Source organism: Bos indicus, chromosome 9 (genome assembly GCF_029378745.1).
Source record: "Bos indicus isolate NIAB-ARS_2022 breed Sahiwal x Tharparkar chromosome 9, NIAB-ARS_B.indTharparkar_mat_pri_1.0, whole genome shotgun sequence".
NCBI lineage: Eukaryota > Metazoa > Chordata > Mammalia > Artiodactyla > Bovidae > Bos > Bos indicus.
In genome coordinates, this window is record NC_091768.1 from 35,417,390 (window position 1) to 35,489,478 (window position 72,089).

At 37.9% G+C, this 72,089-nt stretch overlaps 1 pseudogene; it reads left to right on the top strand.

The window, feature by feature from the left end:
* Window positions 1-24,134: 24,134 nt before the first annotated feature.
* On the top strand, window positions 24,135-54,276 carry LOC109563502 (ralBP1-associated Eps domain-containing protein 1-like; annotated as a pseudogene).
* The last annotated feature ends 17,813 nt before the right edge of the window (window positions 54,277-72,089 follow it).

Here is a 72,089-nt window from a genome sequence, read left to right on the forward strand (position 1 = left end):
GTAAGTATCACAATATTGGAAAACATGTTTATTAGTTCCATTCCTTGTTGCACTCACCTATATTACTTTTTTCAGTTTGAATTAAAAGTGAAAGCAGTTATTAAAAACACTTTTTTTTTCCTGTATAAAATCTTTTTGGTAACAAATGGATACTACATTTATATATAGTATGTGTATATAGGTGTGTGTGTCTGTGTGTGTGATGCTGTTGTTGAGGAAAATACTGTAATACTATTTGCTAGACTAACTAGGAGTCCACAAGGCAGAGATGAGAAAGGACTTTCCTACGCAGTGTAGAAGCAGGGAAGTGTGCATAAGCAGCAACTACTTTGAGAAGTGGAAAATCTTTCATTGTGACTAGAATACAATATCACGACAGGTGAGTGTCAAAGAAAAACCAGAGATTAATGATAGATAAGGTGACAAAAGTCGATTTGATTCAGCAACATTACTGTAGAGGAAGAGACCTCAGTGTAGAACTGAACTAATTTGGCATATAAGATAAAGCAAGGGTTTATAGCTAAGGATTGTGGTTGTAGGGAGTAAAAAAAAAAAAAAAAAAAAAATCTCTGCCAATGCTACCATGTTAGGAAGACTATTTTAGTAAAAAAAATAAAAATTAAAAAATGTTCCTCAGTTCAGTTCTGTCACTCAGTCATGTCTGACTCTTTGCGACCCCATGGACTTCAGCACAACAAGATTTCCTGTCCATCACCAACTCCCAGAGCCTACTCAAATTCATGTCAATCGCATCGGTGATACCATCCAACCATCTCATCCTCTGTCATCCCTTTTCCTCCTGCTTTCAATCTTTCACAGCATAAGGATCTTTTCAAATGAGTTGGTTCTTCTCACCAGGTGGCCTAAGTATTGGAGTTTCAGCTTCAGATCAGTCCTTCCAGTGAATATTCAGGAATTTCCTTTAGGATGGACTGGTTGGATCTCCTTGCAGTCCAAGGGACTCTCAAGAGTCTTCTCCAACACCACAGTTCAAAAGGACCGATTCTTCAGCACTCAGCTTTCTTTATAGTCTAACCCTCACATCCATACATGACCACTGGAAAAACCATAGGTTTGACTAGATGGACCTTTGTTGGTCAAGTAATGTCTCTGCTTCTTAATATGCTGTCTAGGTTGGTCATAACTTTTCTTCCAAAGAGCAAGCGTCTTTTAATTTCATGGCTGCAGTCATCATCTGCAGTGATTCTGGAGACCAAGAAAATAAAGTCTGCCACTGTTTCCATTGTTTCCCCATCTATTTGCCATGAAGTGATGGGACTGGATGCCATGATCTTAATTTTCTGAATGCTGAGTTTTAAGACAACTTTTTCACTCTCCTCTTTCTCTTTAGTTCCTCTTTGCTTTCTGCCATAACGGTGGTGTCATCTGCATATCTGAGGTTATTGATATTTCTCCTGGCAATCTTGATTCCAGCTTGTGCTTCATCCATCCCGGCATTTCATATGATGTACTCTGCATATATATTAAATAAGCAGATCAACAATATACATCCTTGACCTACTCCTTTCCCTATTTGGAATCAGTCTGTTGTGCCATGTCTAGTTCTGACTGTTGCTCCTTGACCTGCATACAGATTTCTCAGGAGGCAGGTCAGGTGGTCTGGTATTCCCATCTCTTTTAGAATTTTCAAGTTTGTTGTGATCCACACAGTCAAAGGCTTTGGCATAGTCAATAAAGCAAAAGTAGATGTTTTCCTGGAATTCCCTTGTTTTTTTTAGTAATCCAACAGATGTTGGCAATTTAATCTCTGGTTCCTCTTCCTTTTCTAAATCCAGCTTGAACATCTGGAAGTTCACTGTTCATGTACTGTTGATGCCTGGCTTGGAGAATTTTGAGCATTATTTTGCTAGTGTGTGAGATGAGTGCAACTGTGTGGTAGTTTGAACATTCTTTGGCATTGCCTTTCTTTGGGATTGGAATGAAATTTGACCTTTTCCAGTCCTGTGGCCACTGCTGGGTTTTCCAGATTTGCTGGCATATTGAGTGCAGCACTTTCACAGCATCATCTTTCAGGATTTGAAATAGCTCAACTGGAATTCCATCACCTCTACTAGCTTTGCAGTGATGCTTCCTAAGGTCCACTTGACTTCACATTCCAGGATGTCTTTTCTAGGTGAGTGATCACACCATCATGGTTATCTGGGTCATGAAGATCTTTTTTCTATAGTTCTTATGTGTATTCTTGCCACCTCTTCTTAATATCTTCTGCTTCCGTTAGGTGCATACCATTTCTGTCCTTTATTGTGCTCCTCTTTGCATGAAATGTTCCCTTGGTATCTAATTTTCTTGAAGAGATCTCTAGTCTTTCCCATTCTATTGTTTTCCTCTAATTCTTTGCATTGGTCACTGAGGAAGGCTTTCTTAACTCGCCTTGCTATTTGGAAGTCTGCATTCAAATGGATATCTTTCCTTTTCTCCTTTGCCTTTAGTGTCTCTTCTTTTTCTAAGCTATGTAAGGCCTTCTCAGACAACCATTTTGCCTTTTTGCATTTCTTTTTCTTGGGGATGATCTTAATCGCTGCCTTCTGTAAAATGTCATGAACCTCCACTCATAGTTCTTCAGGCACTCTGTCTAGCAGATCTAATCCCTTGAATCTATTTGTCACTTCCACTGTATAATAGTAAGGGGTTTGATTTAGGTGGTACTTGAATGGTTTAGCAGGTCAGGAAGCAACAGTTAGAACTGGACATGGAACAACAGACTGGTTCCAAATAGGAAAAGGAGTACGTCAAAGGTGTATTTTGTCACCCTGCTTATTTAACTTCTATGCAGAGTACATCATGAGAAATGCTGGTCTGGAAGAAGCACAAGCTGGAATCAAGATTGCCAGGAGAAATATCAATCAACTCAGATATGCAGATGACACCACCCTTATGGCAGAAAGTGAAGAGGAACTAAAAAGCCTCTTGATGAAAGTGAAAGTGGAGAGTGAAAAAGTTGGCTTAAAGCTCAACATTCAGACAACGAAGATCATGGCATCTGGTCCCATCACTTCATGGGAAATAGATGGGGAAACAGTGGAAACAGTGTCAGACTTTATTTTTCTCAGCTCCAAAGTCACTGCAGATGGTGACTGCAGCCATGAAATTAAAAGACGCTTACTCCTTGGAAGAAAAGTTATGACCAACCTAGATAGCATATTGAAAAGCAGAGACATTACTTTGCCAACAAAGGTTCGTCTAGTCAAGGCTATGGTTTTTCCTGTGGTCATGTATGGATGTGAGGGTTGGACTATGAAGAAGGCTGAGCACCGAAGAATTGATGCTTTTGAACTGTGGTGTTGGAGAAGACTCTTGAGAGTCCCTTGGACTGCAAGGAGATCCAACCAGTCCATTCTGAAGGAGATCAGCCCTGGGATTTCTTTGGAAGGAATGACGCTAAAGCTGAAATTCCAGTGCTTTGGCCACCTCATGCGAAGAGCTGACTCATTGGAAAAGCCTATGATGCTGGGAGGGATTGGGGGCAGGAGGAGAAGGGGACGACACAGGATGAGATGGCTGGATGGCATCAGTGACTCGATGGACATGAGTCTGAGTGAACTCCGGGAGTTTGTGATGGACAGGGAGGCCTGGCGTGCTGCGAATCATGGGGTCACACAGAGTCAGACACGACTGAGCGACTGAACTGAACTGAATGGTTTAGTGGTTTTCTCTACTTTCCTCAATTTAAGTCTGAATTTGGCAATAAGTAGTTCATGGTTTGTGCCGTCATCAGCTCCTGGTTTTGTTTTTGCTGACTGTGTAGAGTTTCTCCATCTTTGGCTGCGAAGAATATAATCAATCTGATTTTGGTATTGACCATCTGGTGATGTCCATGTGTAGAGTCTTCTCTTGTGTTGTTGGAAGAGGGTGTTTGCTATGACCAGTGTGTTCTCTTGGCAAAACTCTGTTAGCCTTTGACCTGCTTCATTTTGTACTCCAAGGCCAAATTTTCCTGTTATTCCAGGTAGCTCTTAACTTCCTACTTTTGCATTCCAGTCCCCTATAATGAAAAGGACATCTTTTTCGGGTATTATTTCTAGAAGATCTTGTAGGTCTTCATAGAATGGTTCACCTTCAGCTTCTTCAGCATTACTGGTTGGGGTATAGACTTGGATTACTGTGATATTGAATTGTAGCTCCTAGGTAAATTATTAACTCAAACTTTTTAATGAATTAAGTTATTTTCAAGAAAATCTTGAGTTATTGCTTAGTTGGAATGAAAAGTATGAGTTTTGCAACAGACACATTTTTAATGCTCCAAGAAATTTCGTAATCTCCATATTTGATCATACCTCAAATACAGTTTAATGGTAAAATGAGATTCTCTTTCATCCATATATCCTCATACCGTGCTCCCCATAATCTACAGAGACTTGAGAATCTATGAGGTGTCTTTTGAATTAAATCTCAGGGTTCACTGACTGTGATTGTAATAACCTATGCAGGGAGTTAATTGTTTTATTTTATTTTAATTATACTATATAACATTTATCAGTGCATACCGAAGCATATCCTTCCTATCATTTGCTTACATTCTTTTTGTTTTGATGAGAATGTTTTATGACCTACTCAGCAACTTTCAGATATGCAATACTTTGTTGTTAACTATAGTCAATATGCTGTACACACCAACGCTAGAACTTGCTAATCTTATAGCTGGTAGTTTGTAGCTTTTGACCCCCTTCATCCATGTCTTCTCTTCCCAGTTCCCACCTCTGGCAGCTTCTGATCTGTTCTCTGTTTCTCTGAGTTCAGGTTTTCAGGTTTTATCCATAAGTGAGATCATGTGTTACTTGTCTTTCTGTCTGACATTTCCTTTAGCATAATGCCCTCGAGGTCCTCTACCATCCCAGGTGCGGGATTTCCTTCTTTCTTACCATTGAATAACATTTCTTTGTTATACAGGGCACCATTTCTTTCTTTGTGTTTTTAATTATTTTTGGTAAGATTTTTTTGATGCAGACCATTTTTTTGGTCTTTATTGAATTGGTGTTTTGGCTACAAGGCATGTGAGACCATAGCTCCCTAAGGAAGGATCGAGCCTGCACTTCTTGCCTTTGGAAGGTGAAGTGTTAACCACCTGAAAACCAGGGACATCCCTATGCCACATTTTCTTTAACCATTCTTCCATCAGTGGACACTTTGTTTATTTCCATGTCTTGGCTATTGTAAGGAATACTCTAATGAACACAGGGATGCAGCCATCTTTTTGAGATAGTAATTTCATGTTATTTTTTTTATATATGCCAAAATTAGAATTTGCTAGATCAAATGGTAGTTCTATTTTTAATTTCTTAAGGAACCTCCATACTGTTTTCCATAGTGACTATGCCAATTCATATTCCCATTAACAGTGCATAAGGTTTCCTTTGCACCACACCCTTGGCAACACTTGTCATCTCTTGCTTTTTGATGACAGTCAGCCTACAGACATTAGGTGATGTCTCATTGCGATTCTGATGTGTATTTCCCTGATGATTCATGATTGGAGCGCATTTCATGTACCTGTTGTCAATTTGTTTGCCTTCTTTGGAAAGATGTCTATGTAGAGCCTCTGCCCATTTTAAATTGGATCCTTTAGATTTTTTTTTTTTTTTTTTTTTGCCACTGAGTTGTAAGAGTTGTTCAAATATTTTGGATAGTAACATCTTAACGGATAGATGGTTTGCAAATGCTTTCTCACATTCAGTAGGTTGCTATTTCATTTTGTTGACTGTTTCCTTTGCTGTGCAGAAGCTATTTCATTTGGTGTAGACCCACTTGTTGATTTTTTTTTTCTTTTGCTGCCTTTGCTTTTGTAAAATTAAAAAAAAAAAAAAAACCACAATGTCAAGACAATTACTCTCTATGTTCCTGATCTTAGAGGAAAAGCTTTCAGTTTCTTTACATTGAATATGATGCTGCTGCTGCTGCTAAGTTGCTTCAGTCATGTCTGACTCTCAGCGACCGCATAGACGGCAGCCCACCAGCCTCCCCGATCCCTGGGATTCTCCAGGCAAGAACACTGGAGTGAGTTGCCATTTCCTTTTCCAATGCATGAAAGTGAAAACTGAAAGTGAAGTCGCTCAGTCGTGTCTGACTCCTAGCGACCCCATGGACTGCAGCCTACCAGGCTCCTCCATCCATGGGATTTTCCAGGCAAGAGTACTGGAGTAGGGTGCCATTGCCTTCTCCGAAATATGATGCTACCTGTTGAATAAGAAATAATTCTGTAATTTACTAAAAAAGTTTTGGCTGTTTTGTGTTAAAAAAGTTAAAAATGTATACTGCTTTCCTGTATCAGTAGGCATCATGATTCTCAAAGAGAAACAAATATTCTCCCAGAGAATTTCTAAGATTAATAATTTTGTAAGAAATTTTGGAGAATGTAGTTCTTTGTGACTTTGCTAAGTGAAAAGAATCTTTTTTACCTTTTAAAGAGCACAATTTTTGTATAACTATTGTCTGATTTTTTGCCACTTATAATTTTGATACTTATCCTATCTGCTGTCATTTTTTATATCTAGTGATGCAAAAATTTGGGTTCTCTCCAGAAATGGCAGATATTCCATATCCACAATCCTAATATTGACATAGATGATAGAGCAAAGTGATTTTTAACATTAACTCCAGGCAAATTTGTTTTCACTGTAAATTCAATTGTGTACAACCATAATAATGTATTGACTTTTTATTGAATTAAAGATGCTATTAGAGCATGGTTAAGTGAAAAGAAAGGAAATAAGGCTCTTAGCCTTCAGTAGATCAGAGAAGGAATAAACAATTGTGTCGCAGTAAACATTTTACCCTCATCTATAAACACAAGAATAAAGAATTCTGGCATCAGTGTATAATCAGATGTTCACCTCTATAAATTAAAGACCTAAATAATTGTCATATATTTAGTCAAAGAGATAGAAGTATGAATTAGATCATTAGACTACAGGGAAAATTATATATATATCTTCTCAGTGGATATGATTATGCAGATATAATGCATTCAGAAACAGCATATCATTATTACCTTTTAAGTGCCAGGCTCTATACCACATACTTTAAGATGCATTATCTCATTCTATCTGTAATGTTGATAGAAACTAGAGCAAAAACAAAAGCATTTATGTTATTTACCATTAGAACTAAGTCCAGGACTAGTCTGCTGGGGAGTGTTAAACTTAATACAGTTTTCCAAAGTTTTAATAACTTCTTTTTTTTTTTTTTTTGTTTAAAGAGCTGTGTGTGCACTCAGGAGTTGGTTTCTTTTTTTTTTTTTTTTCAACCTTGAAGGTTATCTTTATTTTTTTTTTTTTCTTCCAATTTTATTTTATTTTTAAACTTTACATAATTGTATTAGTTTTGCCAAATATCAAAATGAATCCTCCACAGGTATACATGCGCTCCCCATCCCGAACCCTCCTCCCTCCTCCCTCCCCATACCATCCCTCTGGGCCGTCCCAGTGCACCAGCCCCAAGCATCCAGCATCATGCATCGAACCTGGACTGGCCTAATATGAGTCTTTTTTCTAGTGCTATTTTATATCTTGAAATTGAATCCAACTAGTTTTATGAAGTCCGACTGTCAGTTCACTCATTTATTCACAAAAGTAAACTGAATTTTTAAACTGAATTTTCAAAAGGAGCCAAAGATTATTGACACCTCCCTGTCAATAGAAGTTTTGTTCCATTTGGCTGCAATCTGACCATTTACATCAGCAAAACCTCACTTTGAAAACCTAATCTACTAATCGCTGTGAAGTCTGTAAAGATTTTATTTATTTTCTTATTTGGTATCATAGGCTTTAATTTCAGTGGCTGGAAGATCCTTTTAAAACCACCAGACTAAGGGATTGTTGATTTAATTTTTAAAATTGTGACCATGGTCTGGGAAACACTAAGTGTTTGAATATTTTCCCTCATTCTACAGCATATCTTGTAAAATTATGCACAGAGAGTGACAAAGTGGACTGTTCTGATTTATTGCCTGTTTGTTTTTTTTTTTTTTTTTCAAAAGAAGGATTAGGATATATAGATGTAAAACTTGTTTAGTTCAAAATATCAGGAAAGGAGCAGCCTTTTCAATTACTCTTGGCCAGTCTTCAATAGTAACTTTGTTTTGATTCCATCAGAAACTGCCTTCCTTGTCTTGATATTCTTTGTAGCTGCTTAAATAGATTTATTCACAGAGTAATCCTTATTTTCATCACTGTCAAATGTGTTCTCCACTTTGGTGGATGCATTTAGATGGCAGAAGAATGTTTCCTTGATTACAGTTTTCACAAAAGGCATCTCTGATGTGTGTCCTCTTACTTGATTATATTCCAGCTTCTCAATCGTCTTCTCCTTCATTTTCTACCCAATATTTTTCAAAACGCAATTTGGATAAGAAATCTCACTCAAAAAATTGTTGGTGCTATTCAGTTTGTACACATGACTATTACCTAAGAAACAGAAAGTGCCCACATGCTTTTTGTCAGTAATGAGCACTGACACAAATAGCCTGGCTTTAGAAGCAGTCCTAAAACCTTTGATTTCTTTCTTCAGTCAATCATGAGACTTTTGGATTTTCCTGCTTTCTTAAAAGTAAAATATGTATTTGCCATTTCACTGTTTGACAGAAAATCCAAACCTCCCATTGTAGAAGTTTTAGCAAACGAAATGATCTGAGTTCAAATGATAATGATAATTATTAAAAGCAATATTGTAAAGTAATTAGCCTCTAATTAAAAGAAATACATTTAAATAAAACAAACAAACAAACAAACACACATATAGCACTTTCTCTGCCAGACATTCTTCAAAGAGTGTCCTTAAATCACACATGAATCATTACTGCTCTCCCAAATCGTACAATGTATGAGCTTTATCTCTGTCCATTTTACAGATGAGGAAAGACAGCGAGGCTCAGATCTGTAAATACAATGGTGATTAAGGAATTTTTTCAAAGTCACATATCTACTAAGTATTGAAGATAAATTTAAACCTTGGCAGTCTGAATCCAGAGCCTATATAGTCTTACTGACTACATTGTAATAAAGTGTCCAACACAATGTCTAGGATATACAGCTCAGAATCAAATACAAGTGTTTGTTCTCTTACTTTCTTCCACCTTTAAGACTGTATGTGATCTGTTCTTATAAAGGTGCTTTTAGTTATCACCCCTAATTATCATATCCTTTAAAAGTTATGCTGCAGATGACCACATTCTCCAAGTCTGAACAAAATCTGCCCTGTACCACCCATAATTTTGCTTCAAAAAAATGGAAAACCAGCAAACCAGAACTTCTATTTTCAAATTCTCCAGGCTCTCTGATACCTCAAAATCTTGAACAGGTAGCCTATGGGAAAAATTGGGCAGGATTCTCCTGTGAGGGCAAAGAAAATGGTTACTGAAAGAAAACAGTTTGAATCTTTGGTGAGATAGGAGAAATGTGCAAAGCTTGGACACCTTTTCTCAAATGCATCTTTTGTGATAAGGAGCTGCTGCTGCTGTCACTTCAGTCGTGTCCGACTCTGTGTGACCCCATAGACGGCAGCCCACCAGGCTCCCCCATCCCTGGGATTCTCCAGGCAAGAACACCCAAATAACATTTCAATCTGGTATAGTCTTTCGCAGGAAAGGATTATGAGGATATGGGATTGGGGAGAACTTGAATTTAGCTGTATAAAATTTAACACATATTTAACTGCCTCTCATATTCATTATTTCCATTCGTCCATTAAGCAAGTAATTCTTCAGTGCTACCAGGCATTGGAGTAGGTATTGAGATAGAATAACAACTAATGTAGGACTACTGATTAGGGTATAGGATATTGGGTAAGACATACAAATAAATGTAAATAGATAATATGATTATAATGAGATAAAGACCATAGCAGGTGCTGTGCTTGTGAGAGAATGGGCATCCCACTTGTTACCTTTATGATAAAGGGAAGGCAGCAAGCAGAGGTGAGAAGTAAATGTTTCAAGGAGAAAGAACACCTTAGGCAAAGGCCCTGAGTCTAGAAATTTTCTAAAATGTATGACTTGTCAAACCTTTAACTTCTGACTGATGCGCTTCAATTTCTTTTTCCAATGGTTTAAACAAAATGTCTCCAAGAAAACTTCTGTATTTAGAAAATGACTGTCAAATTACTCTCTCTGTTCAAGCTCACACTCTTACTTATGGCTGTCTTTCCATATCAAGACGCTATCCTCAGGATGGCTGTACTTGTTAACACTCAGTATTTCAACACGTGCTACCATATTTCCCCTTCCCGTCTATAATTTGGCATGAGGTTTAAAGCCATTATTTATCATGTTAGTGTTATAATTAGCTGAAAATTATTGAAGCACATTTTTAAATGTCCTTAAAAAATAGACTGAAGCTTGCCAGGGTCACAATTGACTAAATATGTGGTGATAAAAGAGGCAGTTGGATTGTACTTGGCAAATACACTGTCTTTCATTTTCTAAGAAATGGTATGAGATGATACTCTGTTATTTCTGTAAAACTCAAATGCCATGTGTAATTTTTGCTAGTGATTAGAAATGTAGACAGTCTCTTTCCTGTCTTTTAAACCTGGTCATAGACTACCTTGGATTTAATATCAGAGTATGTATTGAGTCAGATGGAATTTTACTGCCTAGCATTTGGCCTCCAATACTTGAATTTGTGAACACTTGAATGTGAGCTTTCTTAATGGTAAAAAAAATATTTCTGAACTCTTTAAAATGTTCATAACTTATCTACCTAATACAGTTTTGTTATAATTGCCTATTAAACCATCAATTGATCTTTTTTAAAGAAAGTGTACTTTTCTATCCACATATCATTCTCTTATTCCTGAAGTTAACTGTTCCTAAAAGAGGTCTGAACTTTCTGAAAAGTAAATAGAATTAGAGAAATTAAGAAAGATCCCAGGCCATGCAGCTTATTATTTCTAGAGCTGGAATTCAAATTTTGACGTTGTCCATTCAAAATACTTGCTCTTCAGAGTTTAGTAAATAACCAGACAAATTAACAATATAGCACTTCCATCATATATATGACGAACAGACCAGACTTAGTTCAACAGAGCTCCACAAATTAGAAAGGATAGGAAATTCTACTTTTTATTTCTCAACGAAGTGGCAGCTTCTACATCACATCAGGCCCACTTATAAATCATAGCGTCCCCATATGAGCTGTAATAAAATTAGATGAAGAAGAATCTTGTTGAAGTGGAATAACAAGAACACCAGATGTGAAGCAACTGGAGAGATGAATGAATGAACACCTTATTAGTCACACAACTCTAGATTTGTCAAGAAAGTTTTTTTTTTTTTTTTTAAATCAAGCAGATTCTCCAACATCTTGGTCTTATACTCAAACAAAAGTGCTGATACTTGCAAAACCCCAAAACCAGGTCCTGTTTTTGTTAGTGTTTGGTGGGGAAAAAGGCAAGGCAGTAAGATATGCTGAAGTGTAGCTTAAAATATCAGCATTTATTAAACTTTCCCATGAGTGAGGACACATTCAAAAATTGATACAGACACAGTTCCATGTTAATGGTCATCACATTAGTTCTGTTGCTGTTTCCTTCCATTTTTTTTTGAAAGTGGTTTGTATTTAATTTGCCTTTGATGCTGCAAAAGTAGAAGGGTATTTAATGTCTTCCCATTGTTGGACTCTGAGATCTTAATAGTGTTCCCTGTAAGAGAGTTATTAATAAAACCTAACAGACAAGGTCTTGGAAGAAGTCACCTCTGGATTTTAACCCCAGCTGAAGGACCAACAGGTAAAATAAGAATTAACTCTAGGAGTAAGTTAAAGATCCAAGTTGCTTTGTTAAGTTCACAGTAGGCTTCAAACCCCACAAAATCCAGTAATGCCAGATGCAGCCCACAAAGCTTAGGATTTAAAAAAAAAGACGGAGGCGAGAGCCTTCTTGTGATAGACTTATCTCCGAGTGCCTGAGAAGTGGTAACACAAAGAGACCATATTTTAAAATAATTCATGGTTCTAACAGAGAAGGGAGACTAGCTGTCAAACAAGACAACCACCCTGACCTATCCCCTTCTTTGCAGAAATACCTTCATAATAGCTTAGGGAAACCTACTTTATTTAAACAAAGGGAAAAAGAATCGTCATTGAACTCTAAACTAAGTCATTGGACTAAAAAGATGAAAATAAAATGAACAATATCTCAATAGCTAAATAAAACACTCCAGAAAAAAATTGTTTCTGAGGAAGGTGATAAATTTAACCTAATATTTTAAAATTATCTGTATGAATTTCAGAAGTCATAAATATGAAAGCTCAGAAATAATTTGGGTAGATGTAGAAGAATACAAATCAAGAAATAGGGGACTTAAGGGAAAAATAATTAATGAAATAGAACAAACTTTAAAAACTAACACTAAATGGTAACATAAAGCAAATATTCATCAAATAAATCATAGGGGAGGAGATAAAATACAGTTAAGGATGGTTTTGGGAAAAAAGTAACACATATAAAAATTATGCAAAGAGACACAATGTATGCCTAGTGGAGTTTCTGAAAAGGTAATACAAAGCAATAAAATGTAATAAATAGTTAAAACTATAATTCCAGAAACTCTCTTAAAAGAAGAAAATTTGAATTGCATGTTACTGAGGTACACTCTCTACCTTGGAAATTTTATTCAGAGTATTCAAAACTGAGACCATTCCTTAAATAACTATTGCACTTTAAATATTAGAAAAAGTAATTATTTAGGAACTTGGAAGAAGCATCACTTAAAAGGGAAAATAAAAACAGCATCGGACTTAACTATAATCCTTTATTACCCTAAAATGTGAACTTAAGACCATAGGAAAATATTTTTAAGATATACAAGGAAAGAAAATTATGAGTCAAGTATTTTATACACTGACAAACTGTTTTTCAAGAATGAAGAAAATATTTATGAAATTTTAAAAACTGGAGACGTGTTGTTCAAATGATTCTCTCCTGAGAAATCTAGTAGAGAACAAATTTCTGGTAACCTTAATAAAATTTGAGATAAGCATTGGGTATATTTATGCTGTGTGCTGTGCCATAATAAATCGCTTCAGTCATGTCCAACTCTTTGCGACCCTATGGACCAAGCCTGCCAGCCTCTGTCCATAAGGTTCCAGACAAGAATACTGGAGTGGGTTGCCAGGTCTTCTTCCAGGGGATCTTCCCGACCCAGGGATCAAGCCCTCATCTCTTACATCTCCTGCATTGGAAGGCAGGTTCTTTTTACCACTAGGATGGTGGGCTGCTGTCTATGGGGTCGCACAGAGTCGGACACAACGGAAGCAAATTAGCAGCAGCAGCAGCAGCAGCTACCTGAGAAGCCCGTATTTATGAACTAAAACTAAACTATAAGAATGATAAATAGAAAGTAGAATGTGTTATCTTTTCTTTAAAAATAGACTAAAATAACTGAGATATTTCTGGTGAATAAAATTGGAGAGTGGAAGAGAAGAGGGAGGTAGGGGGTGGGGAGAAGAAATGCTACTTACAGTAAGATTGTAATATATACCATCTAAAGAAGGGTTGATGGACTTCCTTGGTGGCACAGTGGATGAGAATCCAGCTGCCAGTGCAGGGGACATGGGTTCAATCCCCGGTCCAGGAGGATTCCACATGCCATGGAGCAGCTAAGCCTGTGTGCCACAACTACTGAGCTCACGCGCTGCAACTGCTGAAGCCCGTGTGCCTGGAGCCTGTGCTCCACAAGAGAGGCCAGCACAGTGAGAAGCCCGGGCACCGTAACCAGAGAGTGGCCCCAGCTCTCCGCAACCAGAGAAAACTCACATGCAGCATCGAAGACGCTGTGCAACAGAAGCTTAACTATTTAACTATTAACCCTTTTTTTAAAAAAGAAGAGTTGATTGAGGAGTTTGTATGAGGCTATTAGTATCAAAATACAACTTGGAAAAATGCAAACTACTCATCAGATCAGATCAGATCAGTTGCTCAGTCGTGTCCGACTCTTTGCGACCCCATGAATCACAGCACGCCAGGCCTCCCTGTTCATCACCAACTCCCGGAGTTCACTCAGACTCACGTCCATCGAGTCAGTGATGCCATCTAGCCATCTCATCCTCTGTCGTCCCCTTCTCCTCCTGCCCCCAATTCCTCACAGCATCAGAGTCTTTTCCAATGAGTCAGCTCTTTGCATGAGGTAGCCAAAGTACTGGAGTTTCAGCTTTAGCATCATTCCTTCCAAAGAAATTTCAGGACTGATCTCCTTTAGAATGGACTGGCTGGATCTCCTTGCAGTCCCAGGGACTTTCAGGAGTCTTCTCCAACACCACAGTTCAAAAGCATCAATTCTTCGGTGCTCAGCCTTCTTCACAGTCCAACTCTCACATCCATACATGACCACAGGAAAAACCATAGCCTTGACTAGACGAACCTTTGTTGGCAACGTAATGTCTCTGCTTTTGAATATGCTATCTAGGTTGGTCATATTTTCTTGAAAAAAACAAAACAAAATTAAAAAGTAAAGAAAAAAAATCAACTGCATTTGACCCTTGAACAGCTCAGGTTAGAACTGCTTGGGTTCACTTATACGTTAATTTTTTTCATTAAACATATCAGCACTATTTGCAGTTGGTTGAATCTGTGAATGCAGAACTGTGGATATGAAGGATTGACTGTGAAATTATACTGAGATTGTCCACTGCAAGGGGTGGGCCTCCCTAAACTCTGCTTTGTTTAAGGGTCAATAGTAACTTGAAAGTAGGTTAGGTACTAGATAATTTTAAGGCACATTTTAAATTTTGTTGTGTGATAAAGATATTGGGTTATTTAAGAAAAATCTATGTTTTTGAGATGCATTACAGAATTATTTATGGCTGAGTTGACATGGTACAGACATTTTGCTTTGAAATACTCCAGTAAAAGAATTTTGAAAATATTTTAAAAATATGAATGGAGGATAAAATATGGGAAAATACACCTTTCATCTAGCTTAAAAAACTATCATTTTGCCAAACATGCTTTAGTTTCTACCCACTCCTACTTTTATAAAATGATACTATGAAAGATTTACAACATACCAAAAAAGTTACAACTAAGACTCAAATCTAATGCTTTATTGTATATTTAGATATTTTCCTAATAATTTTAATTGCTTTATTGGAATTTAAAAATAATCTAGATAATCAGAGTCATTTTGAAGTGTTTATTTATAGATTATTTGTTAAATATACCAGCAGGGCAGTTTTAGGAACATTTTCTTTCAGGAATGCTTACTAGGCTGAGGAAACCAAGGAAGGTCCCTTTATCATCTTTCCCTGAATCATTTAAAATGAGACCATCTGTATTGGTGTTTTTCTTTCTGGCTTACTTCATTTGAAATAAAATGTGAAGAAATCACCATGGGCAAAGTGGTGTATTCTGAAAAGGGTATTATCTAGCACTAAACTTCCATGATTTTATTATGCTTGTTGAAGCTTAGAAAATTGTCCTTTGTTCTCACATCACTACATTGAAATGCCAGAAGGTTTGCTTCTCAGCATGCAGACTCATGGAAACAGTCTACAACTTCTGAAAACGAACACCTTGCTGAGGCACCAAATGATCAGAGTGGTTCATTAACCACGTTTGAGTTTTGTGACTTAGAAAACACTCTCTTTCCTTTATTTTCCTTATCAAATCTGTATTTTGGGGGATTGTTAATGCCTTAAGTATGTACAATTTCATAATTTAAGTTTAAAGGCAATGAAATGATGTTATTGATTGCCTTGGGGCATTTTTAGTTTGTAATATGATTGTTTAACATTTTGACATCATTTGGGCTTCCCTGGTGGCTCAGAAGGTAATGAATCTGCCTGTAATGTGGTAGACGTGGGTTTGGTCCCTGGGTTGGGAATATCCCCTGGAGAAGGACATGGCAACCCGCTCCAGTATTCTTGCCTGGAGAATCCCATGGACAGAGGAACCTGGCGGGCTACAGTCCACAGGGTCTCAGAGAGTTGGACATGACTGAGCGACTTTCACTTCAGGCGACATATCTGGAGGGCTATTTTGTTCATATATTCATTACACCATCAGGCTGTTTCCACTCTTGAATCATATGGTGATATTCTGGATTGTTTTAAGAAAAACTCACTGATGCCTTACTGTACTTTTCATCCTTTACAAGAATAATACTTTTGTGAGATGAGTTTTAGTAGTGGTAGAATGTAATAGCTGACATATATTTAGGTTTTATTATTAGTCCCACCCTGTAGTAAGAAATTTACATACGAGATCTCATGTAATAGTCACAGAAGTCCTATAAACTAAGTACTATTATTACTCTTTCCACTTCATGTAGCATCTGGAATATTATTGTTAGTTTGTGAATAAATGAATGAATACATTGATGTGTGGGGGGAACTCACATTTAGAAAGTTTCTGGAAAATAGTTTATCTTTTCTAAATAGCTTCTTTTATCAATTGACTACATTAAAAGCTTACATTCCTAGGATGAGAATACAATAATACTTGTCCTTGTTGGGCTTCCCAGGTGGGGCTAGTGATAAAGAACCTGCCTGCCAAAGCAGGAGACCAGGAGATGTGAGAGAGAGATGTAAATTCGATCCCTGGGTTAGGAAGATCCTGTGAAGGGGGACCAGTCAACCCACTCCAGTATTCTTGTCTGGAGATTCCCCATGGACAGAGGAACCTGGCAGGCTACAGTCCAGGGGTCGCAAAGAGTCAGACATGACTGAAGCGACTTAGCACACACTCATGCCCATGTCCCTGGTGTTCATTTTATGCTTTTAAATATAAAATCACAACTGAGTTGAGTAACAGATGACCTTCCCTAGTTTGATAACTTGTGAAAAGTTGTATGGTAAAATAAACAACTGTGGCTTTGTTTTTATAACTTTATTCTTAAAATTGTGATATTCTGATTGCGTAGGGTGATGATAAGATGACCTGTTCTCCTTTATTTGCTTACATATTCTCTTTTCCTTTCTTTGTGGAGTTTTGGATTCAAATCCCTAATTATTCTGCAGTTGATAAGCAGAAATCTTTGGGTAGAAGCATTGTAACTCTGATCTGAAATTGAATCTCCCTTGGAATTTTGTGATAAAATTGATCCAGCCTACTTAAGTTAGGTGGATAATGCCTCTCTGCCTTGGAGGCCTCTTACTCGGGTTTATCATTTCTGTCAATGTTATTCCAGTTTGTGGAACTGATTCATTGTGTGGCAGATGATAGGTTTAAATTCCTTTCCAAGTACTACTGAACAATATTAGTGTTTATGTCATATTACTTTCTTTTTCTAGTTACAGAAGTATCTACTTACTTTGAAAAATTAAAGTTACAAAATGTCACATTACTAAAATTAAAACCACTAGTACATCTATGCACCTGCTTCCTGTCTTCTTTCTTTGTGTGGGCATGTGTGTGTTTATGTATGTGTGAGATTGCATTTATATGTACACTGTCTGTGTTTTTAAGTTTTTCCTTTTAACATCATGAACATTTTCTGTTGTCTTTAGTATTATTCTCCAGCATGATATTTAATGCTTGTGCTGTATTATGGGATTAAATTGCTTAGAATGTATAATCTGGTCTTACATTGTTGAATACTTAAAGTTTTTTCACCATTTTACTAATTTAACACTCTGATGAACATCCTTACGTATAAATTTCCATGCCTAATGTATTTCTTTATTAGAAATAATTTTCTGGGTCAAAATATGAGAATGGCATTTAAGCTTTTGTAAAACCGTCTTTAAATGTACAACTTTTCCAATGGAGAATAATTAATATTATACTTCTTTACAAACATTTTATATGCATTTCAGACGTTTGGACTCATGTTCATATTGGTTCTTTGAATTTCACCTTTTCTAAGAGAAATGGTTTGTCCTTTGTTTTGCACTTTTAACTCCATTATTTATAGAGTAATTCTCTCTGGAGATAACTACCTCCATTTCCCAGGTTATCTTGTAACTTGATGAAAATTGCCATTCTTCCATCTCTGCTGTCTTACTCCATTTATCTACCAGAACTTCTCTGTTGCTAGACAGGATGTCTAACACTATTCCAAGCAAATAACTCTTATTCAGCTATTTTTTGTATTAAACTGAAAACAAGACCTGCAGTTACTAATATAAGCATCTCATTGTATTATGTATTTCTTGCTTTGTAGTCAAAGTTATTTTTTTTTGTTTTACACTTTTTAAGGAAAAAACATTATGACATAACTAGAATCTCTGTTTCTATAATCTTCATATTGAATAATACTTTCAACAAAGCTGTTGCAGTATGACTCCCCAGGCTAGGACTTTATACACACAATCACAGCAGCCTGTTTACTTGCTAAATCTTATGTTTTGAATGCCACTGATGTATATTAACTAATTTATATACACTAACTTGCTTGGTATAATTAACTTTTTGATCAACGTGCTCTAGGCTAAGTTACCCCAGCAACAAATTTCACAAGTTGATACACAATGATTAAACAGATTTCGCCAGTGTTTTGCAGAGGTCTTATTATGGTTTGGGTACTAAATCAATAAATAATAACATTCTGTAAGAGAAAGCCCCAGGTCAGATGGGTTCACTGGTAAATTCTACTATAATCTCTTTCAGAAGATAGAAGCAAAGGGAATACTTCCTGATGCATTCATACGGCCAGTTCAGTTCAGTTCAGTTGCTCAGTCATGTCCTATTCTTTGCGACCCCATGAATCGCAGCACGCCAGGCCTCCCTGTCTATCACCAACTCCCAGAGTTCACTCAGACTCACTTCCATCGAGTCAGTGATGCCATCCAGCCATCTCATCCTCTGTCGTCCCCTTCTCCTCCTGCCCTCAATCCCTCCCAGCATCAGAGTCTTTTCCAATGAGTCAACTCTTCGCATGAGGTGGCCAAAGTACTGGAATTTCAGCTTTAGCATCATTCCTTCCAAAGAAATCCCAGGGCTGATCTCCTTCAGAATGGACTGGTTGGATCTCCTTGCAGTCCCAGGGACTCTCAAGAGTCTTCTCCAACACCACAGTACAAAAGCATCAATTCTTCGGTGCTCAGCCTTCTTCACAGTCCAACTCTTACATCCATACATGACTACTAGAAAAACCATAGCCTTGACTAGATGGACCTTTGTTGGCAAAGTAATGTCTCTGCTTTTGAATATGCTATCTAGGTTGGTCATAACTTTCCTTCCAAGGAGTAAGCATCTTTTAATTTTATGGCTGAAGTCACCATCTGCAGTGACTTTGGAGCCGAGAAAAATAAAGTCTGACACTGTTTCCACTGTTTCCCCATCTATTTCCCATGAAGTGATGGGACCAGATGCCAAGATCTTCGTTTTCTGAATGTTGAGCTTTCAGACAACTTTTTCACTCTCCTCTTTCACTTTCATCAAGAGGCTTTTTAGTTCCTCTTCACTTTCTGCCATAAGGGTGGTGTCATCTGCATATCTGAGGTGATTGATAGTTCTCCCAGCAATCTTGATTCCAGCTTGTGCTTCCCACAGCCCAGTGTTTCTCATGATGTTCTCTGCATATAAGTTAAATAAGCAGGGTGACAATATACAGCCTTGATGTACTCCTTTTCCTATTTGGAACCAGTCTGTTGTTCCATGTCCAGTTCTAACTGTTGCTTCCTGACCTGCATATAGGTTTCTCAAGAGGCAGGTCAGGTAGTCTGATATTCCCATCTCTTTCAGAATTTTCCACAGTTTATTGTGATCCACACAGTCAAAGGCTTTGGCATAGTCAGTAAAGCAGAACTATATGTTTTTCTGGAACTCTCTTGCTTTTTCCATGATCCAGCAGATGTTGGCAATTTGATCTCTGGTTCCTGCCTTTTCTAAAACCAGCTTGAACCTTAATACTGAAACCAGACAAAGACATTATAGGAAATGAAAACTTCAGACATATCTCTCATGAATATATTCAATAACCCTCAAAAATATAAGCAAATGGAATCTAACAATATTTAGATATAATTATATACAATGGAAAGTAGGATTTATCCCAGATATTCAAGAATTGTTCAATAATTAAAAATTAATTGATCATAATCCATTGCATCAACAAGCCAAGAAAGAAAAACCACATAATCAGAGCAGTAGATACAGAAAAGGATTTGACAAAATACAACAACCATCCATGATAAAAACTCTCAGCAAACTAAGAATAGATGGGAACTTCCTCAACTTGATAACAAACATCTACAAAAAGCCTACATTGATGTCATACTTAATTAATGTATGTTAACTATTAATAGAAGCTTTCCCACTAAGATCAGGATTAAAGGAAGGATATCTCTCTTATCATAGATTTTCACCCAGCATTCTGGAAGTCCTAGCTAATGCAAAAAGACGTCATAAGACATTATTATAAAGTCTCCCACATCAAGACAGTGTCAGTTCAGTCACTCAGTCATGTCCAACTCTTTGAGACCCAATGGACTGCAGCACACCAGGCTTCCCTGTCCATCACCAACTCCCGGAGCTTGCTCAAACTCACGTCCATTGAGTCGATGATGCCATCCAACCATCTCATCCTCTGTTGCCCCCTTCTCCTCCCGTCTTCAATCTTTCCCAGAATCAGGGTATATTCCATTGAGTCAGTTCTTTTCCAATGAGTCAAGACAGTGTAGTAATGGCAAAGAATAGACAGATCAGTAAAATAGAATAAAAAGTCCAGAAACAGACCAATATAAATATAGGGAACTGATTTTGACATTGGAGCAAAGGCAACACAATGGATAAAAAATGGCCTTTTCAACAATGATGCTAGAACAATACTGGACATTCATGTGTACACATGCACACCCACACACAAATGAATCTGGGTACAAGACATTAGTGCTCTTTACTAATGTTAGCTCAAGTAGTTCATAGTGGTAAATGGAAAGCACACAACTCTAAAACCACTAGAAGATGATTTAGGAGAAAATCTAGATGCCATTGGACACAGTAATGGCTTTTATTTCTTTTTCAACTCTATTTAATATTTTTCTTTTCCACTATAGTTCATACCACCATTGGTCTTAGAGAAACTATAAACAACAGTGTTGTCATGAAACTGGCCCTCATCTTGAGAAAATAGATTTGCATACACTGTCAGAAAAAAAACTGAAAGTGAAAATACTCTTTTGTGTACTTTGGCACTGATCCATTGATCTTGTTTCAAGTTTGAACTAAAGGAATTCTGGATTGGAAAATATCTAAAACTATATCTATATCTTCATGTATTACACATAACTATATAATTAACAGTGAAATGTGCTATATGGTAAAGATCCCTATTACTCTAAGAGCCCATAAGAGAGAAACATAACATATGCTATAGACTGAAGAAGTAAATCAAAGTCTTTCCTGAAGAAGTTCTGGTTGATAGGGGCTGATAGGAATTAACTGAGAAAATGTTAATGTGGTCTGCTCCCCATGCCAACTTAATCAGGCCACTTTGTTCCTCCACTTTACCAAGAAATGGGGTACATTTTCTCTAATACCAAAGTAGAGAGAATGAGCTATTACACTAAATACATGCATAGTGGGGCTTTCCTGGTGGCTCACTGGTAAAGAATCCACCTGCAATAAAGAAGCCACAGGAGATACAGGTTCAATCCCTGGATTGGGAAGATCCCCTAGAGGAGAGCATGGCCACCCACTCCAGTATTTTTGCCTGGAGAATCCCATGGACAGAAGAGCCTGACAGGCCACAGTCTATAGGGTTACACAGAGTTGGACAGACTGTAGCATCTTAGAATGCAGGCACAGGCATAGTAAGCCTACACAATTGGAAACCTCCAGATCCATCCTCTGGGTGTCTACCACAATGCTTACAGCCAGATTTCTAGATCCCAATAGGAAAGGTGGAAGATTTCCACCTGGAGAAACATTTTAGCTTCTAGATACCAGTATTTACTGGGTACCTGAATGAGATAATCTGGTGCTCACTTTATGTCCCATGATGAAGCCCAGCATGTATGAAAATGAGGAAGCTGTTTAACCTTTACAAATGATTGGGTATTACAATGAGGCTTCCCAGGTGGCAGGGGATTGGTTAAAAGTGATTATCTTATACCACTTTTATGAAGACGATTCAAAGTTTCCTTTATGATTATCATAAGCTATCATGAGAAAAGAGTTCAGTTTTCCTTATGTTTATGAAATAAGCTTATGGGGCTTAAATGGTTTTATCTGCTCAGAGAATTTTTAAGTATTTAATTTTAACAGCGCTTTAGTATTAAATATGAATGGACACCAAGGACCATCAGACATTTGAGGAAATCCTCTAATATAAAATGGGGATTTAACCTCCTTCATAGGAAAAAAATATATATACCTCAGGGAAAACAGGTAATACTAGAAAGAGAAGAAAATATCAATAAATCTGTAATTAATATTTTCAGAGAGATAAACATTGATTTTATGTATATGTAAGAACTATACATTAAAGGAATAATCAGAAAACATTTTTAAAGCTCTTGGAATTAAAAACAACATAGAAATTTAAAATGGTACATTGCTGAGTTGAAGAAGTGGAATAAAAGGCAAATAAATGGAGAATACGTTTAAAAGTATAAGACAATTAGAGGATCTGTCAGGTCCAAATGATACTAATGAGTTCTACAATAAATGTAAAACTTGTTGCTGTTCAGTCGCACAGTCATGTTCAATTCTTTGCGACCCTATGGACTGCAGCATGGGCTTCCCATGTGGTACTAGTGGTAAAGAACCCACCTGGCCATGCAGGAGACTTAAGAGACATGGGTTTGATCCCTGTATCAGAAGATCCCCTGGGGGAGGATTGGCAACTCGCTCCAGTAGTCTTGCCTGGAGAATCCTCATGGACAGAGAAGCCTGGCAGACTACAGTCCACAGGGTCCCAAAGAGTTAGCCACGACTGAAGCAACCAAGCATGGCGGGGAATGCAGCATGCCAGGCTTCCCCGACCCTCACTGTCTCCCAAAGTTTGCTCAAATTCATGTCCATTGACTTGGTGATGCCATCCAATCATCTCATCCTTTGTTGTCCCCTTCTCCTCCTGCCCTCAGTCTTGCCCAGCATCAGGGTCTTTTCCAGTGAGTCAGCTCTTCGCATCAGGTGGCCAAAATATTGGAGCTTCAGCATCAACATCCATCCTTCCAGTGAATATTTAGAGTTGATTTCTTTTAGGATTGACTGGTTTGATCTCCTTGCAGTCCAAGGAACTCTCAAGAGTCTTCTCTAGCACCACAATTTGAAAACATCAGTTCTTCCCTGTTCAGCTTTCTTTATTATCCAACAAAGAAATTATAAAAGAAAATGCCTAGAAATCAATCGTATCAATTCTTAGATTAAAAAGAGTGACTCATTGCAATGAAGAAAGCTCATTTTGAAATCTCAGAGCATTGGAAATGTTGGAAAATTGGTGGATCTCAGTTTTTCCAGAGTAGATAAGTTATTTATAAGAAGATCAAGTCACAGGCCACAGTCATGCTTCTATAATTACAGGAACAGCTAAGTCACTTCAGTCGTGTCTGACTCTGTGCAACCCCATAGACGGCAGGCACCAGGCTCCCCATCCCTGGGATTCTCCAGGCAAGAACACTGGAGTGGGTTGCCATTTCCTTCTCCAATGCATGAAAGTGAAAAGTGAAAGTGAAGTCGCTCAGTCATGTCCGACTCTTAGAGACCCCATGGACTGCAGCCTACCAGGCTCCTCCATCCATGGGATTTTCCAGGCAAGAGTACTGGAGTGGGGTGCCATCGCCTTCTCCAAATTATAGGAAAGCTGGAAGCTAAAAGGTTATGGAGCAATGCTAACAGAATTCTGGTAAAAAATAATTTCAATCCATCTCTGAAAGTGAAAGTGAAGTCGTTCAGTCGTGTCCGACTCTTTGCAACCCCAGGGACTGTAGCCCACCAGGCTCCCCAGTCCATGGGATTCTCCAGGCAAGAACATTGGAGTGGGGTGCCATTTCCTTCTCCAGGGGATCTTCCCCACCCAGGGGTTGAAACCGGGTCTCCTGCATTGTAGGCAGATGCTTTACTGTCTGAGCCACCAGGGAAGTCCATCTCTACACCTAGCCAAATTTTTACTCAAGAGTAAACAAAGAATAAAGATATTTGAAAGCATACATTAATTTAAAACATTAAAACTTCCTATATGTGCTTTCTTAGAAAGCTGATGAGAAAATGTTCCATCCTTATTAAGGTGTAAACCGGGCATGAGGAAGACAGGTATCCACAAAACAGGGAATTCAGCAGAAGGGAGATTTCAACAGGAGAGAGGTAAACAGAATTCCAAGGAGGATAGTGAAGGGAATTCCGAGTAGAACAGCTGTGTAGCTAACTGAGAGGATGATTATTTTCAGATGTTTTCAAAGGATGTTTTCCCCAGAGCATGTGCATTATGACGATTTGAAGAAATGAGAGTTTTTATTTTGAATTATTGGTATAATCTTTAAGTTTTTGATAATTATACAATAGCTTGCATTGTTTAACACTTATATCATGCTTACTAAACACCTAGCACTGTTTCAAGCATTTTACATATATTTATTCACTTAAATAATTCGTTAAATTAAATAAGTAAATTCATTTATTAATCCTCTGACATAGTTTTTTTTTTTTTTTTTTAATCTTGAGAACCTGGGACTGCCGCTTAGTGGAAGAGCTAGCATCCAAACTCAGGGAGTCTGCCTCCTCATCTTCTGCTCTCAATCATACCCTATCTGCTTCTCATCCAATTTCTAGTTATACTGAACATTTCCCTCTTATGAGAACACAATCAAAAGTTTTTTCTTCCTCATTTTGTACTGCCTAGTAGATTTGAGGGTTGAGATTGTGACATTTTCTGCCTTATCTTTTTTTTTTTTTAAGTAAAAATTGAGTCCTATTGTTGAGTTTTAGCAGAAATGATATATATTTTTTGCCATTAGTGTTTAAAAGAGAAGGAAATTAGTAAATGAAACCAATCTCCAAGAGTGGTTTTATAAGATAGCAGAACATTTTACTGCTTTCTATCTAACACTGCATTTCAATTTTAAGCATTTAACAGTTTCTATTGTAGACAAGTGGTTAGAACAAAGACATTCCATTCTTTGCTGTTAGAATTCAGGGTAGCTTTTCCTTATATTGGAGTCTACAGAAGGTAGTGTTACAATGGAGTTCTTTTCTTTTTTTGCAGTACAGTTGGTTTATAATATTATATTAGTTTCAGGTGTACAACATGTAAGTCAGCATTTTTTACATTATACTCCTTTAAAGTTGTTACAAAATAATGGCATTTCCTACAATGGAGTTCTGGGATAATAAATGTCTTTATCTCTAGTTCAAATTACTTGAAAGAACAATTTTTGTCTACTAATATAAAGCCTAATTAAGAACTTGTACCTGCTACTAAATAGCTCTGTCAACTTATAAGCCTGTATCACGCCTCTGATTTGCATTCCATGATTAACCAACACTTTTGTGCACCTATGGGGTATAAATGGGGGTAATAATAAGTGGGATACCTAGTCAAGGGTAGCTTTATGGCTTTGATAAGGCTCAACACACATTGATGGATTTTGAGGTATTTAACAAAACATCCAACCAGTCTATCCTAAAGGAGATCAGTCCTGAATGTTCATTGGAAGGACTGATGCTGAAGCTGAAACTCCAATACTTTGGCCACGTCATGCAAAGAGCTGACTCATTGGAAAAGACCCTGATGCTGGGAGGGATTGGGGGTGGAAGGAGAAGGGGACGACAGAGGATGAGATGGCTGGATGGCATCACCGACTCGATGGACATGAGTTTGAGTAAACTCCGGGAGTTGGTGATGGACAGGGAGACCTGGCGTGCTGCGATTCATGGGGTTGCAAAGAGTCGGACATGCCTGAGTGACACACATGAGTAAATACATACACACTATTTTGCTTTTCTGGGTCAAAAAGGCTCAGAAATGCTATAGCAGACAGAAAACTAACAAGGATTATTCTTTCCCTGGAGAAATTCACACTGATGAGGAAGACAAACAAAACCCACTTGCAAAACACAGTAAAAATTGCTAAAATAAGGGTAAGTGCAAACTTCTGTGAAGCACAGAGACAAGAATCCCGATGTCCCTAGTCTACTGACATTCCCACTCTCTTAGACAGCCATCACCACCTTTTCTCCTCAGGTTCCTGACACCTGCTAACCCACCTTCTCTGTCAGCTGCTCAGCTTGCTCTTTCATGACCCTGAAACAAAGGCAATGCCCGAGGCCACCATCAGCACATCAGGTCACCTGCCAGTGTCTGCTTCCACATGCTGTGCCATGCTGTCTGCTTTCATAAATGAGCGTGATTATGTGCACAGCCCGTCCTCTATGGGGCACTGGATCACATCACTTCTCATATCAAAGAGGGCATTATTCTAGTTGCTGCTGCTAAGTCGCTCAGTTGTGTCCAACTCTGTGCGACCCCAGAGACGGCAGCCCACCAGGCTCCGCCGTCCCTAGGATTCTCCAGGCAAGAACACTGAAGTGGGTTGCCATTTCCTTCTCCAATGCATGAAAGTGAAAAGTGAAAGGGAAGTCGCTCAGTCATGTCCACCTCTTAGTGACCCCATGGACTGCAGCCCACCAGACTTCTCCATCCATGGGATTTTCCAGGCAAGAGTACTGGAGTGGGGTGCCATTGTCTTCTCCGATATTCTAGTCGCTACCCTCTCTTTTCCCACATTACCATTTCCTCCTGTTTACTGAGTCATTCTTGGAAGCATAGAAACATGCGGATGTTTCTCTACTCCTCCTTTTAGAAACAAAACCTTTTCTTGAAGCACTCTACCAGCCAGTTGCGGCCTGATTTCTTCCCTTTGCAGCAACAGTCTTTGAAAGAATTGCCTGCCTTTACTCTCACTCACTCTGATTCCTCTCCCCCAGTTGTCTCTTCAACAAATTCCAAGCAGATTCTAGTCTCAACCACTTCACTGAATATGCACTGGACACTTCTGCTGTGCTAAATCTGATGGCCAAGTATCAGTTTCCCTCTTGCTTTGTTAACAGCCTTTGACACACATATCCTTCTCCCTAAAGAACCTGCTCTACTTGACAGGTCATTTTCCACACATATTTTCCCCTCACTTCTTTTGGCCCATTTCTCCTCTTCTTCGTCTTACATCTTGATTTTGGAGTCCTCTCCCCTCCCCCTGGGCTCAGTTCTTGCTCCTCGTCACTTCTCTACCCAGATTCACATCGGCACTTTTATTATATTGTCTCAATTCATGGTTATGCAGATGCTTTGTATGTTACAACCCCCACATCTATGTCTCCACTCAGGATCTTCCACTTGACCTCTAGAACTAGAGGCAAGGTATATTAAAGCAAATGGAGATTTTTTTCTTTTTAAGATTTTTTTTTTGGTGTGGATCATTTTTAAAGTCTTCATTGAATTTGTTACAATATGGCTTCCATTTAATGTTTTGGTTTTTTGGCCACAAGGCATGTGGTATCTGACCTCTGAGACCAGGGATCGAACGCACACTCCCTGCACTGGAAGGCAAAGTCCTAACTACGGGACTGCTAGGGAAAGCAAATGGAGTTTAAGTTTCGGGCTGTCACTTGTATGACTCCCTTCCAGAGCTCTGGGAGATGGCCCAGCAATATGATATATATGAGAGTTGTTAAATCACAGGTTTAGGCACAAATGAATCAATAAAGCAAAGGCCATGTAAGGTAAAGTGAATGGAATTGCTTAGGTTAAAATGAAGAGTTGAGAAGAGAGAGCACTGGAAGATTGTACTAACTGTTCATATAGGGTAAGATTATACAGGGTCTTGAAAGAGAGGTTACAATAAATTTTAATTTTTTCTTGAAAAAATAAACCTTTCTTAGTGTTACATGAAAAGATACAACACTTTTTCATTAAAAAGGTTTTCAAAAGTTAGATAACCAGACAAATTATCTACCTAAAATTTTTCCTACTTCTGGGAGCAGTTTTCTTTAAATACCAGAAGTGTTAAGAATATTAGGATACTTGTTTAAGGATGTTGATGTATGGCAAAACCAATACAATATTGTAAAGTAATTAGCCTCCAATTAAAATAAATAAATTTAAATTAAAAAAATAAAAATGGTAATTAAAAACCACAGGCCATGAAAAGAGTGTTTTTCCTTTATTTTCTGTAAGAAAACACACACACACAAAAACGTATAAGAATGTTCCCAAGATAATAAATCTTCTGTTTGGAAAGGGGATGGGGCTTTTCTAGGTTCTTTCTTTGAAAAAATTTGAAGTGCAGAAATTGAGTTGTTATCAACTATTTTTCACTAAAATTTGACTGTTGCTTATCCTTCTATCCTAGCCCTGGGTTCAGAATTAATGATCAAATGTAATTCTCAGATTCTCTACTAATAGAGATTAGAAATCACTCAAATAAAAATTCAAATACTGACACTCTATTTGTGTTTTATAGAAGATTATTTTGTCAAAGAGAGTCAAGTTGACACCAGGAGCAAGGATAGTAATAGAGTTTTTACATAATTCATGGGAAAAATAATAAAAATGTAAGATATATAGATGGTTGCTAGAATAAAAAAATTTAACATTTGTTAAAACCACAATATATCCAGGGATATCCTGAGTTGAGTTGAGTTCAGTCACTCAGTTGTGTCCTACTCTTTATGACCCCGTGGTCTACAGCACACCAGGCCTCTCTGTCCATCACCAACTCACAGAGCTTACTCAAACTTATTACCATTGAGTCGGTGATGCCATCCAACCATCTCATCCTCTGTCATCCCCTTTTCCTACTGCTTTCAATCTTTCCCAGCATCAGGGTCTTTTCCAACGAGTCAGTTCTTTGCATCAGGTGGCCAAAGTATTGGAGTTTCAGCTTCAGCATCAGTCCTTCCAATGAATATTCAGGACTGATTTCCTTTAGGATGGACTGGTTGGATCTCCTTGCTGTTCAAGGGACTCTCAAGAGTCTTCTCCAACATCACAGTTCAAAAGCATCAATTTTTTGGTGCTCAGCTTTCTTTATAGTCCAGCTCTCACATCCATACATGACTACTGGAAAAACCATAGGATATCCTGAGTGAATTATAAATATTTTAGCCAAAGTTTCAGCAGAACTGAAATTTGAACCTCAACTGTTTGCTTCCAGAGCATGTACTATTAACTATTGAACTGTCTCTAAACATAAAATTAATTGAAAGGTTTATTCTTTTTTAATGGAGGTATTGTAAAAGAAAGATAAACTGAATTTTATGATTACACATTTGAACTGAAAAAGCTTAGTGAAGTGGCAAAATTATTTCCTTAAGAGCCTAAGAGACATTTATCTGAATTCTACTCTACTATTGATATCTCAGCAGCCTTATCCAAACTATTAATTTTTTAATTTTCTCTAATTCTGTTATATCATCTTAAAAATCTGAAAGAAAATACCTGTTTTGTAGAGATTAAATATGTGTATGTATATGTACAATAATAGCCCATAGTATACACTTATATGGTAGATGATGCCATTGATTCACAATTCTAAGCCTGGGTAGCACAGTGAATTATGATATTGTAGAATATACAAAATCAGGAATGAAAATATATTTGAGAAGAAGCTACTGAGACTTTCATAGATATAATAAATTATTATTTAATTGTGAGAAAACACCTATGTATAAGAAAGAGGAAAGAAAATAAATTTTTACAAAGAGAAATAAGCGTAGAATCCAAATAATCATTGAAAAGTACATTATACTCCCTCATTTATGCTTAAGAAATGAGCACCTGAGAGTGTTTTGCCTATGTTCTCCTCTAGGAGTTTTATAGTTTCTGGTCTTACGTTTAGATCTTTAATCCATTTTGAGTTTATTTTTGTGTATGGTGTTAGAAAGTGTTCTAGTTTCATTCTTTTACAAGTGGTTGACCAGATTTCCCAGCACCACTTGTTAAAGAGATTGTCTTTAATCCATTGTATATTCTTGCCTTCTTTGTCAAAGATAAGGTGTCCATATGTGCGTGGATTTATCTATGGGAATGCAAACCAGTACAGCCACTATGGAGAACAGTGTGGAGATTCCTTAAAAAACTGGAAACAGAACTGCCTTATGATCCAGCAATCCCACTGCTGGGCATACACACTGAGGAAACCAGAAGGGAAAGAGACACGTGTACCCCAATGTTCATCGCAGCACTGTTTATAATAGCCAGGACATGGAAGCAACCTAGATGTCCATCAGCAGATGAATGGATAAGCAAGCTGTGGTACATATACACAATGGAGTATTACTCAGCCATTAAAAAGAATACATTTGAATCAGTTCTAATGAGGTGGATGAAACTGGAGCCTATTATACAGAGTGAAGTAAGCCAGAAAGAAAAACACCAATACAGTATACTAACGTATATATATGGAATTTATAAAGATGCTAACAATAACCCTGTGAACGAGACAGCAAAAGAGACACTGATGTATAGAACAGTCTTATGGACTCTGTTGGAGAGGGAGAGGGTGGGAAGATTTGGTAGAAGGGCATTGAAACATGCATAATATCGTGTATGAAACGAGTTGCCAGTCCAGGTTTGATGCACGATACTGGATGCTTGGGTCTAGTGCACTGGGACGACCCAGAGGGAGGGTATGAGGAGGGAGGAGGGAGGAGGGTTCAGGATGGGGAACACATGTATACCTGTGGCAGATTCATTTTGATATTTGGCAAAACTAATACAATTTGTAAAGTTTAAAAATAAAATAAAATTAAAAAAAAAGAAAGTAAATAATAATAATAAAAAAAAGAAATGAGCACTTGGTAGGGATGGGAAGTATTATAAAACAGAGAAACTTCACTGATGTTGTTGTTCTGTCACTCACTCATGTCTGACTGTTGGCAACACCATGGACTGCAGCACGCCAGGCTTCCCTGTCCTTCACCATCTCCCAAAACTTGCTCAAACTCATGTCCATTGAGTCCGTGGTGCCATCCAACCGTCTCATCCTCTGTCTTCCCCTTCTCCTCCTGCCTTCGATCTTGCCCAGCATCAGGGTCTTTTCAAATGAGTCAGCTCTTCGCATAAGGTGGCCAAAGTATTGGAGCTTCAACAACAGTCCTTCCAATGAATATTCAAGACTTATTTCCTTTAGAATGGACTGGTTTGATCTCCTTGCAGTCCAAGGGACTCTCAAGAGTCTTCTCCAATACCACAGTTCAGAAGCATCAATTCTTTGTCACTTAGCCTGCTTTATGGTCCAACTCTCACATCCATACATGACTACTGGAAAAACCATAGCTTTGACCATGTGGACCTTTGTTGGCAAAGTCATTGACATTGGGAGAGGTACAAAGAATAAATCTTATAAAGTGAAAAATAAGAAAACAGCATTCCCTGTGAGTAGATGACGTCTAGTTTCTCCATTCTTAAGGAAGGGTGAACTGTTTTGAGGCCAGCATATATCCCATTCTAGAGATCATCTGTTAGGCTGAATGATACGTCAAACCGTGTAACTGGTTTTCATGCATTTGCACTTACTATACTGATAGGTGTTAATGTTCTGTAGATGACTTAAAAAGAAGGAGGGGGATAAAAGGAGTCATCAGTGGTCATTCTAATAGTAAATATATATATATGTGTGTATGTATATATATATATAGATATAGAGAGAGAGAGAGAGAGAGACAGAGAGAGAGAGAGATAAGAGGAAGAATAAGGAATACAATCCTGGAGCAATTACCTTGAAAAAGTGTAAATGGTTATTTCTTTTTTTTTAATTGAGAAGAAAGATCATGCTGTGAGATAGGAAAGCAGAAAAGAAATGTCATCTTGTCAGGCCAGTAACATAAATGAGATTCTTTCTTGGAGAAGGAAAATTCCAGAGTGGAAGGGAGAGGAATTGAATATAGGCATCCTCAAACATATCTTATTTTTAAAATTTGACTCTGAAAATATGAAAATGTTTCAATAGTTAGGAAACAACATCAAAGCAAAATGAGACAAAGAAATCAACACCTAAAAAATTATAGGCAAAACAAAGCACTAACTCTGTAGGATATTAGTGGCTTAAATTTAAATAGAAATTTAAAATGAGGAATTGACTTGTACATCCGTCATGAGATTTATACCCTAAGATCAAACAAACTGCAAAAATAAACCCTTAAACTGACTTTGTAATCGTGTTGTTATTAATAATGTAACACTGGCATGTTGATTCTGAAAATGTGCACATCCACACAAACACACACACAGGTATGAAATCATCTTAATGTCCTTAGTTTCTTATTGCTGTTGCAACAAATCACCACAAACTTAGAGGCTTTAAACCACACAAATTTATTACCTTATAGTTCTGGAGGTCAGAAGTCTACAGCAGGCCCACAAAGCTGCTTCCTTCTCGAGGTTTTAGGGAAGGATCTCTTTTCTTGCCTTTTCTACCTCTATAAGCCACCAACAGTCTTGGGCTCATGGTCACATTGTCTATATTCAAAGCCAACAGCACATCAATTTCCAAAGTTTCTTCCTATTTTTATTCCTCTGCTTCCAGCATCACATTGTCTTCTCTGTATGTGAGACTCTCTTGCCTCTTTCTTACAAGGATCCTTGTGATTATAAAGTGCTTGCCTGGATAATTTTTCCATCTCAGAAATCCTTAACTTAGTCATGTATGTAAGGTCCTTTCTGCTATATATGATAATGTGCTCACAGATTCTAGAGAGTAGGATATCAATATTGTTGGGGGTGGATATTATTCAGTCTAGCACAATTAGGAACTAAGACTTTTAGTATCATATATTTAAATGAATATATATATATTTAAATGAATAAAGATAGGTTTATTGAACTTGCTACATGAAATGAAATGCACTTCAGAGGTATAAAAATAGAATGGGAAAAGTTACAGAAAGATACATAAAAGTTTGGGCAGCCTAAGGAATTGTTGATAATTGGTAAACTAAGTAGGTTGCTGGCATATTCTGATTATGGGAAGTTACTGTGGGATCAATTTAGGTATGATCTTAGTCACAGAACTAAGACTGAATGAGTTAAGACTACAACTATTTGAGTTTAGCTAATCTGTTATGTATCAATACTTCATGGTTGAGTTTTTTAAATATTTCTCTTATTAGACGTAGTACTGTCCACTTTGCTCATGTGGTTTCTGTTTTAAATATCAGCACTGTTCCTCAGGTTATTCTTTAGCCTAAGAAATGAATAAATCATTATCATCTGAGGATGTGATCAATTCAGATTTATACCACTGTTTGATGGATCGAGATCATTTGCTGAATTTTTAATGCAAGGTAAAAGATGGTGGAGGAACATCTTTAAAACACTTGAAGAAATGTCAACTTAGAATTCTAAACATAATGAAAATACCATTCAGAAATGAAGGCAAAATAAAGACAGTTAAAGGCCCAGATGGTTCTTGTGGTAAGGAACTCACCTAACAATGCAGGAGACATAAGAGATGTGAATTTGATCCCTGGGTGGGGAAGATCCCCTGGAGGAAGACGTGGCAACCCACTCCAGTATCCTTGCCTGGAGAATCCCATGGACAGAGGAGCCTGGTGGGTTACAGTCCATGGTGTTGTAAGAGTCAGATATGAATGAAGCGACTGATCCTGCATGCACAAAGGCATATAAAAGATAAAAGAATTGATCACACCAAACCAGAACTACAAGAAATATAAAAGGAAATATTTCAGAAAAAAGAAAAATGACAACAGATAGAAATTTGAATCTATGCAGAGAAATATTATAAATATATAAAGTATATAAGTAGGACTAAAGTCTAGTCAAGGCTATGGTTTTTCCAGTGGTCATGTATGGATGTGAGAGTTGAACTATAAAGAAAGCTGAGCACCGAAGAATTGATGCTTTTGAACTGTGGTGTTGGAGAAGATTCTTGAGAGTCCCTTGGACAGCAAGATCCAACCAGTCCATCCTAAAGGAGATATATCCTGGGTTTTCATTGGTAGGGCTGATGTTGAAGCTGAAACTCCAATACTTTGGCCACCTGATGTGAAGAGCTGACTCATTGGAAAAGACCCTGATGCTGGGAAAGGGTGAGGGCAGGAGGAGAAGAGGACGACAGAGGATGAGATGGTTGGATGGCATCACTGACTCAATGGAAATGGGTTTGGGTGAACTCCAGGAGTTGGTGATGGACAGGGAGGCCTGGCATGCTGCAGTTCATGGGGTTGCAGAGTCGGACACGACTGAGAAACTGAGCTGAACTGAAAGTAACTCCTCCTTATTTTATAAATAAGATTTAAGATTTTAAAAGATGACTGTCACTTCTGATTTCTGGTCATTCAATAAACATAGACGTTGCTACTCCATCCTAACAAGTTGAACAAACTAAAAAATCAAGAATTTTAGATCCATCAGGGAAGTGAGGTAATAGGACAAATCTCTGTGCCAAAGCCTGACAGGCAGATACAGAGGATCACAACTTCTTGGGGCAGAAACCCACCTCTGTAGGAACCACTACTGGGCTGAGAAGACCTGAACTATAATCAGTGAATCCCTGGAATCTCAGTGTAGGCAAGCCTGAGAGAGAAAATCTCTAAGAGGGTCCCAGTCTTTGGGGATGTCACTACACTTTTGTGAGTTTAACCTCCACTTTAGATCCCATGGACATTAAAAGGATAAAAAGGGAATACTCCATGCTGCTGCTGCTGCTAAGTTGCTTCAGTCGTGTCCGACTCTGTGCGACCCCATAGACGGAAGCCCAGGCAAGAACACAGATATTAATAATCTAGATCAGGGGTCCCCAGCCTCTGGGATCTAATGCCTGATGATCTGAGGTAGAGCTGATGTAAATATTAGAAATAAAGTACACAAAGTATAATACACTTGCATCATCCTAAATTCTTCCCACCCCCCACAAGTCAGTGGAAAAATTGTCTTCCAAGAAACTATAAACTACAGAAGAAAAATCACATGATAATATCAATAGATTGGTAGAATAAATATGTAATAGAAATAGGTAAACAGAAAGATACAATACACAGATACAAACCTACAGAGAACAGTGACATTTCATACTATATTTTGTGGAATGCTTACCCAAAAGGATGTTTGAATTCTTTTGATTGTAGGACACTTACCAATTTTTTTGGTGATTTTCTTATAAAATTTCACTCTTTGATTCTTTCTGTCATTCCTTAAATGATTTAGTTTCCAGATATTGTATCTTTCTGTTTACCTATTTTATTACATATTTACTTGACAGAACACCCATCTATGATAGAAATTATCAGTAAACTTGGAACAGAAGGGAGATTCCTCAATTTAATAATGAACATCAGTTAAAAAAAAAAAAAAAGGAATGAAAATCTACACCTACCATAATGAATTGAAACCCTGCCAGTTCTTCTGTTAAGATGGGAACAAGGCAAGGATGTCCCTTCTCACCACTGCCTTTTATTATCATACTGGAAATCCTAGCTATTGCCATAAGACACCAAAAGGGGGAAAAAAAGATATACAGATTGTGATATAAGTAAACTGTATTTGTTAGAAGAAGCCATGATCTTCTATAAGAAAGTCTGAAAGAGACACACACAACTGTTGTGAACTAGTTAGTATTTATAACAAAGTTGCAGGAAGCAAGGTTAATATGTGTCAATCATTTACTTCTCTACTAGTAAACAAGTGGAATTTGAAATTAAAAACACAGTATCATTTACATTAGCAACCCAAAACATGAAATACTTAGTTATAACAAAGTATGTACAAAATCTATGAAGAAAACTACAAAATTTATAAATAAAGAGTAAGGAATTATTTCACCTGTTCAGTATAAATATACCTCAGGAGAGTCAAAAGCTGATAAGAATTCTTTTTGTATGTAAAAATTTCATTTTAACAAGGAAGGAATAACAAAATGAAATGTGACTATTATACCACTTTCAATGAGAAAATGATAAAATGAGCATAATTCTCCCTCTTTCCCTCTTGAGCAAGTTTGAATTGGGTTTCTGTTACTTGCTATGTGTTAGGCAGTGTAGTGGGCGATACACTAATACATTTTTAGGATTCACAATGGATGCCCGGTAACATTTCTTTTATAATGAAAGCCTCTGTAATAGAACTCAGTCGGCTATACAGCAACCTGACTTAAGCTCAGAAAGACATTTCTGATGCATTGTCATTGCTCCATTCAATACACTGTTAAGAACACTGTGAAAATGATAAATAAACGTTAATTTTTGTCCTTGATTGTTGTAACATACAGAAAACAGAAAAAAAAATTAGACTGGAACAGAGTATAACCTACACAGAACAGTAACATTTCATACTATATTTTGTGGAATGGTTACCAAAAAAGATGTTTGAATTCTTTTGACCATAGGACACTTACCAATTTTGGGGGTGATTTTCTTATAAAATTTCACTCTTTGATTCTTTCCATCATTTCTTAAATGATTTGGTTCCCAGACATTGTATATTTCTGTTTACCTATTTCTATTATGTATTTAGTATAGTTCTCAGAATAGAAAAATAAGATTCCAAGTATAATCTCATCAGTGATTCTTCTGGGACTACTGCTTTCACTGACACCAGTGAGCAAATATTTCACTTCCATTTGTGTTTTTGAGCTTCCTACAGAGAGTTTTCCAGGCTTGATATCTGGTCAGGATATTCAGGATCTGGGTAGACAGGGGAAACAAGATAATGCAGTACTATTAAACCAGAAATGTAGAGCCACTAAATTTGATTAAAAAAAAGGAAAACAGATTTGAATATGGATAATCTAAGCAAACAAGATTTGTTCAAGACTGGAAGAATTGGACAAGTGGTGCAACTTGAAATTTCCTCTTCAGTCAGCACTGTTTTTATTGGATGACATTCCAAGAAAGTCACATTTAACCATGGTATGTTTCACATGCTGTCTAGCTTCAGACTTTGAAAGTTAATTTATTCAAATTATCAATTAAAGGTCTGAGTTATTTTTTCTCTTAGTAACTGTGTTTACGTTAGATTTGTTCTCCTTTAGACATATGAATTTAATTCTATAAATCTGTACCTGGAGCTTTATATGAACCATTAGGACCTCATAATTCGGCAGTGGGGTTGCAAAGAGTCGGACACAACTGAGGGACCTAACTGAACTGAACTGAATTTGGCAATAGAAATACTTTCCGTTGGTACCCAACTAATATGCTGTGTATCAGTCCAGGTTTTATGTTATTCATTGCACTGATAAACATATAGTCCATGTTTTATATACAATAATAATTAACGCTAGGAACAAGAACTGTTCTGTGCGAAAACCCAGGACTTCTGCCTTGGTGTTCTTTTTCCCTGTTTCTGCTAGATATGCAAATCTTACCTGGCTTATTCAACCATGCTGTGGGTCCATTCTGCTTTCCAGCAACTATATGCCTGACATCTGGCTCTAAATACAAAAGAACATGTCCACTGTCGGTGCTTGGCCCTATGCATCATCACTACTAATATTCCCCTATAAATAGTCATGGTATAAGTTGAACTTATTTAGTCAGTTGTGTCCAACTCATGGAGACCCCATGGACAGAGGCATGCCAGGCTTCCCTGTCCTTCACCATCTCCCGGAGCTTGCTCAAACTCATGTCCATCGAGTCGGTGATGCCATCCAACCATCTCGTCCTCTGCTGTCCCCTTCTCCTCCTGCCTTCAATCTTTCCCAGTATCAGTCTAACCTGAATTTGCCAAATTACACTGGGTATAGTAAATTGAAATACTATCATCCAGTCTCTTCCATTCTCTGAAAACTAACTTTTTCCTAATCCCCGTTTTAGACATTTTTCCCTTTCTTGTTAGGTCACTACTGAACCACTGAGTATCTTATAGTGAATCCATGTCACATGTGAGTAGATTTGAGGATTCACAGAAAAAATATATAATATATAAGAAAATAATAAAATATTAAAAACAAATGATTAATCTCACTGAATGTTTACTACACGTTGGGTATTTTTTAAATGTTTTGCATGTATTAATTCATTTAATTCTCACAACAACAACATGAACTATCCTTATTTTTCGAATGATGAAATTGATACATGGAGTAAATTTCTCCTTTTAAAACTAGGCTTCTCTCGGATTTGTTGAAACTTCTCCATTTTAAGAGAGCCAAGTGTTTCCAAAATCACCTTAGTATGTGAGTATCCTTTCTGCTTATTCTAATCAATCATGGGTTACACTGCACTTTTCATTTTTCTTAGCATTTTTTAACATCTTACTTAATTTGTAGCCATTTCTGATATTCTTCAGTTCAGTCGTTCAGTCGTGTCCGACTCTTTATGACCCCATCAATCGCAGCACCCCAGGCCTCCCTGTCCATCACCATCTCCTGGAGTTCACTCAAACTCATGTCCATCCAGTCAGTGATGCCATCCAGCCATCTCATCCTGTCATCCCCCTTTCTTCCTGCCCCCAATCCCTCCCAGATCTTGTAATAGTCCTTGCATTTGCTTTTTTTCTAATTGTGTTATTTCTCTTTTTGTATGACTTATTTTCCTTTATAACTCAAGCATATTTGTATAATTATTGGGCATGCACATTGGTTTTTTAAATTTTATTTTCCTTCTCTCTTCACAGTGAATTATATAATAAAAAATTCAGTGCTTTCTACCACAGTGAGCCATGTTTCCTTTATAGTGACAGTTGTTATGGGATTATTTCTATACTTTGAAATCTAATTTGAGATAAACATTTGCCAATATCCAGAACTATGTCTTATATTTCATTCTGGAAGATTTTAAAGTCTTCCCTGTATCTCAGGTATATCAAGATGTGATTTGCTGTGGGTTATATTTTGTTCATTGTACAGAGCTTTCAGTGAGTCTATTCAATCAGGAACTTCTTTCTTTCAGGCGAGGAAAAATTTCCTTTCTCACCAATGCTGTCATCACTCCAATCTCTTTTGCTCTCCCTTTTTGAAATTCCTATTAGTCAAACGTTGTTATGCTGAGTAAATGACCTTCTGTTATTTCTTTCTCTCGCCTTTAGTATATGTCCTGGGATGTGGGAAACTATGGTTTATGTTTTTTTTTTGTTTGAGATATACACTGGAGGAGAGGTCATTTGGGGCTTCCCAGGTAGCTCAAATGGTAAAGAATCTGCCTGCAATGCAGGAGATCAGGGTTCAGTCCCTGGGTCGGGAAGATCACCTGGAAAAGGGCATGGAAACTCACTCCAGCATTCTTGCCTGGAGAATTCCATGGTCAGAGGAACCTGGCAGGCTACAGTCCATGGGGCCGCAATAAGTCAGACATGACTGAGCAAGAAACACACACACACACACACACACACACCACTTGACTGCTTAGTGTCTTGGAGGTTACCTGGGGGTTTCTCACACAGGTATACCTACATGAGTCCCATTTTTACTCTACTTTACCTCAAATTCATAGATTCCTGTATGTTTGGGTAGTTTCTCCAGGGTAAACTGTCTGACAGCTCATTTGATTCTTCCTCTAGGGAAACTGAAGTTTGACTTCCCTTTTATTTCTTATGAGTCCATCACAATAACTTAATCATTTTCCTCATCATACCATGATTTGGATTTACAAATATTTCCCCATTTTATGGAAGTTAGTGATTTTGTTTCTTATTTTCCTTGAAATTTCCGAGTGATCTTGAAATCAAGATCGTCAGGATTCTTAGAGATGCCCCACTCTCAGTTGACCATTTTTATTTCCTTCTTGTCTCCAGGGCTTGGCACCTGCTGTTCTTTCTTCAAAGAAAGACTCACCTTATAGCATCCTTTACTTCCCTATCATAGCAATAATCACACTTGGTAATTATTTCATAAATGCTTGTCTTAACACAAACTTTGGGACCCCAGGAGAATAAAGTCATGCTGGGTTTGTTCTTGTCTTCTCTTTCTAAGTGCCTCTCAGTAAATATATGTTGAAAGGATAAATGTTTCTTTTTGTGACTCAATTCTCCATCCCCATGTGGACCAGTGGAAGTGGAGGGGAGTGAGGTTGATGATTCTGGGCAGGCTTTCTGTCATGTCTTGGATTCACACTCCAGAAAGACAGCCTAAGAGCCAATTAGCCATGCCATCTCTGCATATGGCTGTCACCATATGCCTCAGCAGAAAGTCAGCAGACACAAATACACCATCATTTCTTCCCGGAATGTTAACAGTGTGCATACATCTGTTATTGCTCATGGATTTTATTATTGTTTATTGCTGTTTTGTAGAGTGCCCTGATTTTCTCTAGGAGAAAATCTTCATATGTGTGTCTTGGAAATGCTGCCTACTCTTTTTTATTTATCTACTCTTCCAATATCCTCTTTGATCTGTCAACTTCTCAATGACATTTTTGACTCTTCCTCCCCTCCTTAGACACTCTTTCTCTTCACCCATCTTCTTGGAGTATATTTCTTCCTTCTGGTTTAAGAATTTTTGGTCTTCTTTAATAAATCAGAGGATAGGGATTTTTTTTTTAATTTTATTTTACATGTGTTCCCCATCCTGAACCCTCCTCCCTCCTCCCTCCCCACACCATCCCTCTGGGTCGTCCCAGTGCACCAGCCCCAAGCATCCAGCATCGTGCATTGAACCTGGACTGGCATCTCGTTTCATACATGACGTTTCACATGTTTCAATGCCATTCTCCCAAATCTTCCCACCCTCTCCCTCTCCCACAGAGTCCATAAGACTGTTCCATACATCAGTGTCTCTTTTGAAAGACACATTTTGGATGTTCTTCTGGGCATGCTTTCCTGACCCCTGCCTGTGACACCAATGTTGGGTTTATCGTATCTTCTTTTACTGATGTATTAATATGTCTCTCTCCCTCATGGGACTGTGTGTCTTAAGAGCAGCAACATTATCTTGTTCATCTTAGATTCCACTGCCTGCTCATAGCAGATGATCAGTTAATATTACATGAATAAATGGGTGGATGGATGAGTATGCGAAGGATGGATGCTCTTTTGCTGTCTCGTATACAGGGTTATCGTTACCATCTTTCTAAATTCCATATATATGCGTTAGTATACTGTATTGGTGTTTTTCCTTCTGGCTTACTTCACTCTGTATAATAGGCTCCAGTTTCATCCACCTCATTAGAACTGATTCAAATGTATTCTTTTTAATGGCTGAGTAATACTCCATTGTGTGTATGTACCACAGCTTGCTTATCCATTCATCTGCTGATGGACATCTAGGTCGCTTCCATGTCCTGGCCATTATAAACAGTGCTGCGATGAACATTGGGGTACACGTGTCTCTTTCCCTTCTGGTTTCCTCAGTGTGTATGCCCAGCAGTGGGATTGCTGGGTCATAAGGCAGTTCTATTTCCCGTTTTTTAAGGAATCTCCACACTGTTCTCCATAGTGGCTGTACTAGTTTGCATTCCCACCAACAGTGTAAGAGGGTTCCCTTTTCTCCACACCCTCTCCAGCATTTATTATTTGTAGACTTTTGGATCGCAGCCATTCTGACTGGTGTGAAATGGTACCTCATAGTGGTTTTGATTTGCATTTCTCTGATAATGAGTGATGTTGAGCATCTTTTCATGTGTTTGTTAGCCATCTGTATGTCTTCTTTGGAGAAATGTCTATTTAGTTCTTTGGCCCACTTTTTGATTGGGTCATTTATTTTTCTGGAGTTGAGCTGTAGGAGTTGCTTGTATATTTTTGAGATTAGTTGTTTGTCGGTTGCTTCATTTGCTATTATTTTCTCCCATTCTGAAGGCTGTCTTTTCACCTTGCTAATAGTTTCCTTTGATGTGCAGAAGCTTTTAAGTTTAATTAGGTCCCATTTGTTTATTTTTACTTTTATTTCCAATATTCTGGGAGGTGGATCATAGAGGATCCTGCTGTGATGTATGTCAGAGAGTGTTTTGCCTATGTTCTCCTCTAAGAGTTTTATAGTTTCTGGTCTTACGTTGAGATCTTTAATCCATTTTGAGTTTATTTTTGTATATGGTGTTAGAAAGTGGTCTCGTTTCATTCTTTTACAAGTGGTTGACCAGATTTCCCAGCACCACTTGTTAAAGAGATTGTCTTTAATCCATTGTATATTCTTGCCTCCTTTGTCAAAGATAAGGTGTCCATATGTGCGTGGATTTATCTCTGGGCTTTCTATTTTGTTCCATTGATCTATATTTCTGTCTTTGTGCCAGTACCATACTGTCTTGATAACTGTGGCTTTGTAGTAGAGCCTGAAGTCAGGTAGGTTGATTCCTCCAGTCGGATAGGGATGTTTTATAAATGCTTTCCCTTTTTTGCCTAGTCAAGAGATCAGCCTCCATCTATAATATTTGGAATAGGAAATAGCCTTAAACAGGAGGAGGTTTGATTAAATACAGTACATCCTACAGTTTTCAGAAACAGTTCCACCTGTGCCCATGTGGGTCTTGCTAGTCCTGGGGCCATGTGACAGCTATCAAGAAAGATGTTTTTAAGCCTTCCAGTCATTAATTCCCTATCTCCTTAATGTATTTATGGATGGATGCCTATGTACCAAGCCTTGCTTTCTTTCAAATATACAGTAGCATATATAACCTTGTAGATCTATACCAGAAAATTTGAAAAATTCTTCCCTTCACCTCTAACAGTCATATTTGCTTGTGCCGACTCACCAGAGGATTCTTGCAAGTCACCTTTTCTTTCATAAGAGAAGGCTCTAAGAATCGTAAAAGCACTCATCTTGCCATTTCTCTCATTTGAACTCAAAGAGCTTTAAATTATCTAATAATTTTCACCCTTTGAAAGCTGACTCTGAAAAATAGAAGGATTTACAATGACCGTCTGTTGCTATTTCTTTGTCCTGTACCATTAAAAATGAGGCTGTAACTCACAGGGACGCATGGATGTCCCATTTGGCACATTCATCCCCTGCAAGTCATCACTGAAGGTAGGACAGGTGCTTTCCTCAACAATTTTCAACCTGCTGTTAGTGGGCTCACAAGTTGACTTCCAAATACACCCAGAGATGAATAAAGATTTACCCTTGGTAGCATTTTCCTCATTTCTCTCAACTGAACTTAGAGATTAGTCCACAGAAAGAGAAACCTGGGTTAGTAAAATATTATGTTGTGTGCACATATCATTCTTTGCCCCCAGTGGCAATCCATTTATTTTTTAGAAAATGCAGAAAATGTATTTATCTATTCTCACATATTCCATAAAAGAGAGCCCCAGCCAGCAAGAAGAATAAAGTCTTTGTGTTTTGCATGGTACCTTCAGATTAAGGAAGCTGGCATTTGTCCTTCCCCTTTGGGCCCTCTCCTTTCAAGGCCCTTAGCCAAACTGATGCTGATGTATTGAAATAAAGCAAAGATGCTCCAATTGCTGTTGCCTTTGCTCTGAGCCAGTTTGTCAAACACTATAGGGCTGTGAAGGGAATATATATCTTCCTGATCCTTACAGTGTTGAGCTTATTTTCTGAAGCGTGAGATTTGATTACTCATTTCTCCAAGTAGAATCACTGATACCATTTGTCAGAAAAGGAGTTGAGCTCTTTTCTGTTTAAAGAGCCAGGCAAGATTTTTTAAAACTATGAATTCTGCAAGGTAATAATTTTCTGGGTGGCATAGAATTTTTTTTGCTTGCTGTTGCATATATGTGGCAATCTACACTACTGGTCCATATAATCTTGCTTTTCTCAGCACTGTCTTGGGGGCTAGATTATAAAGTGTTGGCACAAGAAAGGAGAAGCAGTATTTTGGACAACACTTTTTCTACTTCTTGTCCTATTAACAGCTATATTTTATTGGGGGTAGAGGAGACAGGTCTTAAGGTGGAATTGTTCCTTCCTTTGCAATGCATGGTTTAACATGAGAGGTATGTATATAAATGTTCTAGGCTCACTGGAATATGGTTGGTGCTTAGTGTGTGCTAGGGCCTCCAACTGACATTGTAATTATTGTCAAATAACTGTCCTTAACTGAGTGATCTGGAAATGCATGTTGGGGTTGTAGCAAAACCTCAACAGATTGGTAAACTCGTTCACCAAGAAAAGTTTTTATAAACCTTTCAGTAAATTATCTCACAACCTCGCCATCCAGGTTTCATCTAGTTTCTCCCTGAATTCCTCCTAAGAGAGGAAGCTTACTACTTTCTTGAGGCAACCAATGATGCTGTTGACACATTATCAATTATTATTAGCTTCTTTCATCCATTAAGCCAAATCTGCTTCATTTTCACTTCTACTCCTGCCTCTAACCCTATGAAAATCATAAACAATGAGCTTCTCCCTCTTGCACAGTATGTTGTTTTGTGTTCAGAACAGGATTAATTATTTCTCATGTATTTGCATAGCATGTACAACCTAGATAATGCATTAGCTTAAATGATCTCATTTGACCTGCACAATGACTTTATAAAGAAGATGATATCATTATGCCAGTTTTATAGCTGAGGAAACTGAGCATTAAAGCGGTAAAATTACTTGCCCCAAACTACTCAACTCTCACATAAAACAATAGGAGTTCAAACCTCATCTTTCTGACCACTCTTTCAGCTCTATTCTCTTCATAACAATGAAGAGTTTCTGGAACCTTCATTCATGATGACAAATGGTGACAAACTATCCCCGTTTCCTAGGTGATATCCACCATGCTTATTTCCTAATGGCAAGGCTTACAAGATCAAACACTGAGGCACAGCCTGTCCAGTGCAGGATTTAGTGGGGTGATCCTCTACCCTGCCCAAACTGAGAGTGACATCATTTAGTCACTTCAAGGCCACAGTCCCTTCCTGAGCCTCCCTTCACACTGTTGACCCATGCTGAACTTATAATTAACTTAGAGTTTGCTCTCCTGAGATTACAAACAATTCATGACTTCTTTTTGCTATTGTACAATTAATTTTGAAATATTAATTTCCACCAAATACTTCATTAATTCTACCAATATGTGCAGATTTTTTAAAATTTGGTTCCATGTCCTAAGTTTATGGCACCACTGAAATGACAGACTTTTTATCTGACATCTAACAGAGCATTTTCCAGTGGATTGCAGTTGTCGCTCATATTTATTATATATTCTCAGGAAGGGCTCAGTGAACAAGAACAAATGATGTATTTTATTTATCAAGAACTTTCAGTACCTTATGCTGAATAGAAACTTGGGAAATTTAAGGCAATATAAGTAGCCAGTGACAGAGATGGATTTTGTTCAGATCAGTCACTCAGTCGTGTCTAACTCTTTGCAACCCCATGGACTGCAGCATGCCAGGCTTCCCTGTCCATCACCAACTCCTGGAGCTTGCCCAAATTCATGCCCATCCAGTAGGTTATGCCATTCACCATCTCATCCTCTGTTGTCCCCTTCTCCTCCTGCCTTTGGTCTTGCCCAGCATCAGGGTCTTTTCAAATGAGTTAGCTCTTTGCATCAGGTGGCCAAAGTATTGGAGCTTCAGCTTCAGCATCAGTCCTTCCAATGAATATTCAGGACTGATTTCCTTTAACATGGACCAGTTGGATCTCCTTGCTGTCCAAGGGACTCTCAGAGTCTTCTCCAACACCACAGTTCAAAAGCATTAATTCTTCGGCACTCAGCTTTCTTTATGGTCTAACTCTCACATCCATACATGACTACTGGAAAAACAATACATTTGACTAGACAGACCTTTGTTGGCAAAGTAATGTCCTGCTTTTTAATATGCTGTTTAGGTTGGTCATAGCTTTTCTTCCAAGAAGAAAGAGTCTTCTAATTTCAGGGCTGCAGTCACCATCTACAGTGATTTTGGAGCCCCCCAAAATAAAATCTCTCACTGTTTCCATTGTTTCCCCATTTATTTGCCAAGAAGTAATGGAACTAGACACCAAGATCTTAGTTTTCTGAAGGTTGAATTTAAGCCAATTTTTTACTCTCCTCTTTCACTTTCATCAAAAGCCTTCTCAGTTTCTCTCTGCTTTCTGCCATAAGGGTAGAGTCATCTGCGTATCTGAGGTTATTGATATTTCTCCCGGCAGTCTTGATTCTAGCTTGTGCTTCATCCAGTCCAGCGTTTTGCATGATGTACTCTGCATATAAGTTAAATAAGCAGAGTGACAATATAGAGCCTTGACATACTCCTTTCCCAATTCAGAACCAATCTGTTGTTCCATGTCTGGTTTTAACTGTTGCTTCTTGACCTGCATACAGATTTCTCAGGAGTCAGGTAAGGTGGTCTGGTATTCCCATCCATTTAAGAATTTTCCACAGTTTGCTGTGATCCACACAGTAAAAGGCTTTAGCATAGTCAATAAAGCAGAAGTAGATGTTTTTCTGGAACTCTCTTGCCTTTTTGGTGATCCAAAGGATGTTGGCAATTTGATTTCTGGTTCCTCTGCCTTTTCTAAGTCCAGCTTGAAGTTCTCAGTTCACTTTGAAGCCTTTGTTCACTTTGAAGCTACTGTTGAAGCCTTGCTTGGAGGATTTTCAGCATTACTTTTCTAGTTTGTGAGATGAGTGCAGTTGTGGTTTGAACATTCCTTGGCATTGCCTTTCTGTGGGATTGGAATGATACGCAGCACTCTTTAACCATATTTCTCAGGTATAGTTATTCTGCCTATCATTAGAATCACTCTTTAGATGAAAATATATAACGTTTTCAATAAAAAATTATAAATTATAACCAAGGCTGGGATAAGTAATAGTATATAAAAATAAATACCTTTTACTCAAAAGAACTCATTATTGGGTTCACATTGGAGTGTCAATTTGAATTGTGGGAGGGAACTCTGTACCTGATTTCAAAGCTAGTAAATGGTACGAAATAACTATACTATAAAGAGCAACATGTTTTAGCTGGGATGCTTTTATTACCTTTATTTCATAAATTTTGTTTTCTCTGCTTTCTTATTGAAGTCATTTTAGAAAAATGCTGCCTATTTCATCATTGAGAAGAGAAATTGGGCCTGGGGGATGAGTACCCATCTAGCATCTGGCTTACAACAGGCTCTGGGAAAGGGAGTGAGAAGGTCAGAAGGGAACTAAAGGTCATGGGAACGTCAAGACCATTTAAATAATAGCCTATCTCCTCCTGGATGATTTCTTCTTGAAAGATTTCTCTGAAACCCAGGAAGCCACAGGTTCAGCTTTGCAAAGGGAGGATGTTTTCCATGTGAAATTAAATCACAGAGATAATCTTTTCAGAAATTAGCATCACTCACGAATCATAGCCAGAATTTAGAATCGAGTCTGTGCTCATTTTTGACCCTTTTATAGTTCCTTGATTTAACTGTTTAAGGTTGGCTGTGGTGAGCACCTAACAATAATGGATACAAACCCGATATTTCCCCCCAGCAGTGACCACCACCCGTTACCTTGGTGCAATGCCAGGGGTCTCCTGTGTGGGTGAGTCTTCTCCAATTAGATGGGTAAAGTCTACAGAGTCTTCTCTTTTTAACCTCTTTTAAAGAGCTAAATAGATGGGAAGCCTACAAGAAAAGCAAAGTATCTTGTGTAGGCTGTGAATACTAAATAGTAGGGATTTAACCTTGACAAATGTTGATGGGATTGAGCACAAATTCTGGAAACACCCAAGGGTTTGTTCAGACAGGACTGAGCGACTTCCCTTTCACTTTTCACTTTCATGCATTGGAGAAGGAAATGGCAACCCACTCCACTGTTCTTGCCTGGAGAGTCCCAGGGACGGGGGAGCCTGGTGGGCTGCCATCTCTGGGGTCACACAGAGTCAGACACAACTGAAGTGACTTAACAGTAGCAAGGGTTTGTTGGTCAATAAAACTCTTTAATGGTTTCACTGATTTTCAGGACATAAGGCTTTCCAGAACAGCAGGGGAGTACTAACTGCATGTGGAGTACAAGAGGGTGTTTCAAATCAGCAGTTGCCTAAAATTCGGAAGACTTTGCCCAATAGATGGTTTGGACACATGCCAATCCTTTCACATAGCCACACCAGAGTAGCCAGCAGACTCTAGCCCACCTCCAGATGTACCAGTGATGGCTCCATTACATTTCTTGCAGCAACTAACATCTCACAGGAAAACTTGACATGTTAACCATGAGATGAATCATCCTAAACCTGAAATGTCATATCTCTCCAGAAAAGCTAAATACCATGTAATTCTCTACTGGATCATTCATCAATTCTTGGCCACTGTCATTGACAAATTAGATTCAAAGAACAGAAGATGTGATACCATTTTAAAACATAAAGTAACTTCTGTATCAGGAAAACTATTGCTATAGATGAGGTCATTCAGCTAGAACATTTAGGGTTTTTTTCAAAGTTTTAGCATAAATCTCATGAAAATGTGTCATACTTAGGTGGACTGTAGTAACTTTCTCTACAACTCAGCATCTCTTTCATTTAATGATATATTTTGTCAAATTTTCAGTGTCAACAATAGCTATTGTTTGCATCCAGTTAGTATATACACATTTTTAAACTGAAGATATCACGGTTGGAATAAATTATGATTGCAAAAATGAGCTGGTAAATTTCAGACTAATGAACCATTAGATCAAGCATAGATTTTAAATAGCATTACCTCTAGCACTGTCATTTTCTCAGTAAGTAATTCGCCACAAACTGGAAATGATTATTTAGAATTATAGCATTCATTAATAGCAAAACGAGAACTTAACCAAAGTTCTCTTAATTACACATGTATAGACTTAAAACCCCAAGAGGATATGTCAGATCCCCTGGTGACATTTATATGGTAAATTAGTTTAAGATCATGAGCTTTGGAACCAGGCAATCTAGCTTTTAAACACTGATTGTGCTGATTTCTAGGGCCTTCATATGGTAAATTACTTAAATTCTCAGAGGCCTAGTTTCCTCACATCTATATATTCTATAGACACAGAAATAATAGTATCACCCCTATAATGATGTTTCCTGAAGTATAGGAGAATGATTCAATAACCTAGTTTTAGATTTCTCCTTTCTCCTTACTTTTCTTTTCCTGATTTAATGAACAAACACCATTCACATTTCAAGTTAACAATCTTTCTCAGAGATAAGTTTAATATGTATTTACTCATTCATTCAACAATTATTTAATGTTCATAAAGATTATAATATGAGATGGGAAAAACGGCTTCTACAAAGATAACCAGCTCTTGAATAAAGAAAGGTCCAAATGGGGTCCAAATTTCCGCCCTGTCAACAGGCAGTATGAGATCAAAGTTAAGAGTCTTAGTTTTTGGATCACACTGAGTGTGAAGCATGGTTTAGCCACTCACCATCTATAGTATCTTCAGTAATTACTCAGCTGCTCTGGATTTTAGATGTTTTGATTGCAGACTGTAAATAATGCCTACTTCATAAGGCTGTGGGAGCTTGATTATTATTACATGCAAGTCAATTGTAATAAGTGCATATTTATTCTACATTACAAGTAGAATTCAGTTCAGTCACTCAGTCGTGTCCAATGCTTGGCAACCCCATGGACTGCAGCATGCCAGGCCTCCCTGTCCATCACCAACTCCCAGAGCTTGCTCAGACTCATGTCCATTGAGTCAGTGATGCCATACAACCATCTCATCCTCTGTCGTCCCCTTTTCTTCCTGCCTTCAATTTTTCCCAGCATCAGGGTCTTTTCAAATGAGTCAGTTCTTTGTGTCAGGTGGCCAAAGTATTGGAGTTTCAGCCTCAGCATCAATCCTTCCAATGAATATTCAGGACTGATGTCCTTTAGGATGGACTGGTTGGATTTCCTTGCAGTCGAAGGGACTCTCAAGGGTCTTCTCCAACACTACAGTTCAAAAGCATGAGTTCTTTGGCGCTCAGCTTTTTTACAGTCCAACTCTCACATCCATACATGACTACTGGAAAAACCATAGCTTTGACTAGATGGACCTTTGTCGGTAAAGTGATGTCTCTGCTTTTTAATATGCTGTCTAGGTTGGTCATAGGATGACTCAAGTGCATTAAATTTATTGTGCACATTAATGGCACTGCTGATCTGACAGGAGGTATCAGTCTGTGGCCTGGAGGTCGAGGACCCTTGCTTTATGGGATTATAATGGGACCATCTTGTGTGGACAATCACCTAGTTGCAGAGTACACTAGTCTCTATTACATGCCCTTTAAAGAATTCAGAGAGACAACATCTTTGTCTTCAAGGTGGGAGGCAGACTAGATGAATACACAGATTGCCCTATAAACCTGTCCCCCTCAAAAGTTCAAGATGTATTCATGGAATTAGGATTGAGCCTGTCACTATGAAGAAAAAGATTAAAACTCAAAGATCCTTGAAAGAGAACTTAAGAATCTTGTTAGGTAAAACTCCAAAAGCCTCTTTTAAAGCATTAAGCTGCAGAAGAGTATTCTGATAAGTGAGAAATTGGGACAACCAGAAGCACATAAGAGATTAAAATGCCAGTTACAGGAACAAATGACTTCAAAAAGGATTAAATTAAATATAAAAAGCAGAGGGATTTGTGCAGCTCAGATTGTGGGTGAAAGTTATGAAAGTTTTCTTCACCAATTTGTCAGCCTGAATGTCATTTAGACTGTTATGGTAAATTGGATACTAATAATCACTGTTTGAGCTTTTAGCTCAGATGTTCAGTTACTTCTGCATCAGTAAATACCAAGGAAGCTCTCACATTCCATTCCTTTGTTGGTCTGGAAAGAGGTTGGCAATGGGATAAACTTTCTTTAGTTGCTATTTTGTATGCTTAGTATTTACACAAAAATTGGTCAAAGATAGTACCACAAAAGCCCAAATCAAATTGAATTTTGGGAGCTACAGAGTAATAAAAAATAGTCACTCTTTTATGTAATTAATATTTATAGAGTACTTATCCTATGGTAATAGTAATTACTGGGTGACAATGGTCCATGCCTTCATTGATCTAACAGTCTAGTTTTATGGAAGCAACAACAAAGATAAATATCAGACTAAAACAATTGCAAGGACAATGATGATGAATTAAGCACATTTGAAATTGGCTTCCTCATGTGCTGAGAAGGCTTCCCTAGGGACACAATTTTCATTCTTGAATCTTCTGAAAGATGTTGTTGTTTAATCACTAAATTCTGTCTGACTCTGCGACCCCAAGGACTATAGTCTACCGGGCTCCTCTGTCCATGAGATTTCCCAGGCAAGGATACTGGAGTGAGTTGCCATTTCCTTTCCCAGGGATCGAAACTGCATCCCCTGCATTTCCTGCATTGGAAGGTGGATTCTTTACCATTGAGCCACCTGGGAAGTCCTCTGAAAGATGAGTAGGTTTTAACTAGGAAAAAAAAAAAAAAAAATGGGAAGAATTCCCCTAACAGAGGCATAATATTTGCAAAGTTTTCTTGAGTCAACTGGAAGCAAAATGAATGTGTGAAACTTAAAGGACTGAGTCAGAGAGACCAAGAGGTAGGGAGCTTGGTATAAGAAAAGGTTAGAGAATAGGTAGAGACTAGACAATGCAGGGGCCATCTTTTGAGCTCCACATGGATACTACTGGCTGATGTGGTTGTTTAAATTTGGATTTAAAGTAATTAAAACTAAGGAGAATTAAGATTTGCATTCCTCAGTTGAACTTGCTACATTTCAGGTGCTTAGTTGCCCGTTTGCAGATAGTAGACACCATATTGGAGAGTTCAGGGAACATTTCCATTATTGCAGAAAGTTCTACAGGATAGCACTGTGTTAGATTTAGCTTTACCTTAAGAGCAATGGGAAGTCACAGACAGATTTTCTTTAAAATTGAAGAGTGGAGTGATGTGACCAGAAGGCACATTTTGAAAAGAACTTGATAGCTATAGAATACAGGCAAGTTTGGCTGGGGAAAAGCAAATTGTATTTAAGTAGACAATTTAAAGGGCTTCCCTGGTGGCCCAGAGGTAAAGAATCCACCTGCAACGAAGGGGCTGCAGGAGATGCCGGTTTGATCCCTGGGTCAGGAAGATCCCCTGGAGAAGAAAGTATAAATACAGTAAAGGACCATCCTCTGCCAAGATTTGTTGCTTCAAAGAATGAAGAGGAATCTTGTCATGCAACCTCATATTCTTCAGATTCTGAAAATCAAGGGTCTTAGAGAGGATGAGATGGCTGGATGGCATCACCAACTCGATGGACATGAGTTTGAGTGAACTCCGGGAGTTTGTGATGGACAGGGAGGCCTGGTGTGCTGTGATTCATGGGGTTGCAAAGAATGGGACATGACTGAGCGACTGAACTGAACTGAACTGAACTATGGTGTAACCCACCCCCCCCCCACCACCTGGCAGGGGACAAGTGAAAAAGGGGTCCACAAGCCATGATACTGCCCAGCCTCACGCATCTATAGATCAGCAGGAACCTGCTTCCCAGTAGTCTCACCACAGCAGTCTCCACCAACTTCTCCACACACATGGAGGAATCAAAACCGTCATCCCAGTGGAGGAAAGAGTGAGAGGCCTCTTGCAGAGCCTGGGCCATTCTGGGCTCCCTTTGGTGAAGCACAATCAGGTTCTTCTGCTGGTGACACAGTGTAGGTAGGACATTCTCCACCTCCACCTCAAGAAAACTGGGTCAGTTTTGCAGATATTCCACTAACCAGTACTCTTTTAACCATGCATCCTGCTTCTGTCTAGGACCAGACAACAATACGAACTGTAGCCTCAGCTACAACTGCCAATGAAATTCGTAGGCAATCCAGTAGTTATGACGATCCTTGGGAAATAACAGATGAACAAAGACAGTCTATGTAAATCAATTTAAAACCGTTCAGCCTGATCTAAACAGATTGATTCCTGTTTAGCTCCAGGATTTACAGCTAAAGAGTTTTTTACAAAATTGAAATTTCCTATTCAACTTTCTCATATTTGGGAACTCTCAGATTTTGATAAAGATAGAGCCTTGACACTGGTTGAGTTTTGTGCTGCATTTCATCTGGTAGTTGCTAGGAACAATGGCTATGACTTACGAGAAAAACTCCCTGAAAGCTTAATGCCCAAACTGATTGGTTTGGAAGATTCAGCAGACGTTGGGGATCAGCCAGTTGAGGTAGGTTATTCAGGCTCTCCTGCAGAGGCTCCTCCAAGCAAATCTCTGTCAATGCTGTCCCTAAACCAGACTTGGTCCCAGCTGAATCAGAGCAGCGAGCAGTGGGAGACATTTAGTGAATGCTCTTCAAGCTCACAAACTCTGACCCAATTTGATTCTAACATTGCACCAGCTGATCCTGATACTGCTATTGTTCATCCAGTTCCCATTCGTATGCTTCTAAGTCGCTTCAGTCGTGTCTAACTCTGTGTGATCCCATAGACAGCAGCCCACCAGGCTTCGCTGTCCCTGGGATTCTCCAGGCAAGAATACTGGAGTGGGTTGCCATTTCCTCCTCCAATGCATGAAAGTGAAAAGTGAAAGTGAAGTCGCTCAGTCGTGTCCGACTCTTCGCAAACCCATGGACTGCAGCCTACCAGGCTCCTCCGTCCATGGGATTTTCCAGGCAAGAGTACTGGAATGGGGTGCCATTGTCTTCTCCATTCCATTCGTATGACTCCAAGCAAAATCCACATGCAGGAAATGGAACTTAGAAGAACTGGCAATGATCATACTAATCCCACTAAGCCCATTGCTTGTGAAAACACCTGACCTTTCAGAAGAAAATAAGATAAATTCATCAGTGAAATTTGCTTCTGGAAATACTGTAGCAGATGGTTACAGTACTTCAGACTCTCTTACTTCAGATCCAGAACAGATTGGAAACAATGTAACTCATCCAAGGTCTCATTCAGGAACCTCTCCTAAAAACACTGCACCACCACCTCCACCTCCAAGGCCTCAGCCCTCTCATTCTAGATCATCATCTTTAGGTATAAATCAGATCTTTTCCATCACAACAGAAAGCCACAGGCTGGAGCTGTTGCCCAATCTCTTGCAGTGCCTCCAAGACCACAGCCCTCACAGGCTCCTTGTCCTGTTGTGCATTGCCCAGTGGATGCCAATGGCCTAATAACTCACATTGCTACCTCACCTCAGCAGATACCAGAACAACCAAATTTTGCAGATTTCAGCCAATTGGAAGTGTTTGCTGCAAATGAAGAACAGATGATGAAGCCGAGAAACATCCAGAGGTCTTGCTGTTTGAAAAAGCTTCTGATCCCGCAAGTTCTCTTTGATTTGCCAAAACAGATAGTAAAATTGAAGAAAAGACAGCTGCTAGTGCTCCTGCCAATGTCAACAAAGGCACAGCACCTGTTGCTCCACCACCTAAACCTGTTTGAAGGAGATTAAAATCAGAAGATGAATTAAGGCCAGAAGTTGATGATCATGCACAGAAGACAGGTGTCCTAGCTGCTGTTCCTGCATCACAACCTTCTATTCCTTGGTCTGTTGGGAAAGATAAGAAAGCTATTCAGGTTTCATTTAAACGCAGTAAGGAAACCAACACAGTTTCGGCCAGACTGAACCATGAATTGCAGCAACAGTTAAAGGATGTTCTTGAGAAGAGAATTTCCCTGAAGTTCAACTGGAACAGCTTCGACCATTCTTTCACTTATAAGCCAGTTGCTGTTAACAGCAAGCATACCCATTTTTAAGTGGTTTTGGGTTCAAAGCCAATTTGGTGATCCAGACATTCAGATCACTGCTTAATTCAGCATTAAATTTTATGATTCTGTTTTGTCCTATATATTCACCATTGTATTTAAGTATCTTTTATTTTTTTTAATTTCAACAATAAAAGGGTCAGGATGGTATTCTTCACAGAGCTAGAACAAATAATTTCACAATTTGTATGGAAATACAAAAAGCCTCTAATAACCAAAGCTATCTTGAGAAAGAAGAATGGAACTGGAGGAATCAACCTACCTGACTTCAGGCTCTACTACAAAGCCACAGTTATCAAGACAGTACAGTACTGGCACAAAGACAGAAATATAGATCAATGGAACAAAATAGAAAGCCCAGAGATAAATCCACCCACATATGAACACTTTATCTTTGACAAAGGAGGCAAGAATATACAATGGATTAAAGACAATCTCTTTAACAAGTGGTGCTGGGAAATCTGGTCAACCACTTGTAAAAGAATGAAACTAGAACACTGTCTAACACCATACACAAAAATAAACTCAAAATGAATTAAAGATCTAAACGTAAGACCAGAAACTATGAAACTCTTAGAGGAGAACATAGGCAAAACACTCTCTGACATATATCACAGCAGGATCCTCTATGACCCACCTCCCAGAATATTGGAAATAAAAGCAAAAATAAACAAATGGCACCTAATTAAACTTAAAAGCTTCTGCACAACAAAGGAAACTATTAGTAAGGTGAAAAGGCAGCCTTCAGAATGGGAGAAAATAATAGCAAATGAAGCAACTGACAAACAACTAATCTCAAAAATATACAAGCAACTCCTACAGTTCAACTCCAGAAAAATAAATGACCCAATCAAAAAATGGGCCAAAGGACTAAATAGACATTTCTCCAAAGAAGACATACAGATGGCTAACAAACACATGAAAAGATGCTCAACATCACTCATTATCAGAGAAATGCAAATCAAAACCACTATGAGGTACCATTTCACACCAGTCAGAATGGCTGCGATCCAAAAGTCTACAAGCAATAAATGCTGGAGAGGGTGTGGAGAAAAGGGAACCCTCTTACACTGTTGGTGGGAATGCAAACTAGTACAGCCACTATGGAGAACAGTGTGGAGATTCCTTAAAAAACGGGAAATAGAACTGCCTTATGACCCAGCAATCCCACTGCTGGGCATACACACTGAGGAAACCAGAAGGGAAAGAGACACGTGTACCCCAATGTTCATCGCAGCACTGTTTATAATAGCCAGGACATGGAAGCAACCTAGATGCCCATCAGCAGATGAATGGATAAGCAAGCTGTGGTACGTATACACAATGGAGTATTACTCAGCCATTAAAAAGAATACATTTGAATCAGTTCTAATGAGGTGGATGAAACTGGAGCCTATTATACAGAGTGAAGTAAGCCAGAAAGAAAAACACCAATACAGTATACTAATGCATATATATGGAATTTAGAAAGATGGTAACAATAACCCTGTGTACAAGACAGCAAAAGAGACACTGATGTATAGAACAGTCTTATGGACTCTGTTGCAGAGGGAGAGGGTGGGAAGATTTGGGAGAATGGCATTGAAACATGTATAATATCATGTGTGAAATGAGTTGCCAGTCCAGGTTTGATGCACGATGCTGGATGCTTGGGGCTGGTGCACTGGGATGACCCAGAGGGATGGTATGGGGAGGGAGGAGGAAGGGGGGTTCAGGATGGGGAACACATGTATACCTGTGGTGGATTCATTTTGATATTTGGCAAAACTAATACAATTTGTAAAGTTAAAAAAAAAAAAAAAGTGCTACCCACTCCAGTATTCTTGCCTGGAGAACCCCATGGACAGAGGAACCTGGTGGGCTACAGTCCATAGGGTTGCAAAGAGTCAGACATGACTGAAGCGACTGAGCATGCATGCATATAGGCAATTTAAAAAAGCTATATAGGGACTTCCCTGGTGGCTAGGACTTCGAGCTCCCACTGTAGAGGGCGCATGTTAAATCCCTGGTCTGGGAACTATATCCAACATGCCACAACTAAAGATTCCACATGCAGCATCGAAGATCAAAGATCCTGTGTGCCGCAACTAAGACACGGCTCAGCCAAATAAATATATATATATATTTTTAAGCTATCACCGTCTTCTAAGAAAGAGGTGATAATAGATGGGAGATGCAAGAAGTGGACAGAACTGTATGATTTTAGCAGGTAAAACAGACTGGATTTAGTGATAGATTAAATTTGTGAAGCAAAGGAGAGATTTTGGTTTTCAAAGTTTCTGAATAATGGTGTTTGTTATTCATTGACAGAAGAACACTGGAAAAGGATCAAATCTATTGGAGATGGGAGTGCTTAATTTGAGGAACCTGGACAATTCAAGATGTCCGGAAGCAGCTTCCTATGAACCCTCCCTTCTTCCCTTCCAGACTTCTCAGCCACCCCAAAATTTGCTCCTTTTAACAGACTGTTTAGCTCAAAGAACGGTTGTATGAGATTTGTGTAATATAGTCAAATTCTGGTCATATGTGAGAACTGGACATTTCACTGACTGGAAAGGAAGACTCATACTTTGAGTGCTCTATGAGACACCAGAGATGCTACAATACACTCCCATTATTTTCTGGATATAAAGACCAAATGCCGGAGAGTTTCATCATTTGTTGGTTAATGGCAGAGACAGTTTTGCTTTTGCATACTACTTTTTCTGCTTACACCATGTTTCTTCCCCAGAGTGAGAAAAGTGTTTTCTGGTCTAAAAACTTTGGCAGTATGCAATTGTATGGGAAATATCTATGGGATTGCCTAGCCCAAAGGCAGGCGGTATAGAACTCTGCTTGATAATGAAAGAGAGAAAGATGCTGGCTAGGTTTCTTGGCACAGCTTTGAAGGTATAATTCTTCAACATTTCTTGATACTATGGCAGTATATTTTGATGGGATCTGTGAGTTGCTCAGAGAATTTCAAAGCAGTTTTAAATTTCCTTAGCCACAAAGAACTTGTCAAAGACTGCTGAATGACATGAAAATGTGAAAACACACACTCCTGATGAATACAAAAAGCTTACCACTTTGGAACAGGTTTCAAAAGACAAAATTCAACATTTCTTGTTGAGATAATACATTTTCTGCTGCTTCATTATGTTCACTCATTCTCTTGTTTTATTTATTATGTCCGTGTATTTAGATATACTCTAAATTTCCATTGGATTCCAGTATTTGTTAATGTGAGTGTAAAATACATTTTATTTACCTGAATAATTAATTCATTACAAATATAATTGAGGTGTATAAATCTTACATGACATTTTTTTTGCAAATATATTTTAAAGGGGAAAAATGTACACTCAATTTAAAGCAAACATTTTGCACTATAGAATATCTTGATTTTTATTTCATATTTTTATTGAAAACAGAATCTACATTGTATATCAAAATAAAACAAAATCTAAAGTAATTGTTTCTTTTCATTTATGTAAGTACCCAAGGCATTTAGCATTTATTCTAAATAATTTGCTTAACAATCTGGTGACATACAAAAATGTTGCAATTTTTTAAACAATACTAAGATAAAATGTGGGCTTCCCTGGTGGCTCAGAGGTTAGAAGCGTCTGCCTCCAATGCGGGAGACCCGGGCTCAATCCCTGGGTCGGGAAGATCTCCTGCAGAAGGAAATGGTAACCCACTCCAGTACTCTTGCCTGGAGAATCCCATGGACGGAGAAGCCTGGTAGGCTACGGTCCACGGGGTTGCAAAGAGTCAGACAGGACTGAGCCACTTCACCTTCACCTTCACTTTCAAGATAAAATGTGGGAAAAGTGAGTTTGTAATATCAGATAAGAAATTAGTTGATAGAAGTTAGGAGAAGAGTTAATGGTTCCTGTTGAATATTAACCAGTTATGCATAAATCTAAAAATATATATTATAGCATCAGTACTATAAATATATATATATATAATTTCTGAATTAGTATTATTCTACAGCCATATATATTTTTAACAAGATTCTAGAGACACATGATCAGGCTCAACGTTAGTGTAATTGAAAGTGAACTCTATCCCTCATTTACTGATAAATTAGGAATCATCTCAAAATGTTTTATGTATAACAAATGCCAAGGTTAGAATTTATATTTCTGATTTAACTACTACATTTAAAGGTGATTTGAAATTTTCAGAAATTAAACTTACAAAAGACTGAGGAATATCATTTTAACCTTATTAAAATGTGAATACAGAAGTGATTGTTATTTCTAATTTAAGCCCGTTATTATTCGTAGCATGGCAGTTATTATAGATGACGAAGAAAAAGAGTCCAGTTCTTGGGGTATAGGGTAATAAATACTATGTCCTGTTACTTTCATTATATATTTTCCAATTTTGATGTAAATAAGAAAAAAAAATGTAGTCATGGAAGTCACTTACTATTATATCAATTTTATACAGAGTTGACCTTGACCAAAAAAACAAGCTTTGAAAAGTAGAAATGTTCCCAGCTAAGTAATATACATTAATCATTAACATTAACTCAATTTTGAGATAAATAATAAATCTCTTCTGATTTTATAGCTAAGAGTTAATCCAGTAGAGTGGTTATCATCAACTCCAAGCCTTTTAGCGTTTTTAATTGTTCTATTCAAATGAAAAGCTTTATGCCAGCTTTTGTTACCACCCAATTAATTCTCAAAACCAATTAAGATAAAATCATACATAATAATCTCCTACTTATTACTAAGTGTATAAAATTTGCCTTCATCACTTATTTCTTTTGACCTACCATTGGCAACTCCTGATTAATGGAGCTCCAATACTTTTCACTTCTCTCCTTATTAGCATTAATGGACATGTGGAAAAAGACACCCACTTCAACTTGCTAATTCAGATCGACATTGCACATTTCCTATAATTTGAATATCTCTATAATTGTTTGTCTTTGAATACCTGACTTCACATTATTTTTTTTTAAACATCACTTCTGCTTAAGAACAACATGATACTTCACACTGTGTTGTAATTAACCTGTTGGTTGGTGATTATTCTAATTCATATAAATATTCTGAGAAAAAAACTAAATGTTAGAAATAACCTTTTTAAGTTCATAAATCAGATGTGTAAATTATATTTCTGATTAATTTTGATTTGGATAAATGACTGTGATATTTCTCAAACTCTGGATGCTGTTCTATCAATATATAATTTTAAGCACTCATTCAAGTAATTTTAATATCAATTAGAAACAATTTATAAAGTATATTTAATTATTGTATTCTTTCCATAAATATAATTTAGTACTATGTAAATTTAAATTTATTGCAACAATATTGTGAAATTAAGTGTTAGCGTATTTTTGCCATCTGGATTTTAAAATTATTAGTCACATCTATGTTAGGAAGTTAACAGCAGTCAAATGCATTTTTATGCTTCATCTGTATAAACAGATTCAATTAAAATATTTTAAGAAAATATATATTTAAAATAAAGCCATGAAATTAAAAGACACTTACTCCTTGGAATTACGACCAACCTAGACAGCATATTAAAAAGCAGAAACATTACTTTGCCAACAAAGGCCCATCTAGTCAAGGCTATGGTTTTTCCAGTAGTCATGTATGGATATGAGAGTTTGATTATAAAGAAAGCTGAGCACTAAAGAATTGATGCTTTCTAACTGTGGTGTTGGAGAAGACGCTTGACAGTCTCTCGGACTGCAAGGAGATCCAACCAGTCCACCCTAAAGGAGATCAGTCCTAAGTGTTCACTGGAAGGACTGATGTTGAAGCTGAAACTCCAACACTTTGGCCACCTGATGCGAAGAGCTGACTCGTTGGAAAAGACCCTGATGCTGGGAAAGATTGAGGGCAGGAGAAGAAGGGAACGACAGAGGATGAGATGGTTGGATGGCATCATTGACTCAATGGACATGAGTTTGGGTAAACTCTGGGAGTTGGCGGTGGACAGGGAGGCCTGGCATGCTGCAGTCCATGGGGTCGCAAAGAGTCAGACACGATTGAGCGACTGAACTGAAGTAAAAAATATATTGATGATTATGTGTTCATGCAAAACTCTGGGATAAACCATACATATTATTAGCTATGTGGAATTAATTTGTCTTCATAAATATCTAAAATGACAATAAATTACTGCATTTTATATCTATCTTAATAATGCTTTATTAATGGGATATTTCTGAATTTTCATTACATGTGCGTATAAGATATCCCATATATCTAGTACACGTGCCCAACAATAGTGAGAACAGTCAACTAAAGCAATGATTTCCCATTATGATTTGAACAGGGAATTTGGACATTTTTGTGAAAGAAGTAGTTTTAAGATATACTATGGGAAGATAATGAAATAAAACAAAGTTATGTCTTACCTTCAAAATATCTTTGATACTATGATATTATTTATGTTTCATATGGTATAGATGTTACCATAATTTTAATATTACAGTTAGCAACACAATATTTTTGATTGAATATCAGTTTAAAAAAAACTGGAATTCTTGTTCCAGCCCTCCAATTTACATGCCAGAAGTAAAGCTTGATTAGATACTAGTCTCTCAGGTCACCAATCATACAAGGATCAAAGGCCCTGGCAGCAAAATTTGTCTAAGAAAATCAAGGGTTGGGGGCAGGGTAAAGTCATCCAGTCTTGAGAATTAACAAGATATGCAGTTAAAGACAGAGAAGGCAATGGCACCCCACTCCAGTACTCTTGCCTGGAAAATCCCATGGACAAGAGGAGCCTGGTAGGCTGCAGTCCATTGGGTCATGAAGAGTTGGACACTTACTGAGCAACTTCACTTTCAGTTTTCACTTTCATGCATTGGAGAAGGAAATGGCAACCCACTCCAGTGTTCTTGCCTGGAGAATCCCAGGGACGGGGGAACCTGGTGGGCTGCCGTCTATGGGATCGCACAGAGTCGGACACGACTGAAGTGACTTAGCAGCAGCAGCAGCAGTTAAAGAACAAGTTGAAACAGTAGAACCTAGTAATAAAAAGTAACTTCTATTTTCTTAAAGAATTAGAAAAGAAAGGCATTTGCTTAGAAATGAATTTGGTATAGTTGAAGGAGATGAAATGAGGATGGTAGGGGAGATGTTTAAAATATAATTGTCTTTTTTGGACAATCTTATTCTCAGGTGATAAACTACTTTCTTTATGCAAATGCAAATATACATTTTTTTAAAATGTGCATTCTGTTAGACTGGTGATTTCATTTCAATTGGACAAATGAGAAGAAATAAGTCAGTTAGACTGTACTGTTTTTCACTGAAACTGCCAGCTGCCCTCAAAGTCTTGAATTGAAAAGTAGGAAGTTAAACAGCACACAAAAATTCAGGTTATTGTTTTTTTTTTTTTTTAACACAAAATGAAGATAAAATATAAAACAGAATGTCAATGATATCAACAGATACAACAGTTATAAACCAACTTGAAACAGCTGGGAATGCATTCTGAAAAAGAAATCTGGAGCCCTAAGTTGCTAGGGAACACGATCATAACAGTGACTTTTATCTACATGTGATTTAACTTTGATCAACTTAGAAGAGGTATCTTTTTAAAGTTAACTGTATTTGTATTTGCAGCCAATTTTTCACTTGGAAACACTTTACCTACAAAGACATGAATATTATTCCTGAATAATATTTTTGATAAGGAAATGTCCCTTGAGGATTTGTTTCATTCAAAAAGTAAAACACACTCACATGCCTTCATTGACAGTTGTCATTTTTCAGCGAGGTAAATGAAGGAATATCCTTCATGTGGCTGCGTTCATAACTGTGATACTTTACTATTGGCTCCAGGTTACCTTCAGGAGCCTGAGAGGTCAGAACTTGAGAGATGCTGAAAAAAATCCCTCTGCTAATGTTATTTTATCCATATTACAAAATTCTGGACAGGAAAATGAAATATATTAAATGAATTTCTGACTGTATGTGAATTTTAGGTTCAAAAACTTCCATTCCCACTCATACTCAATTGGCAGACAACAGTGCCTGAGAAATGGTTGAATGTTTTTGGAAAAAGTGAACAGTGATGAGTTCAAGTCCACACTTTGGGGGAGATAGCTACAGAATCCTTCATTCATTCAGTAAACCTACACTGATCTGGAAAGATCTAGATCTGCTAATCTGTGAGCTGCATGAGTGAAGATACTTAGCTAATTCACTTCTGTATTCCCCAAATTTAAACAGACCTGGTGATAAGATATAAGGTAAGATAGAGGCAAGGATCTTACTTTAAAGGAATGGTTTGTGTGCTTAACTTAGAGACTATATTCTCTAGAAGCTAGAGAATATGGAAGGACTTTAAGTGAATATGCTGACACTCACTGTGTGAAAAATTGAATGCAAAGTGTCATTTCTAATGTAACAATATCCATTAGGAGACACAGGCATTATTTTGGTAGAGGTAATAAGATTCTGAACAAGAGTAGCCAAAGTGAGAGTGGTGAAGAGAAGATGTATTTGAGATATATTTGGGGAAAAAAAATGACGAGATTGGATAACCATCCTCCTTTACCCACCTCAGTCGTGTCTGACTTTTGCGACCCCATGGACTCTACAGTCCGTGGAATTCTCCAGGCCAGAATACTGGAGTGGGCAGCCTATCCCTTCTCCAGGGGATCTTCCTGACCCAGGAATCGAACTGGGGTCTCCTGCATTGCAGGTGGATTCTTTACCACCGGAGATATCAGAGAAGCCCTTTGGAGAATTAGCATCCCTCTAATCTTCGTCCTTGTTTCCTCTTCTTTTTAAAATTTTATTCACACACTGATGACTCAAATTCTGTCTCTAACCTCAATCTGTCTTCTGTGCTCTAGGACTAGGACTATCTCATTCATTTACGTTTCAAAGGCATCTCCAGGGAATCTCTATTATTCTTTTCCTGTGTCCCTTATCATAAAATGTAGCTCCATTTACCTGACTGGTTTTTGAAGCTGGAAACCAAAAGTAACTTTGAAATATCATTCTTGCTTTGTCATAGGAAATCCATTGTGTCTTCATGTTCTTCATCCCTCTTGGACTCTAGGACTCCATTGTCTTTCACCTGGATTATCACATAATATTCTTAATTCAGTTTTTTTCATATCCACTCTTAGTCCACTCCCAATCCAGTCTCTATAATGTAGTTGCTATGATCTTTTCAAAATGCAATTCTGATTTGTTAGCACCTTTCAACTTGAAATTTTTAGTGGCTCCATTATTTTACAATAAACACTGGCATCCTTAATCTTTAACATTTTATGTAATGTTAACTAATCTGGCCCTTTTCAGATTACTCTCTTGCCTCTTCTAATGTCACCGTACCTTTTCTTTGTATTCCTCTGCTAAACGGGGTATATTTCTGTTTCTTCAAATTATATGCCCTCTCCCTTCAGGACATTTACATATGCTATTTCCTCCGCCTAAAATGCTCTTCTCACCTGCAACTACTTCAAACATTAATGCATTAGGCAGGTCTTCCAACAGCTTACTCCCACCCCTCTATCGAGATAGTACGTATCTCCTATAAGGACTCATAGTTACCAATATATTTTGATTCATAAAAGTTATCACAGTTAGAATTTATATATTGGTGTAATTTCCCTATTGATGTCCAGTTTTCTAACTGGGCTGAGGGCAAGATACTACGTCTGTTTTGCTTAGCAAAATATCTTTAGATTCTGGTACAATGTTTAGTGTTTAATATATTCTTTTAGTTAATGTTTGACAATTGAATGAACGGGTGAATTAATGACCAGTTAGAGGGAATAAGGTAAGCAAAAGATTTCAATATATGCCAACATTTCCTGAAAATAGATTTTTTTCAGGCTCATCCAAACAGATGGTCTCAAGTCAAATATATATGATTAAAATTAAAAGTACTTTTAAATAAATAACTGTAAAATGAAGAATAAGCTATACTGAAATGTCAAGGACTTTTTACCCTGTCATTATTTGAGTTACGCTTTAGAAAACAATGCTAATCAAAGAATATTTTGGATTTCATCATGAAGAAAAAAAATAATACAGAACTCTGTGAGATTATATCAAAATTCAATAAATGGTTTTAAGTAATAGCTCTAAAAAGTTTTTGAAAGGTTACCACATAGAGACCAAAGAACTGATGAAATATAATACCATGTAGTACACAATAAAATTGTCGGTTTTGTTGACCTTCTTAAATCCATTACTTAGGGTGTACTCAGCAAATCTTGTTAAATTCTTGCTACTGAGACCTTTGTGAACAAAACTTTCTTTTGTAAATTCATTTACTAACAGCCTGCCCTGGTAGGTTAACAACGATAAAAATATTTCCTGGGAATCCAGCTTAGACTAGACTAAATTGAAAAGACTATGACCAGAGTTCTGCTCTCTGATCAGTGACTGTAGCTGAGAAAATGAGAAGGGTCCAAAGACTAGAAAATGTGTATTGCAGCTCTTATGTTCCACACTTATGGTTGTTTCGACAGAAGCATGTTTTTCTCTTCTATATAAAGGTAGAGACGTGAAAGATCTTTGGATTGCAGACTCATAAATATCATCATATTTGGGGTGGTTGATAGCCTCATCATCCTTCCAGTGGGTTTAAATTCAACATATTCTGGGTATAAAACTATTTAGATGCAGACATAGAGACCAAACATGTGGACACAGGGGGAGGAAGGGCAGGGTGGAAAGAACTGGGAGATTAGGATTGACATATTTACACTGCTGCTGCTAAGTCGCTTCAGTCGTGTCCGACTCTGTGTGACCCCATAGATGGCAGCCCACCAGCCTCCCCTGTCCCTGGGATTCTCCAGGCAAGAACACTGGAGTGGGTTGCCATTTCCTTCTCCAAATGCATGCAAGTGAAAAGTGAAAGTGAAGTCGCTCAGTCGTGTCCGACTCTTAGCAAGCCCATGGACTGCAACCTACCAGGCTCCTCCATCCATGGGATTTTCCAGGCAAGAGGACTGGAGTGGGGTGTCATTGCCTTCTCCGCATATATACACTACCATGTGTGAAATAGGTAGCTAGTGGGAACCGGCTGTATAGCACTGGGGTTCAGCTTGGTGCTCTGTGACGACCTAGAGGGGTGAGAAGGGGGACACGGAGGTCCAAGAAAGAGGGGATATATGTGTACATATAGATGGCAGTTCATTGTACAGCAGAGACTAACACAACATTGTAAAGCAACTGTCTTCAATAAAAACATTAAATATTTACATATAAAATAATTTTTTGGACATAATATTAGAGGTTAGGTCAAATAAAGCTCAACCACTTACTGGCTATTACTTGGCTTTCACATCCACAACAAATTTATAATGATGGTACTAACCCAAAGGATTTGTGGTGAGAATCCCATGTGCTGATATATATAGAACACGTGGAAAAATACCTGGGTGTAGTCAGAGCTTAACACACTTAAGTCATGATCATTACCATCATAGAATTAACCAAAAAAATATGTGCCCTCTAAAACCTCACAATATATTAAGATATATTTTTAAAACACAAGGAAAATGATAATTCCTGTTGTTATTGTTCATTCAGTCACTCTGTTGTGTCCGACTCATTGTGAACACATGGACTGCAGCTTAGCTTCACCGTCTCCTGGAGTTTGCTCAAACTGATGCCCATTGAATCAGACATCACGTCAGATTGCGTCAGATACCATCCAACCATCTCATCCTCTGTCGTCCCCTTCTCCTGCCTTCAATCTTTCCCAGCATCAGGGTCTTTTCTAATGAGTCAGTTCTTTGTATCAAGTGGCCAAAGTGTTGGAGCTTCAGCATCAGTCCTTCCAATGAATATTCAGGGTTGATTTTCTTTAGGATTGATTGGTTTGATCTCCTTACTGTCCACGGGACTCTCAAGAGTCTTCTTCAGCACCATGGTTCACAGGCATCAATTTTTCCAGGCTCAGCCATTTTTATTGTCCAGTTCTCACATCCATACATGACTACTGGAAAAACCATAGCTTGACTAGACTAACCTTTGTGGGCAAAATAATGTCTCTGCTTTTTAATATGCTGTCTAGGTTAGTCATAGCTTTTCTTCCAAGGAGTAAGTGTCTTTTAATTTCATGGCTGCAGTCACCATCTGCAGTGGTTTTGCAGCCCAAGAAAATAAAGTCTGCCACTGTTTCCATTGCTTCCCCATCTATTTGCCATGAAGTGATGGGACTAGATGTGATGATCTTAGTTTTTTGAATGTTGAGTTTTAAGCCAGATTTTCACTCTCCTCTTTCACCTTCATCAAGAGGCTCTTTAATTCCTTTTTGCTTTCTGCCTTCAGGGTGTTATCATATGCATATCTGAGGTTATTGATATTTCTCCCAGCAATCTTGATTCCAGCTGTGCCTCATTCAGCCTGGCATTTCACATGATATATTCTGAATATAAGTTAAATATGCAGGGTGACAAAATACAGCTTTGTCATAGTCCTTTCCCAATTTGGAACCAGTCTGTTCCATGTCTGGTTCTAACTGTTGCTTCTTGACCTGCATACAGGTTTCACAGGAGGTAGGTAAGGTGGTCTGGTATTCCCAGCTCTTGAAGAATTTTCCACAGTTTGTTGTGATATATACAGTCAAAGCCTTTAGTGTAGTCAATGAAGCAGAAGCAGATGTTTTTTCTATAATTTTCTAACTTTTGCTATGATCCAACAGATGTTGGCAATTTGATCTCTGATTCTTCTGCTTTTTCTCAATCCAACTTGTGCTGTGCTGTTCTCAGTCATGTCCCACCCTTTTGTGACCCCAAGTACTGTAGCCCTCCATGCTCGTCTGTCCATGGAATTTTCCAGGTAAGAATAGTCAAGTAGGTTGCCATTTTCCTTCTTCAGGGGATCTTCCCAACCCAGGGATCAAACCCAAGTCTGTTGCATTTCATACAAGGCAATTGGCAGGCAGATTCTTTACCATGGAGCTACCTGGGAAGCCCAATCCAGCTTGTACAACTGGAATTTCTCAGTTCACATACTGTAGAAGCCTAGCATGGAGAATTTTGAGCATTATTTTGCTAGCATGTGAAATGAATGCAGTTATACTGTAGCTTGAACATTCTTTGATAATTTCTAAATAACAGTTAATACGTAAATTTAAGAACTGTCACAAGGTACATACAATTAATTGTCAAATAAATTGACTTTTTAAAGATTGTTACAGGAGAGCAGAGGATGAATGGAGAGATCAGTCAGGGTGGGGATCTATGGACTTTTTTTTTAGAGAAGATCAGTTTTGGTTAGAGCTCATGAAATTAGTAAATATATTGCTTTTATGTTAGAAAATTCTGGCAAATACTTGCTTAAAACTATATTGTAGCTTGCATCAAGCTTTGTTCCAAAAATATTGGGGCAATTACAGGAATGGATAAGAGCATATATCAAAAATATTGTGAAAATATACTCTAAAGGAATATTTTTAATAAGCTGTTATCAAAAAAAGTCAAATGCCGTTTTTTCCTGGGGGATGTCTAAGGCCTTTTCTCTGGAGCACTACAAATACTGGATTATTGCTGTGGCATACCCCAGAAGATCTCTTAAAGACATGTAAAATGGAGACAAAAAACCCAGCATGACATTTGATTATGAGTGGAATCTGTTAAATTGTGCTCAAATGTTCCACCCTAAATCTCAGGAGTCATACTCACTGGAGTCTGGGCAGAGATCAGGGCCAGAACCTGAGAGAAAGCATTTGCTCCATGGTCTGTGGGTTAACCAGCCCAAACTGCCTGCTGTGAGCTTTCTTATAGCTGAACACCCCAACTCTAGCTGCCCCTCCATGGGAGAAACGTGAGGAGAAATGTCACAGGCTAGCCTAGATTCTTAGTGTCAGGGGAATCTCCTGTTGGGGAGAGAGGGCTTTTCTTTCTTGGAAAATATCTCCCCAGACACAGAAGATTGTCTCCCCAGCTAATCCTGTCTGTAGGATTTATTCAGTCTGTCAGGACGTGTCCTTAGGGTCCATCGGTAGAATTAAGTAGAGGAGCCTTCTACTGAGAAGTATTTTGCCCTAGTAAGATGGGCAGTAAAATAACAAAACTCACTTTCTCATGAGGGCAAGAGGTACAAACTCAACTTTATTTACCTAGTGGAAATATAGAAATAGTTTTGAACCAAACTCAATTCCAAGTTTATAGTACCTAGTTCAAATGACAGTGAAGGGCATATTTATGGCATGCTGCCTTTGGGAAAAACTGACTCAGAGGCTCCTATTCACTCAGTTGTGTCCAACTCTTTGCGACCCCATGAACTATAGCCTACCAGGCTCCTCTGTCCATAGGATTTTCCAGGCAAGAATACTGGAAAGAAAGTGAAGTCGCTCAGTCATATCCGAGTCTTTGCGACCCCACAGACTATAGCCTACCAGGCTCCTCTGTCCATGGGATTTTCCAGGCAATAGTACTGGAGTGGATTGCCATTTCCTTCTCCAGGGGATCTTCCCAACCCAGGGCTCAAACCTGGGTCTTCCACATTGTAGACAGACGCTTTACCGTCTGAGCCACCAGGGAAGTATACTGGAGGGGTTGCCATTTCCTCCTCCAGGGGATCTTCCCAACCCAGGGATCAAACCTGGGTCTCCTGCATTGCAAGCAGATTCATCAGCATCTGAGCCACGAGGAAGCCCACCTATCATAGTTAAGAGGGCTAAATAGAGGGGGATCTGGATTACAAGCAATGTGGAAATATTTAGTAACAGTTTATATTGGAAGGCACTTCAAAAGTTACAATATTTATAAATCTTCTTTTCAAGAAGCTGAAATACTGAATACAAATGCAAACTTTCAATATAAAATGAAGGAAATGGTAGAAAATGACATGTTTATTAATTCTTTAAGAAAGTCATTATTCTTCTGGTACTAATCTTGCTTTCTTCCTGCCCCCCATAATTTTTATGAAATTATCAGATATACCACCAAGTAGATGGAGAGAAACCCTGAACACTTAAAAAAAATAGCTGCCAGAATTTTGAAGAAAAAAAATCCTCATGTACCTAGAAGAAATTAATTGCTCTGTCTAAATTGTTGATAACAGTGGCAAGAAAAAGATGCTACTTTCATCATTTATTCAAAGCTGCCAAAATGGTATTGGAGACATTGATAAAAAATAACTACATTTGCAATTTAAATAACATGAAATATTTCATTTTTAGCTGCACTCCTCCTTTTATTTCTCAGGCAAATTCATTCCTCTTTTCAGCTTGGCTGCCTGATTGCTCGCCTTCATAATATACTGTTTGGAATGATTTAAATGCACTGCCTTAAAACAGAAAAAAAAGATAAGTGGATTTTTTTTTTAAAGCTCACACACATTGGTATGTTTTGAAAGGGAACTCTTTACTCAAATTTACTATAAAACATAGTTTCAAATTGTAAGCTTTAAAATTTGGAAATATGGGGAAGGGGAGAAAGAGAATTTGACTTACAAAATGAAATAGGGTGTCTCTCATAGACAAATCTTCATGGGTTTCATTTTAATTAACCTGCCTTCATTTTTATTGTAGTATTATTCAGTTTCACTTTATGGTGCCATTTAGACAGTAAACTTTTCACACATCTGCAGGGACTGATAACAATGAGCTTAATTTAAATTAAAACTATCGGTGCAATTTAAAGAGACCAGGGCTACTAAGAATATTTGCTATAAGAGCATATATTAGAGCATCCTTTATTTTCAAAATGTCTATAGAAATGCTGAAGGTTATGCAGAGAGTTTTACCCTGTTTTTTTTCTTCTTATACCACGTTGTTCACTTATTTTCTAATTTGGAGATCTTTAAGAAACTAAACTGTTCTTCTTGATTCTCAATTAATTTGTTTCAACTTCTGTATGACTAGACTAATCCTGAGTTGTTTGAGCTATAATTATTATTTGGAATTGTTAGAGTTTGATTTTACTGTTTATGGAAAAATAAGAATTGTAATTAGGTCTTATAAATAGAATTATTTAAATGGCTTTGGTAGAAAACATATAATCAAGAAGTTACTTAGTAAAACAAAGGAAATGTATTGTCCAGAAAAATTGAAAGTTTAAAAAACAAGTACATAGTAATAGGAAATAAAATGCCTGTAAAAAAAATAATTATCTGATTGTGGTTCCACTGCTTGCAATATTGTTTCACATAAATCTTGATTTTTAGACCACTCTAAGTTTCCTAAAATCACCTATTATGTATTATATAATTATGTAACCATGTATCATGTTAGTATTAGCTTTCTCTGAACTCCTTCACCCTTGTTTTAAGATTTTAAGCATATGATTGATTTGAACACGATTTTGGGTTTTCTTCAAATCACTTTTATTTAAGTGTAGGCAAGGGATATATTTTTCACTGGTCTAGAGCTCACAAGCGGAGAAGGCAATGGCACCCCACTCCAGTACCTTGCCTGGAAAATCCCATGGACAGAGGAGCCTGGTAGGCTGCAGTCCATGGGGTCGCTAAGAGTCGGGCACGACTGAGCGACTTCACTTTCACTTTCATGCATTGGAGAAGGAAATGGCAACCCACTCCAGTGTTCTTGCCTGGAGAATCCCAGGGACGGGGAAGCCTGGTGGGCTGCAGTCTATGCGGTCGCACAGAGTCGGACACGACTGAAGCGACTTAGCAGCAGCAGCAGCAGAGCTCACAAGACCTCCACTGTTTAAGTTAAAAAAAAGTTAATAGATTTAATCAATATTTATTATTAATTACACCTTAAAGGAAAATATTGCCAGATGAATTAATGGTGTTATGTGGAAAATATTTTAACTAACCCAGAAAATAACACCTCAGTAAATGATTTAATAATACATTTAAAGTCTGTTTAACTGCAACACATAACACGAAAAAATTAGCAACTAAAACACACTAATAAATAACAACATTGTGCTGTGCAGTTAGGAATTTTCTAGTATCCATTCAATCATTCATTAAATATTTAATGTTTTAGTCTCTGTTTTTGCTGTTGATGAGTCTCTTCCTTTGTCAGTTTTGATATGTGTGCATGAGAATGTACTATAAAGAAAAATAAAGAAGGGTAAAGGCAGAAGGAGAGTTGAGGGGTTGAAACTGTAAGTAGGGAAAGATCAAAAACATTTTAGTAGACATCTGAATACAGTCAAAGAGTGAGTCAAGGGACTATCTGGAGTAGCAGAGCATTTCTTGTGCAGTATGGATGCAATGCAAAAAACATTAGAGTTGGAAGCATACCCTGTTAACAATGACATTTCAAGGGGTGCTAGAAAATAATAGATTGTGGATGAGGGAAGAGGAAAGGGGATAACTTTCTTTAGTGGGAGGAACAAACCCATTGAGGCCCAGGAGTTGTAAGCTTGGTGAAATGGAATGACGCTTAGTCTACACAGAGATTCACTAAGTGATTGGGTTAATTTTGATAAACCCACATCCAGCAGAAGGAGTTAAAAGGAAGAGAAAGATTTGGGAGTAGACTTCTGACACTGTCTGATGTGTTCATATTATGAAAAACCCAGGTAATAGTTATTATTTACATGCATTTGTGTCAAAATTTCAGTCCCCAAAGAATTACTATAATTTGAATAAGGTCAGCAATGATCTAATTTTCAATTGATTTAATGATTATAGTGTTTAAAATAACAGAAGTATGACTCTTGACTCTCTTCATATCTAATATTCTATCTATAAAACCAAATTGCTCATTATAAAGTAATAGAATTCCTGAGTTGTAAATCCCTTGACCTGGTCAAGCTTATTTCCTACATTCTAAATTTTATGCTCAAGAATTACTAACTTCCACAAATCTAATCATAGTGATTATAATAATAAAGCTTTGG